This window comes from Pogona vitticeps, chromosome 8 (assembly GCF_051106095.1).
Source record: "Pogona vitticeps strain Pit_001003342236 chromosome 8, PviZW2.1, whole genome shotgun sequence".
NCBI lineage: Eukaryota > Metazoa > Chordata > Lepidosauria > Squamata > Agamidae > Pogona > Pogona vitticeps.
In genome coordinates, this window is record NC_135790.1 from 29,188,812 (window position 1) to 29,260,900 (window position 72,089).

The following is a 72,089-nucleotide window of genomic DNA, read 5'->3' on the forward strand; positions in this document are numbered from 1 at the left end:
GGCTCTCAGGGCTGGAAGTGAAGTATGACTCCCATCTTTTCAGATTTGCAGGAGTATATATATATATATATATATATATATATATATATATATATATACTTACGAATAGGTTTGGCACCAATATATCACCTCTAGACAGAAGATAAATCCCTAAGGGCAAATCTTGTGCCTCCAACTGGGAAAAGGAGAATTTTTGTGCTCTTCTGTCTTTCCTTGGGGAATGGAGAGAAACTCTCGTTTCGTTCACAAGACTTTGAAAAACGGAAAGGGGAAAACAAAGACTTTTAAAACTGTTAGGAGTTGTAAGAAACTCCACAGGTGCTTTATTGCTGGCTTACATTAACACACACACACACACACACACACACACACACACACGCACGCACGCACACGCACGCACGCACACACACACACACACACACACAAGTTCAGCATCAGTAACTCTTGCAGGCCTTGGTCTAATTATTTTCTTTTTAACTGTTGCAAAGACTACTTTCTAAAAAAACATGTGCACACGCAGGCAGGACAAATGTTCTTTTAATTAGCCGAGGACTTTATTAGCTGGCTCTAATTAAAGTATTTCTTCAAAATGTCTAGAATTCTCCCATCCAGCGTACCGTTGAGTCTCAACCGAAATAATTTATCAAAGAGAAGAAGTTCGTTTTAAAACATTGGGCACATTTCTCTCTGTCTTTTCTTCTTCTGAAACTTGACGGGCACAAATTGCCTCTGAGTGCCAGCTCAGGCACCAGGGAGGCGCCTTTCGGCTGCCTTTCAAGGTGCCAGTCTCCAGGTGATCGTGACCTGGAGGATGAGAATGGACAAGGCGTCTTTCTTGGCAGGAAGCACGTCTGGACAAGAACAAGGTGGGACCTCATGTCTCTCTGCCCACTCCCGTTTCCCCAGTAGGCAGGGCAAAAGAGTGGCTCAATGCTGCAGAGAAAGTGGACCTCAATTGTTGTGTTTGTTGACCTCCAGAGGCACCAGAATTCCCTGTCTTTTGGCAAATCCCCTTTTAGCAGCAGCCGGGTCACAGAGACCTGTTGGTGGCTCACATCCAGCCCCTTCTGATGATTTCCTGATACACTTATTTCCTGCTTTCCTTTCCATGGGTTCTGGGGGCATCCAGGACTTGCCTCCCATCCCTGTTTCACACATGCATGCCAGAGATGGCGACACTGTGCCCTTGATAGCAGGAGGCTGAAGGTCTGAGCTGAGGCCTTCAAAAAATAGCACAAGCCTAGGGGACTCATCAAGTCTACCAAAGGTGTCCTTCACCCATCCCCATGGATGGCGCTGTCACCCCAGGAACCCCAGCAGCTGAGGAAGAGATGGCCTGGTTGGGAAGGACGAGCAGCAAAGAAGCCCTGTCCCCCAGGTTTCCAGCACACCAACTGAATTACTTTTCTGGGAAAAGGGAAATTGATCCCGTGGATCTGATACCTGAACGATTATATGCCTTCTTCTTCCATGCTGCTTTCACCACCCTAATTGGGATCACTTTGTGACTTTGTCAATAGGCTGGAGTTTGCCGGTGCCTTTCTCTCTCTCCCTCTCGGTTCTTTAAAAGGAGATGAGGAAGGCCCCTGAAGCCTCCCTGGCTTTGGAGAGGCTAAGGGAGCAGCTTTGACAGCTATGCTAATAATGCTGTGCTCTTCCGGAGGGCGAGAATGACATGAAGGGGGCCCGGTTCAAGACACAACTTGGTGTTTGAGCAGTTTAATGAGGTGTTACATGGATCCTGACCTTTGTAAGGCAAGCAGGAGAGAAAGGACATTCCCAGCTGCCCCAGCCACCCAGCCTGACACCAAAATGTTGCACAGAGACCCGGTCACATCAGCAAAAAAATCATGGCCTTCAGTTTATTTTATTTTATTTTTTAACAAAAAATGGATTTTGTGCCCAGGAAGACGAGCTAGCCACAATGAACCCCTTCATCCACATGACTGCAAGGAAATTTCCTCCCCAAGGAAATTTGGTAAATGTAGGAAATCTGACGGAGGAGAACCTTTCATGCAACATCTACGGCGAATGAGATGGCCCCCATGGCTGGGGATTTCCAAGTTACGCCCGGCCACAAAGAACAATAAGGCACAAGCAGACGCTGTCTTTGCGCACCTCTTTGTCCTGTTTCCTTCTGAGAATACACCGTCTCTATTTACTGCGTAAGAACCTCATAAGGCAAAGGAGCCTCTTTGAGTCTTGCATTTCCAGAGGAAAAAACCATCAAAAGTGCACCAGCCTACAGGAGTACAACTAACCTTTTGATCTCTGGTGCCAGCTACACCGAGGCATCCTGCCCTGACCCTAGAGGGAGACTTATAGAACCGGCTTAACTTTTAGCCAGTGGCATTCCATTCCATAGAGTGTCTGATCCCCCCCCCTTTAAATCACCTTGAGCTTTAAGGCGGGCACCCTTGAAAGGAGAGGGAACCGATCCATGGATGATGGGGCTAGCAAGGTCATGATGAATACCTACTGACTACAGTACCTGAGGGGTGGGGGTTAGACCTCTTTATACCTGTGACTAGGAAGCACAGGCGATAAGTGGAGGGTGCTATCGCAGCCACAGGGGGCTGGACTGGGTTTTGGGTTGTCCCGCTTGATGTTCATCTTGATGTTTGTAGCAAGCTGTCTAGTACACAGTCTGTCACTACCAGGTTGACATCGGGTTAGACCAGCTCACCCTTTGGGGTCCCTTTCAGCCCTGCGATCCCAGCCTGCTGGGGCAATGCTTCCCAGAAGCAACAGGGGTTGAGTAGGGTTGGGTACAAAAAGGTGGGCTAGGTAGCAGAGATCAGAGCTGTCGTTTGTTACATGAGGCATGGCTGTCTGCAAGATTTGGAAAGCTGTAATAACATCAATAGGTAACTCTGAGGCCCTCTGGCCTGACCTCTGCTGGAAGAAGAGGCTGGACCCCTCGCCTGCCCAGCACCAATGACTCTCAGCCAAGAGCCAAGCAATCCTCATTGGGAGAAGAGAACGTCTTCCCGCGCGATTGTTTGTCAGTCGCTTGAACATCTCCTGCCTCTTGTTGGTGAAAGAGGGCAACTGCTCCCTGGCACCAACAGTGGCATAGAACACCAAAGGAAGCTGGTTGCTCTTAAGAGCTGCAGAAAAGGGGACCAGTCATCTGAACCAGAGATGGCACCATTCCTTTAAGTGGGAGAGGGAAATGTCCCACAGCGTGTCTCCTCCGGCCCAGGAGCTCTGAAAGGAAGAGGCTTCATTGCTAGGTCAAATGTTGTCGAACCTCGCCAAAGCCTGCTAGAGACAATGCTAATTTGCTAAGTGGAAGAAGAGAAGGGATTTTATTTTGATGCCTCTGAAGGAGTCTGGAACTGGGCTAGAGATTTCTTAAAGCTTCAAGAATAAAGAGCTGACAGTATCTTTTGTCTGAACAATCCTTTGCCAGCAATAAACGTGTCACCCTGAAGTGCTTTATTTAGAAGGAACAACAATGAATTTGGTCCCCCTCGTGGGTTTCACATTTTGCTAGGTTCCAGAAGAATTGGCGGTGGGGCAGGGGTGGCAGCAAGTTAAACATTTCCATTTAATGCTGTGTTCTTGCTATATTCCATAGATATGTATTCTTTCATTATGGGATATTGCCAGTGAAAGGAAGAGGAAGAGAGGAAAGCAATTAGAAAGGCAGACAAATACAGACAGACTTCTGCCAGCCTGACATCTCTTGTGTTCCTGGTTTAAGTCTTTTTTAAAAAAATGACTGCCCAAGTTTGCTTTGCGTCACCAGGATATTTCTCTCCTCACACAAGTTTAATCTTTTAAGATGGCATTTTCCCCTAGACAAAAGCTCGTAATTTTTTTTCAAGTAACAAAAAATGTGTTTGTATTTAAAGCATTTAGAATATTTAAGGATTCTGCCCACAGCACCACGACTCTGCCTTCGTTTACGCCGGGGCCCTTGAGTCAGATGGGATTCTTTTCTTCTTCCCTGTCTCCAAAGGAAAAGACAAAAGGGAGAGAGAATGGCGTGTTTTTAACTCATTTAAAAGTCGAAAGAACCCAAACTGTCAGTTCTCTAAGTAATTTATTAGCATCTGCTCACACTTCCCCAGTGTGTTGCGTGCTAATGCCAGAGTTAGCGACTACATGCAGTTCTTCAAGCATGCACCAGTTTAATAGAAAATAAAGTGTTGGTTGATTTGGCTCATTGTTATTTAGTACATAAAAATCAGACTCTGCACAGACATCGGAATAAACGTGTTGTGGCAGTTTGTGGTAATGCATCCTCTCCATACGCACCGCCCCTGCCAAAGCTCTGATGATAATACTCATATGGGAAAGCATTACCACCCCAGTGCCTGTTGGTCTGGCTTTGCCTCCTGGCATGGATGCAACTGGGGAGTCCAGGGCAGATTGTATGCTTTGAAACAGTAAGGTCTTACCTCTGGCCTCTGGAATTGCCAGTTGGGAGGGGGAAAGGGGGGGAGGTTGCATTGAAGAAGGTAGATGGATCTCTTTGTTCAATGAATCTGGAGCCTAGTTGAAAAGTTTTGGTTTTTTTACAAAATGCAAAGAACAAGAAACTTCAGATAATAATAAATGCAAACCATTGTAACAGCAATCATCCAGTCCTTCGTAACACAGAAATGCAGAAAGAAAGAAAGAAAGAGAAGAAAGAAAGAAAGAAAGAAAGAAAGAAAGAAAGAAAGAAAGAAAGAAAGAAAGAAAGAAAGAAAGAAAGAAAGAAAGAAAAAGAAATTGGTGCCGAGTACATCAGCAGCCCAAAAAAACACAATTCCAGGAAAAGTGAGAGAGGGCTTGAGAGCTTTCCTAAATATCTGCAAGAAATGAAGCCTGGCCTGTAATGCATTCTCCTAAAGGGGAGGGTGTGTGTCACTACAGAAAAAGCCCCTCCCATGGCTGTGAAGATGTTTATTAGAGCAGGAGGGAGCGCTGCAGAGTGGTGGAGCATGCACACGGCTCCAGGTCCTACCACCAGTTCTCCTCAGCAGTTCCTTCCCCAAACACCCTCAGACCTCTCCAAGGTGCTGAATCAGTTCAGGCAGGTAGGGCTCAGCAGCACCAAAGGAGGCTTGTGCCCAGTGCTGGCCCAACCCCCCAATGGATTTACTGGCCCCGTGACCTCAGCGTCCAGAACGCCCGCATAACAGAATGTTGTTGGCCTGGGAGATTGGAGAAGGGCTACTTAGCCATCGTGGCTAAGCACCAGGCACAGGACTGCCGTATGGGATTAGACCTACTGAATCCATGTCACGCATTCATGTCATAGATTCAGAAGGTCAACTAGCAGTTGTGTTGAGGCCCCTGTGGCCCACCAGTTTATAAGGGGAAGCTGACTGGCCAGGCAGGAGTGCAGCTGCCCCCTCTGTCTCATGTTCCCCAGCAAGGGAGATAAAGATCCAGGCTTCCTCCAAGACTGGAGGAGGTGAAGTGTAGTCCCCTTGACTAGTTGCTGTTGAGGGTCCTAATTCTCATCCATTTTTCTACGCCCCTTGTAAGGCCATCCACGTTGACAGCTATCACTACATCTTGTTGCAGTGAATTTCATGTTTAACTACGTGTGAAGAAATCGTTTCTTTTATCTGTCCTCCGTCTTCCCCCCCAGTTCAATTTCAGAGGATGATCCCTTTGAACGCAAGGGTTACAAAATGGAAAGAAAAGCTTCTTCCCTATTACGCCTTCACCTTCTTTCAGCCTGGTGCTACTTGGGCCTCTCCCTGTCCTTGGGCAGGGAGGTTCTTGCGAGAGAAGATCACGTAACAAATCAAAGACAGGACAAGCCCCATTGTCTGGAGAGAAGAAAGAGGAGAAAGTAATCAAAAAAAGCCAGACATTTTAGAAAGAGCAGAATTATTTCTCCAATAAAAAGAAGTTCTTTAAAAAATAGAAAATGGAATCCCCCTTCCCCCTCCACATGACTTATCTCTGCGGAGAACAAGGCGCTGTGCAAATATGTGTGGGCTTGTGAGTGACGTGTGGGTTGTTTTGAATAGACATATGACATTGTCAAAGAACCTGCTATTGTGTTAGCAAAAGGCACTCACAACATTGCATAAAATCCAAGCGTTCACGTCACCCGGAAAGGAAGCAAAGGCTGCGGTGATTTCTACCCTGAGAGAAATGGCACCAGAATAAGATGTGCCGCACTAAATAAAACTCCCTTCCACGTGGCATGAAAGGTGTGTAGAGGAGAAAGAAGCAGGTGAAAGATCCAATGCTTTTGGGCAAAGGGAATTTGGAAATGGTGGGAACATTGTTTTTGGGAAACTACATTTCCCAGAATTCCCACCTGGTATGGCCATAGAGCAGCAGTCTATGCCAGTTAGGTATACTAGAGACTCAGAATACTTTGTTGTGCATTCCTTGCACCAGCTTCCCAGTCTTCCTTTTGCCCACCCCCTCTAATCTATTTAACAAGACTCAAAAGACCTTTAGTTATAAGTTCACTCTCTCACACACAAATGCACACTCCCTGCCCTGTGCCATCCATTGACTGCTGTGAGTGACGTTTTGCCATCACGGAATGCTCACAAACATTCTAACTGCACCAATGAGTCAGCAGAATAACATGGGCAAACAGGCTGGGAATACCCTTTTCTAAGGCAGAAAAGGAAGTGTGTGCTACAGAAAGTTGAAAGGGGACAGGTGCATAGCTGATACGTACCTTGGAAGCTGAGGAAGAAAAGCATCTTGAAGACAAACAAGTGAAGAACAAGGATTCCAGAACCAGGTGGGCCGTCTTTAGAGGAAAATGTTTTGCTGCTGACCTGCCATCTACCATCTAGGCCACAAGGCATTTTGCCCTGTTCCTGCCAACATGGGTGATGCCTGATTCCTATCTCCCTTTGAAGTTCTTTAGGGACCCTCACATGCCTCGAAGATTTACAGCAGGAGCCTTCCTGGGCTGAAGCTGCATTTTTCGGATCTGGGAAACAAGTGCATAGACGTTCCCCTTCTATCTGTAGTGCATATGGTTGACTGATGGCTGTCGTTTTCATTCCAAGGTTCTGAATGACTGTGGGGCGGTTCTGGATTTCCAGTGGGCCATTAAGAGCCATAAAACACTCTGTCTATCCCGCAGGGACAAACTCATGGAAGTTGAATGAATTTTGCTCCCTCCGGCCCAGGGCAAAGACCAAGGAGCCTAAATGCCACGTGTCACTAGACCTCTCCACATGGATGCCATCTTGTGGCCACCCAAACGTCTTCCCCCAAATGTGGGGCTGATGAGTTGCCCTCTCATCCCCTCGTGTGGAGAGAAACAAAAGACCCGGATTCATGGTGTGCGCTGTTTGTTCTTCCGTCTTGCCTAATAGCGTTTTTGACAGCTCAGTGAAAGCACAACATTACAATTTCCCCCACTTTTAATGGTAATAAAAAAAGGAGATTGCATATGTTCACACAGGCCTCCTTTTATGTTCAGTGCTTTTTAATTAGCCTTCTATAAAATAGTCATAAGTGTGAATCATACATCCATTGTGCTTTGCACCTCCTAAGGTTTTCAGGCAGGGGGTTGTTATTTATCATCTTTCCTCAAGTCCCTCCACCAGTTTCTGCTTCTGCTTCTCTTTTGGAAATGCACGAATGGCTGCATAAGGTGTGGAATAGAAGGAAAAGCCCAGTAAGTTTCTCACAAAGAAAACTGCCCACCTGGACAACTGAGGATGGATAGCAAAACTCAAGGGGGGCCCCACTGGGTCAGACATTTCTGGAGGAACATACTCTTCATGGACTCAGGTGTGGACTGACCTGATCTGTCTACTCAACAGAGAGAAAGAGAGAAAGAGAGAGAGAAAGGTCCTTTTGCAGCTACCAGGACACAACCTCTCCTGGAGGGAGGAACTGGTCTGAGTTCCCGCCAGCCATCACTTGATGAACTAACAAACCAGCTACAGCAAGGCCCTCATCCATATTTATCTTACTTATTTTACTTCAGATTTTTCATATCTTGCTCACCCAAACATCACTAGGAGCGATTTACATAAATCCACCAAATGTCAAACATTCTGACAGAGGCTGACCTGCTGTTGAGAATATCAGAGAATGTCAAACCCAGATGTTGACTATCAAATACTCATTGCCTTGTCACAAACCTACACAATGTTGGCAGAAGGTCTGCCGCAGGACTTGGTGGAGGAGAGCTGAGATACAGGAAAAGTGCATCTGTGTGTGTGTGTGTGTGTGTGTGTTCCAGCCCGGATCATCTTAATAACTGCATGCCTTCCGGTCAATTCCGACTTACGGCAACCCTTTTCCAGGGTTTTCTAGGTCAAGAGTACTCAGAAGTGTTTTGCCCTTCCCTTCTCCTGGGGACGTTTCTGGGACTGTGAGCAGCTTTTGCCCAAGGCCACCCAGGCTGGCTCTTCTCCCAGGAGGCCCAGTGGAGAATCAAAACCCTGACCTCCTGGCTCCGCAGCCGGAGACCTGAACCACTGAGCTATTCGGTAAACAACAGCACGCCAGAATCTCAACCTGGAAACAGTGGGGCAGGCAGGGGGAGGCAGTGCAGCTGCTGTTGTGATGCTCAGCCTTCCTTCCCTCCTTCACAACAGCTGTGGGAGCCAATCAAGGTGGCAGCAGGAGTCAACCTTCCCAAGGGAGGGAGGGAAGGGAGGGAAAGGGAGGGCAGGTGCCCTGAGATGGAAAGGAACAAATCCTGCTTGGAGGGAAAAGGTGTTCACGGAAAGGGTCTGCAGAAGAGCTCGCCGGCCTGGGCTCTCAGCCGAGGAGGAGGAGAAGTGCAGGGAAGTGTCTCATTGTCTCCCACTGTCATCCTTCACTCTGACGAGCACTTAGGGGGGCACGACCCCTTTCAGCAGCTCCATGCAGGCAATCAGCCCCACACATCGGTCACCGCTGTTTGTGCACCACATCTCCCGCTTATTATAGGGATGCCTTGGAGAGGCGAGGATTATATAATAGGGAAACAGCAGAGTGGGTGGGTCACGGCTGCCTGGGCTGTCCGGGGAGGGGCCGAGGGCGTTGCTGCCGGCACGGGGGGGGGGAGCCTGGTGTATCGACGGTCTCTCTCTTGCAGTGGGAGGAGAGAGGGAGCGGAGGCAATATGGAAGAGGGCATGTGGGTGTCTTGTTTTCCAAAAACAGACCCTGAGCTCTATGCACAAGATGCTTTCGGCGGTGGCAGAAACATGACTGTCAGTCTTCTTTCACACCACATTGCTCGTAGAGACCATATGGGCACATGCGCCACTCCCAGCCCACGCAATCCACACTGAAAACGACACTCATGCTTGCATTTCCCCCCTGAAAAACCCACTCAACAAAAATAGGAGCCGCTTCTATTTCAGAGGCTGCCTTCAGTCAAAGGCGCACAGGAAGGGACCGGCCGGCTTGTTTAGTTTTTGAGCAGGGGGTCTCCAGACTCTTCCCAAGGATCTTTCCTCATCCTTTCCAGAGAGCCGGGAGATGGAGCCCGTGGGGCCTTCTGCTCTGCTCCTGAGCTCCGGTGTTCCCTCAAAAGATCTTTAATGCCTTTATACTGCTAACCACACACTCCCTTTTCTCCTCACCTGCAAGAGAGTGAGGCTGTCAGGATCTGGCCCATACCGCCCTGGCAGCTGGAGGATGGGATCAACCTGACCCAGGATATGGCCTGGTTTTTGCAGGCTCAGGCCCTGGCCTTTGTAGCAGCTGCTGGGCCACTCAGGAGGCTCACCTGGAGACCTGGAGGGAAGGCCCATCAAAGGAGTGGCTCTCCCTCCCGGAACGGGCCTCAGCCTCCAAGGACTTTTGGCCGGGCTGTCCTGACTGCCTTGCTGCTCCGGAGCTCCAGCATCCCTGCTTTGGTCCCTGCTCTCACCTCTGCTGGCCTCCTGCCTCTTGGCGGCTTGTTCCGGCTCCGTCTTCTCAGCCTGGTGCTCTGCTTGGTCACACCCAACTGTTCCATGACTGCCTTTGCACCTGATCCCCTGCCTGGTGGATGGGGTCCCGGTGCCCTTGCCCCTAGGGAGGAGGGACTGTCTGGGATATCTTGGACTGTGACAGAGGTGTTTTTAACCAGCATCAATGAGACTTCCTGCAGTTTCAAGGATTATATATATATTATATATATATATATTGCTCCAGCTGCACAAATTGCATAAATGGCATAACACTTTCAATAATCAAAAGCACCGAATGGGTTGCTTGCCTCCTTTTGATCCATCAGCCCATCCTTCTGTGCCTGCTGTGGATGTGTGATTTCCCTTTTTGGGCAGTGAATCAGTCTCAACAGAAAGAAAAGACGCCTTGCCTCCTTTTTCCTTCTTGTGGAAGCAGCGATGCATTTCACAACAGGCTGTCTCAGCCTATCTGGTTGAGCGCAAGTCATTTTGTGAGAACTCTTCACACTCCAAAATACTTAGCCTTCAGAGAAAGCACATTTTCATACCTGAGTAACTGTTGCAACTCCTCAGTGGGATCCTGAGGAATGATTGTCTCCCTATCTCACCGAGACCAAGAGCAATGCCGTGGCTAGGAGAAGACTCGAACCCTGGTTTTTCCATTCCTATTCTGCTGCACTGCCTGTGAAAAATATTTCCACACGCCCGTCTTGCTTTGGTGCCATTTTCTTGTACCTCAGCCAGCCATTCTTTTTCCAAGCTTAGCTGAGCATTTGGCGTGTTATTAAAAATGGCAGCCCGTCTTCCATCCAGCTCTCAGACCTCCAAAAACATGAAGGACTAGCCACCATTGCAGGGAGGCCTCTGAAGCCAGCACACAGGCGGTGATGTTTCCTTAGACACGTCACTCAGGTATTATTTGGAAGAGCAAGCCTGAGTGTTTTCTACCACTGTCTACTGATTTCAACAATGACCAATTTCTTTTCAAAGGTGTCTCAACAAAAAAAGAACACATCACCTTATCTATGTTTTCCTCCTTCGGCAGTGACACATACATGTTTTTCACAATGACAGATGATTCCCCAAAACGGAGCCCCTGAATGGATGTGTTTGTCATGGAACAGTGAGCCGGGATCATTAACATTCGAGGGAAGAACAGCTCCGGTTGTGTTGTGCTCATTCAGCTTTTGTTTCCTGCACCCCAAATACTATTTTTCATGCCGAATGCTCACTCATTCTCCACTGGGCTGTTTGTTTTCTTCTGGAAAGCAAGCTGTACGCAACAGGAAAATGTGACTTGGCAATAACAAAGCCAAGCGAGCCCCCAGCCCCGCCGTCAGATTCAGCCCTGGGTTCCAAAGTTCAGCTGCAAAGTTAGTTTTATTCACAACTGTAGCAAACCGCATCCGACCTCAGTGAAAAGGAATGCGATGTCTATTTAGCATGCCCAAAGTTGAAGAACACCAGAGACAATGATGGAACGAAGCATTTAAGGAAGTCACAAGGTTGCCGTTTGCCCAAGTCTTAATGCACACAGGGCCCTGCGCACATCCATTAGCTCAATGCAGGCAGTTGCATCAGCCTCCAGCTCCCTCTTAATCTACTTCTGCACAATTAACACCCCTGTTGGCTCTGAATCGTCTCTCCCCACCAACGATTCAAATTTCCTCTCATGCCCATCATTTCCCTCCTCTCTTGCTGTCTTCTTCCACCAGCGACCACAGCAGGGCGGGATCTTCTTCTGTGTCACCTTGACAAGCAGACCTTCTCTTCTCGCGATGGCCTTCTCCCTCCACTGAGAGGCAGCTTGGCTTGCACTTCTTTCCTCAGCCTCTTAAGGAGAACCTAAGTTACACCACAGCTTCCAAGTATTTACTTTTTCCTGTGCATTAGTTAAATGGCGCTTACTTAATGCATTATTTAATGGGATTGATGATGTAATTAAGGCACTGGCAGGCATTAACTACTAGAGTCATGGCGAAAGATCCTGAATTGCAACATTCTTTGTGTTCCCTAATGCAGTTTTGCACAGTGCAGTTGCTGGACTCATAGACATCTCAGTCCACATCAACAGAATGTGTAAACCAGTCAATCTCCTCTCTGTGCCCATTTGTCCGCCTTGCTGCCACAGTTGTATGTTTTAGGGCGATGGCTTAGACAGTTTTCTTCTCTTTCGTGTTCGTCTTCTCAGCAGCAGCTCTAATTTCTTCCTGCACCAACTGTGTCTGTCTTTTCTTGTTTCAGACAAAGACTTCTCTCCACCATAACACCTGTTGATCTGCTGAAATAAAAGAGGGAAGCCATGCGGCCATTACAAAATACAAATGCAAAACCAGGCAAGACCTCCTAGGACACTAATTAAAAAATGCATGCAAAATGTTCCAGCTTTCATGGGTAAATCCCACTTCTTCGAAGCAAGGACCAAGATCTAAATGCCAGGAGGTGACTCTTAGGCATGAAGGTCTTAGCAAGATGTATGTCACAAGCCAAGTCTGTCTCAGATGAGGCAGGAAGCAGGAAGGCTGCAGTTGTAAAGTCATGACTGAGGCAGCTGGAGGTTGGATTTCACCTCTTCCAAACAAAGAGGCACGGGCCATGTGGCCGTTGATCTGTTTTTCTATGTTTGGATTTACTTGTCACTCATAAATCACCTTTCAATGGCTCTTAATGACCACCGTCAAGATTTGGACCCATTACACACACCCTAGGGCTGTTAACAACCCTCAATGAAGGCTGATATACCACTGCTGATATACCACTGCCATGCTGGCCCTTTGGCACTTTCCCAACATTTCAGAATCCCCTCTGCCACCAGAGGGGACTCTTCATAGACCTAAAAATAAGGGTTGTGTGACCTGCAATATGCCAGATAAGAACTGGTTGTCCTCAAGGTGCCCCAGGAGCAGCCCTGACTCTTGTGAGCCCTGCATTCTGAGATCTTGGAAGTGTGCAGAATTGTGTTTTTGGACTACAACCTCACAGGCTGCATGGAAAGTTGACCAAGCTGCCTGGGGAGCCCTGGGAGTAACAGTTTGCCTCTGCTAAAACAAGGCACATGGTTGATTTTGGTGCAACTGATTAACATGGCTACCTATTGGGGTGTGTGTGTGGGGGGGGTGGAAAACAGGGTCAGTTAATTGCAGAAACTTTTTCTGGATTGTTGTGAAATGTGCGTCTTCCCATTCTCTTGCACAAACTCTACTTCTAGCTGCCTTCTTCTGCCCACCACCCTGCCCAAGCTTTTGGAGAATTGTTCCATCTGTTGATCTCCCGGAGGGGCCACCGAGCCCAAAATGTGTGTCTTCATTTTCACCCGACACCCGGTGGAGAGGATGCCCCGAAGAGGCCCATTGAAAAGAGATCAGTTCCCGGCTCCTTATCTGCCCGGCAATATCAGAGGAAGGGATCTTATCACACCGCAATTACCAGGTCCAACTTCCCACTAATTGGCTCTCCCTGAGTTCCCTCCAGTCTGCCTGTCTGTGTCACCGGCGGACGGCAGGCAGAGAGGTTGAGAGTGGTGCCGTTTGTCCAGTGATGCCCTGTCAAGCTGCAGGGAAAGAGAAGACAGTGGAACTGGCCCTGAAAAAGGCAGAAGGCTTGGGTCACTATCCAGTTCTGGCCAAAGACACCAGTTCTATGCCCTGGACGTCTTCGGGCAATAACCCCAGACTTTTGAGGAGGAACTTGGAACACCCGTCTCTGGTGCATCCCACTGCTACTAAGTTCTGAGAACTTGAAGGGGGGGGGGGAGTCAGATTTAACTCTTTGAATGACAGCTCCAAGGGCCCTGCCTGGGAAACTCCAGGAATTGTCAGCCAAAGACATAAGTCTACAGACTTCCACCCAGAATGGCTGATATCATGGGAGATTGCAGCTCCCAGTCAAGATGCCTCCAGCCCCCTCGGGGATCTCGTATAGGTCTGCTTGATTGGCACTGCATGCAGCAAACTGCATTGTGGTGGAGGAGTGAGAAGCAAGGAGACCGAAACAGAGAAATTATCCTGGGGATCCGTGCCAAGGATGGAGGGAGGAAAAGGTTTATCACTCATCTCTTCATATTCTTTATGTAAGTATTACCTGTTCGTTTGTTATGTGTGCCTCCAAGTTGAAATTTACTTGAGCGATCCTAATAGGATTTTTAAGATAAGTGAGATGTTTAAGGAATGGCTTTACCGGAGCCACACCTCCCAGTGAATTTCCATGGCTGAGTAGGGAATCGAACCCAGGCCTCCTGAGTCCTGGTCTGTCACTCTATCCACTACACTGTACTGGGTATCCATGTACTATGTAAGCCCACCACCACCACCACCACCACCACCAAAACCAGTTCAACATCTCTGGCCTCACCCTCTGCTCACCTATGAGCCTAAAACTGTCCAGGCTACCCACCTACCTACATCTCTCATGGAAATGCATTCTCTCCTGGCGACTGAAGGCACCATGTAGACATTGTGACTGCATCATAGCCCTCTGCCAGTTTCTTTAAATCCCTGTTACAGCCAGCCAAATGCACTTGCAGTTCTACATCCTGGGGCAGTGAGTTCCACAGTTTCACTCTGTGCATGGGTGCAGAGCGGTACAACTTTTAATCAGCTGCAAAACTCCCACTGCCAAGCTTCTTTGAACAACCCCACTGGGGTTTTGCTCACCAGAGGAAGTAAAACCATCTCTGGAGGAGGAGGAGGACCAGCATGAAAATGCACCGGGTCACCATCGGGGAAGAATCTTTGCTTTGTAGCGGTGTCCTGCCAGGAAGGAAAACTTTTCCTTCTCCACAGTTGCAATTAGTGCCTATTTGTCCCTGTGGCTTTAGGTAATGCTCTCTCTCTCTCTCTCTCTCTCTCTCTCTCTCTCTCTCTCTCTCTCTCTCTCTCTGCTAAGAGAGATTGGGGCCCAGTGAAAAATAAATAAACAAATAAATGATAAATGATAAAAAGGAAAGAGAGATGTAACTGCAATGCTTGTGGGCTCCTCTGGGACTCCGGGGAAGTTGCTTCCCTCTGCCGAATGATAAAGAGACATGCCTTGATCTGAGGAAGATAAGCAGGCAGGCTGAGGAGGGAGGCTCCCCCAGGCGAGGACTAATCTTGGAGTCTGTTTGTTAACTACCAGCCTTTTTTGTGATATTTGGTTTGCATAATGTGATAATGTAATACCAGAGCTTTTTAAGGTGGAATTGAACAGGGCTTGGGGAAGGGAAGGAGGGGCAGGCGGGTGGCAGCCGGTCCCTTTCCCTCCCTGGTTCTTATTTATACAGTTCCTTTGACTTTGCAAAACGCTTCTGTGTCATTTATGCTTCAGGTCCCAGTGGTTGGGAAGCATGTTTTGATGTTCTTCATTATTTAAAAAACAAAACAAAAGCCAAACTTTAGGATGGATAAAAGAATGGCATGAAGTCTGTAAAAAAAAACCACCTAATATCTATCAAATGTTTCTAACAACACTCTTTAAAAGTCCCTAGAAATTTTTACTCATTGCAGGCATAAAGGAATGCAACTTTCAAAGCCTATCTTCCTTGGCAACGTGCTGGGAATAGTGAGTTTCCAAGTTGGGGTCATCGGTTTGGACTTTGGTCACGCTACAGGTGACGGTTGTGACAGGTCCCATCTGGCAGATGAGGAGCTGAGCCTGGAGGGCAGCCGCTTCCCACTGGCGGTCCTACCATCAGCCTGCAGCTGAGATGAGGAGCACCACACATGGGCCACCAAAGAGCCATAGCACAAGGGGGGGGGGCTGCTTCCCACCCGCGGCAGAAGCAACCAAAGGATGGCACAAGGTTTCATGGGAAAGAGTCCCCCTCCTCAGAGAATCGTGGGGGGGGGTCCCTCCTAGGGAGCCAGTCAATTGTGACATCCGGTGGGTCTGGAGCAATTCTTTTGGAGGTCATCGCGCAGAGAAGTTTTGCAGCAGTTGGCACAAACCCACAAACATCACTCTTGTGGCATCTTTAAGACTAGCCGTTTTAGTTCAATGGGACCTTTTTGCCTTCCACGTCTTCTCACGGATCCAAAGAAGAAGCTGATTGCAATCCATGAAAGTTGACAGTAAAGTGGTTATTCTTAAAGGTGCCATGGTACCACAGTCTTTGCTTGGTTGGTTTGTGTGTGTGGGGTGTCTATCTTTCCTTGGTCCACTCTGCAGGGAGAAGGACCTCCAATGCACCTCTTTACATCTACCCTGTGCCACGTGCCCAGGGCAACCAGCCACCAGCCCACCACTTTGGCCCTCTCTCACCTTGCTGTTTTGTGACCAGCCCAATCAGCAGCAATACAATCCAGAACACATTACTTTTATAAAGGAACTTTCCAGGCTGTTAGTGCTTTCTTCTGTTCCACCTCTGAGATTTGTTCTTCCATGGTCAATCTTGACAGGTCCCTTCGCCAAGCTTTGATGTCCATCTGTCCTGGCTGCTCTAGCTGTGGGCTTCCTACTTTGGCAGGGAACTGGGCAAAATGACCCCTGGGGTCCGTTCCCCAACTCTACAGTTCTTTGATCTTACTGTACTGCACTTTAAAATAACTCTACCACCTCCCATTGTCCCATCCTTTTTCATCAGATCTCAGGCATTTATTTTATTTATCTGTTTAAAGTATCTTTATCCCACCTTTCTTCTAAAAAAAGGACCCAAGGTGGCTTACAGGCTTACATCATTTTTTTTAAAAAAAATGAAAGCTAGAAAACAGCAACTTATTGAAATATTAAAGATGAATCAATAAAATATTTTTAAAGTTAGGTAAAAGCATTACCAAAAAAAAAACAGATTTAGAAGTAGCAAAATATAAACCATCCTGTTTATGATTCTCACCATAGATGAGGTGATTGCCCTCCAGTGGCCTGAGGCTAATGTTCCTGGCTCCGCCAACACTCACCTACCCACCCACCCAGCCACCCACCCACACACACACACACACACACACACACACACAGAGAGAGAGAGAGAGAGAGAGAGAGAGCTCCGTTGTCAGTTTTCCCTTAATGTTTTTTTCCTAGCTACAAGCTACAAAACCAAACCAGGATGGATTGCTCTCAAAATCTGAGATGGTTAATTGTAGAGAAGAAATGGAAAAAAGTGATAATGTTGGAGGAAATGTTCATGTTTCTTATTTGCTCCTTTGAAATAGGCTGCCTCTTCATTAGATCACCTGTGCAATACTGTTTTTGTTTTTGTTTTTTTTGTTTTTGCCGTATTAGAGAGGGAAAATGTTACTGCTGCTAATGGCAACAAATTGAATTAGGCAGCAGAAACGTGCCTGCAGGGAGGAATCTAGAAACTGGCCTTGGAGTCTTGTGTTTCTCTTGACTAAGCAGGTGCATAAGGAGACAAAATGCTCTTGCATGTGCATGAGCATGTGCATGTGCATGCACGTACACACACACACACACACACACACACACACACACACACACAGAGCCTCAGGCATAACTGCATGCATGGCTCTGCCGTCTCAATTTCAATGTCTGCAAACCTAAAACAAGATTGAAATGAATGTTTGTGTAACAGGAATGGAAGAGATTCTGAACAACTGTCTCATGTGGTCCTGCCCTGCTTTCTCCCTACAATGGAAGGACAGCTTTTCTCTCTGATCTGTTTAAGGCCAAGTTCCTGGAGAGGGCAGCTAGAGAGACGGCGCCTCTTTGGTGGCTGCCCCACTCCTGAAGCAGCAACAACAGCTTCATCTCCAGCTAACATCCACTGACTGCTAAAGATATTTTCATTGGCACAGGCTTTTGATTCCTACCTAGTGGATAATTGCCCCCAAAAATGATCTATAAGAAGTTAAGGCTCCTTTCTTTTCATTTACAAGCACCTTGGAAAACAATATTTTCCTTCCCAAAACATTGGGTTCATCTTTCCATCATGGATGCAGTGCAGCCATGAGAGGGAACAGAAGACTGTGTCCTGGGTGGGACAAAGAAGAGGGAAAGGGTCTTCTCCAATTTAAGGAAACCAGACCGGGATGGAGGAAAAATGATGAAGCCAAGAGATTTTGCCCTGCTTTAAAGAGGAATTCATTATACTATTTCTCACCCCTAAAGCGACTCTTCTTATCTGCCTTGTTCAGATTTTATATATATATATATTATCGTACCTGCAGGTGGATAGGGGAGACTCTTTGATCACCTGGGATTACAGCCGCATTACGAGCTTTCAAACAACAGTAGGTGCTTGGGTTACAAAACTGGGTCACGTACAGTTCTGTGCAAGAGGAATTCTTTGATGCATAACGAGAGAGGAGGGAAGCAGGGGAGGGGGACAGAGAAGGAGAGAGAGGGTTTTTTTGGAGAGTTGGGAGCAAGTGGTCTTTCTCACACAAGGTTTCTGCTACCGAATGGCACAGAGCGACGTTCTCCGCTACTGTAGAACTGAATAATTTAGGGCATGCCGCATGTTGCCGGCAAAAGAATCAGCGGACTAAAAGAAGAGAATGGATAGACTGAGGTTATGTATAGGCAGGGCTCAGTCCCTGGGGATGTATCTCCAGGAATCACTGGACATGAAGGTCTGGATCCCTTTTTCAGAATGGCCATAGCCTGGAGGTACCGGGCATTCATTGGGATAAGAAGGGCACAGCTTCGATCATGGGCACCTCTGTGCTTGGGCTGGAAAGACTTTTGTAATTTTGCAGTGCTGAGCTTGTGAACAAGTGATGAAATAAAAAAAATACTTTAAGAACTAGGAATTAGGGGAAAGGAAGAAAATGATTACTTTATGTAGTCATAGAAAGAGTAGCCATGTTAAGATACTTTATAGTTTCAGAAAATCCACTTGGGAATACAGCAGAAGGGAGAAAGGTCCTAACAGAGTCATGAAAGCCCCTGTAGATAGCTGGTGCAGGGACCCGTATGTGGCTGCTTCTGTGTCTGACAATAAAAGCAATGGACACTGGAGGAGAAGGAGAGTGTGAGAACTGAGAAAAAGCAATGCACATTCCAGCACCCTCCCAGTTAGAAAAGGTAAGTGGAAGAGAGATGCTTCTCAGTCCAAATGGCCCTCTTCCTTTCCATTGGCCCGTACTAGTTCAGATCACTTGCTACATTCCTTGGCAGGGGACATTGCTTGCATGGATGAGAGTGGGTCCCTGAATCCATACTGGACATCCGTCTCAGCTTTTAAAGGAAGTCTTCAAGATATTAAAGCATGGATCTAGAGTTCAGAACCCTGGATAGCTCCTGAACAATTAAGACTATAAGCGGGTGGACATTGACTTTTGGACGTTGGTTCCCAACTTTCAATGCAGAAAGACTTCCAGTTAACCCACTAGAACCGTGCATGTCAGTGGGGCAGAGTTGGATGGACCCAAGAGTCTGACACTGTAAGAAGCAGCTAGTTATTTTTTTAAGGGGGGAAAGATCCAACTCAGCGCTTCAGGGAAGCACCAGACAGAATTGCTTCTGCCAAGTGTAGAAACCAGGGAGGGGTGGGGTGGACAGGGATGGCTCTTAATTAGTACACCTCTGGAGCACTGCTTTAGTTGTAAAACATCTAAAGCAAGAGGGAGCCATGGCACCTCCTGATATGAATCCTGCTCTGCCATTGACGTTTTATGTCCAGCCTTCAAAATGTGAGTCAGATCAATGAACTGATGATACCCCAATGTATCTTCCACGTTGAGAACCTCTAAATTAATAATTGATCTGTTATTGGTGATTGATGTTTATTTACTCATTTTGGTTCAAATTATCCATGTTTTGGTATTCCACACAGACTCCATAGAATGCTCCAGACAATCTACAGCTGCACAATTTTAAACTGTAGATTGATAAAAGCAAAAATTATAGTAACATTTTAAACAAACCAGACTTGCAGCTGGAGGGGGAGGGATAGAGCTATCTCAATTAGTCCAAAGACCTTGCCAAAAAGCCAGGTTTTGGATACATGCCCCAAGGCGGGCAATGTGGTTGGCAAGAAGATGTATCTGCTGCCATCCTTGCTGTCCAAGCTGAGAGCTCTACTGGACGTGAGCGGAAGAACATCTGACTTAATGCCTTATCTGCCCCTTCCTTCTGATTTCAACTGTGGACAGCTAGATGCTTCCAGCTGGACCATGAAGGTCACCAGCTCCTCACAGCAGCTGATGATCGGTAGTCTCTGGGCATGGGGGTCCTGCTTAAATATCATGGCTATTGGCCACTGAGAGACCTCCCCAGTCCTTCCACCACAGAGGTTATTCATGTATTTATTAAAATGTTTATACCTCATGAAATAGCGAAAGATCTCAGTGGTCTAATCCTCTCTAAAGGCATTCACATCCACAGCCATCCCTGCATGGCAGCAAATTCTATAAATTTAATTATGATGAAGTACTTTCTTTTGACCATCCTGGATTACTGCCAATTAATCTCACCAGGTGATTCTTAGCTGGATTGCTGTGAGAAACAGAGGGAGGGGACTGCGGTCTGCTCACTGTCTCCGCACACCATTCCTTATGCGCTTGTCATAAGCGAGGTTGCGCAAGGAGAGCCACCCTTTCTGCTTCACCCTTGTCCAGGTGGAAGGGACCGTTCCTCTCTCCAGACTCATGTCATTTTGCCGGAGCCATGCAGAGCCAGACCTATTCATGACAGATTGCATTAGGAAAAGCTGGAAGCAGAGTCCTCAGATTTCTGCCACTTGCAGATCAAATTCTGCCAGGTCAAATAAAGGACTGGGACCGAAAAAAAGATGTAAACAAGAAGTCTAAAGCTCAAGCCCCTTGTTTATCCTTGTTTGCTTTTATGACCTATGATAATGAAAAAGCAGAAGCCTCACATGCTGGTGTCTGTAAGTTGGCCCCATTTGGAAGACATGACATAGGAATTCTCAGTTGGTTCAAGAAATACAAGAGCCCCTGACCCTAATCCTAATCTGACTCTAACTCAAACCCAAACCTTCACTCTTCTGCTATCGATTGATACACTGGGATTCCCATGGGGTCAGAAAAATCTGCCTGTATCATTAGAGTTTGCAAGAACCACGTGACTTTCAGACACGTCAAACATGCTGGGCTCCGCCAGGGCGGGGGGACTAGGGTTGGCAACCTACTAGTCATCTCCCTTTATACAGTCAACCTACACCAACAAAATGATTTAAGATTCTTTTTCAGAGATGTAATAGCCATGTTTGCCTTTCTTTTGGTAAACAACAAATCAGACCCACAGCATCTCAGTTTGTCAATAATAATTGCACAAAAAAAGGATCTAAAGGCAGGGGAAACATTTCCCTTTTGAACATTTTCAGGAGCCCTTTTAAATTAAAAAAATGACACTTAATTTGAAAAAAGCCCTATCTGCTTTCCTTCTTTAGAGACAATAAGAACAATTTAATGAATTATTATCATTCCACAGGTTTGCATTTTCAAATTCTGCAAGAGGCTTCAACAGGGACACAGAATAAGCTGAAGTATTGTGTGGCTCCTTGAACAGGTGTTGAAAAAGGCAGAGAGGGTGAAGATCAGAAGAAAGCCATCTTTGAGAGAAAGAGTCAACATGGTGCTAATTGGACAGAGGAGAGATAGAAAAAGACAGCAAGACAGAAAAGAAAAACAGCCCTGGACTACCGATACCATAAAAACCAACAATTTGGGGACCAAAAGCAGATTCTTCTCAAGAGCTGGCATGGAAAACAGACACACCCTCAAAACATCCCCAGGGCCAGCAGGTGGAAGGGTGGCCTCTCGGTCTGACCAGATTTGCCCCAGCTAGGAATTTCCAAGGAAGCCACCTTCGTGGCCCACCTCCATCCAGGCGGCCCCGACAGAATACAGAGGTTCATTTTGCAAGTTCCAGAATTGCCACTTGTCAGGATTCTCACTCAAAAGTCTTGCAACAAAAGGTGTTTCATTAGAGTTCCATCTGCTGAAACTCTGATCAGGTGAGCTGTCATTACAAAGCGAGGCCCCTGCCTCTGTGGCCATCAAGAAATCTGTGGAAATGGTGACAGACGGACCCAGTAAAACACCATTATCTTTTTAAAGTTCCTGTCTCTCCAGCTTTTTGTGGCGGGAAATAGGGAAGGTACATTGTCCAAGGTGTTCTTTTTTCTTTTTCCTCCCTCTGTCTCTCAAATCATTTGCTGTGCCTCACTTAACGAGCGCACCGTTTAACGATGAATCCGCATAGCGACGTGTTTTTTGCAATCGCTAATGCGATCACATTGCGATGTTTTAGCTGGCAAAACATCGCAATGCGATGATCGGTAAGCATTTCGCTTACCGATCTTCGCATTGCGATGTTTAGAAAACAGCTGATCCTCCGTTCCAAAATGGCCGCCGGATCAACAAAATGGCCACCCGCAGCGTTTTCGCGCTGATTCCTCACTTACCGAGGCGGCGAAAATGGTGGCCCTATGGAGGATTCCCGCTTAGCGGTCAGTTTTTCCCCAATAGGAATGCATTAAACGGATTTTAATGCATTCCTATGGGTTCCCCCCCCCCCCCGCATAGCGACAAATCCGGATAGCGACATTAATCCTGGAATGGATTAACAAGAAGGGGAAGACCCTGGAGACTTGGGAAGTAGCTGCCCATCCAAAGTTGAGTCAAGGAAGAGGGCCATTGCCGGATTCATCACAAAGCAGGTTCCAGCATTCAAGGCAACATAGAGGCAAGGGTGTGAGTGTAACTCCAAGGGGGAGAAATTGCCCACATGCACACATCCTGAATTCTGCCCATCCAGGTGGTCCTCAGTACTGTACAGGGTGAACTCCACAGTCAGGAAGAATGTGGAGCCTTTCCTTCACTCTTTCTCACCCTTTTCCATTCCTCAAACCAATTCCTTCAAGAAATGACTCTTTCCTTTGCTGCACCGCAAACACACAAATTTCAGAGGTTGCTCCCCAGGGAGGAAGGCCTGCGGCGTGCAATGTGGCTTTCATGTCTGCATGCGCACGAAATGTGTGGGACCCTGCCCAGTTCAAGGACATCCTCTTTTTCAAGATGGAGGAGGAAAAGTTGAGGGGGGCAAGAGAGAGTTGGAAACAAAGTTTTCATCCCTAAAAGAAGCAGCTCCTTAAACAGACCTGATTGATAAAACATCACACCTCTGCCGATTAGAGCTGGAGGCTCAGAAGTTTTCAAGAAGAAAGCAGCCATTGATTTTGGTCTGGAGTTTCCATTACATTGCTGGAATAAGACACTATAGTGGCTTTAAATATTAATGACAGGATGGGGGGGAGCAGCAACTAGCGAGGGTAGCCAAAGGAGTGAGAGGCAGCAGCAGGAAAGGATGGGGCAGCTGTGGGTTCCACTGGTCAGGCTGGAGCTTTAAAGAAGCCATGAGAGTGTGGGACTCGGTGAATTTGACCTTGCTGCTCTTGTTGTGTGCTGTCAAGTCATCCTTGACTTAAGGTGACCCTAGGAATGAGCCATCTCCAAAATGTCCTGTCCTCAACCCCTGCAGACTCAAGCCTGTGGATTCCCTTAGGAAGTCAGCCATCTCGTATCTGGTTTTCCTCTTTTCCTGTTGCCTTTCGCCTTTCTCAGCATGATTGTCTTTTCCAGAGAAACCTGCCTTCTCAAGATGGGCCCAAAGTAGGACAAATGTGGTAATCTGATGTTACACAGGGAACGAATCTACCTGGGGGTTTAGTTCAAATTTTACAGCAGATCCAGACCCTCCAAAAAGATTCTCTCTTTTCCTTCCTTCCTTCCTTCCTTCCTTCCTTCCTTCCTTCCTTCCTTCCTTCCTTCCTTCCTTCCTTCCTTCCTTCCTTCCTTCCTTCCTTCCTTCCTTCCTTCCTTCCTTCCTTCCTTCCTTCCTTGTCTTTTGTTCTCCAAAGTTGTGTCTGTGAGTTGCAACGCCCATCCTGACTTGCTTCAGCCTCATGTGGTAAAGGAAGCAATTTTTAAAATACTGCCCTTGCTGCTAGCTGTTATGAGACGGTGGACTTCCCCACTTCTTTTCTTTTATTGCAAAATTCAGACTCATTTATGCAAAATCCAAGGTTTTGTGCAAACATAAGGCCTTTCTTTGCTTTCGCTTGTTTGTTTCCGCTAACATTTTTGCTGACAAAAACAGTGCCAGTATCTCCACTCCTGCAGTGGTTGATCTTTTCTCCAAGGAACATCTCGATGCATTGAGACACTCTTTTCCATGGATATAAATAACACGAGTGCTGGTTACATCCTTCACTCAGATTGCCAGTTTGACTGGAGTTCTCTGCACTGGGAAGATTTCTCCACATACAGACCTAGCTGTGAAGGCCATAATGGGATTCAACCCCTTTCCTGCTGAAATCTTTATGGCTTGGGTGCTCCGTGCTTGTCATCACAGGCATGGCCTCTGTTTGGTTGGAGGGAGCTGAATTTCCAGGGGTGCTGACAGCATGTCTGTTGATTTTTGTGCTCTTTTTTCTTATATTTTCTAAGCCAAGATGTTGCCCTCTGAACTTGAGCATGCTTGTATTTGACAAGCATCTTAGCAGTGTAGCACTGGCACCACACACACACACACACACACACACACACACACACACACACACACACACACACACACACACACACACACACACACACACACATATATCACAAGCATCCTTAGGTCATGGGACTGCACTGCTAACAAGAGTTTGCAAACATGAATTAAAGTACCCAGCCTCTTCCAAAGTGGTGCTGCCCTTTCTGTTATATCCTTACCATCTCCCCTGGAGGCCAGGTGGGAAAATGGGGAATAATCACTACAAGCCATCAAAAAACATAACAAAATAATCCCAAAACCCATAATCAAAGGCTAACTCTAAAATCTTTCTTTTAATGTTTGAGTATTCTTCCAATTTATTTTACTTCCTTTCATCTCGGACTCTGCCATTTAGTTATTCTGGGATTGTGGAAACCATCAGGCTATGAAAGAAAGCAAAAATAAAAAAAAAATTCAATTAATGAGCACGTATGCAGGTTTATTATGATTTTGTCTGATCCATCCTTCCTTCCTGCTATTCCCTCTCTCTCTAAGTTAATTTGAGATCCTGAGTCCATCAAATTAGCTCTCTGGCAGGCTGGGATAGCCATTTCCTTCCTTAAATCAACTCCATCCTACCCACACAACAAATGATGTTGAGTTGCAATTGGCATAGAGACCTCCAGGTACTGTGCATGATGCTCATAGATGTAGCAAAGGCACCTCGAGGTGAGCAACCCCCACCCCATTTTGCTCCACATTGCTAAGCAGGATCTTCTCCATAATGATGTTCTCAAGATCTCCTCATTCACTCAATCATACAGCACCATGATGCATTGCAAAGGGTGATGGCACAAGACCAGGAAAATCATCACCTACCATTGGCATAAGAGACCATTAACCCATCCTAATGATCAATGAGCCTCCGCTGTGATGCTCAAGGAATTAATCCTTGGAAAAACTTGGGCTCTTTTGCATAGGACTGACTGAGTACCCTAAAAGCCCACATATGGGTTGGGACAGATGTTCTCTCGGTGAAGTCACTGCATCAATGACATTGGGTGAAGCAGCATCAAATACATGTAGCCTGACATGCCTGAACAGAAGAACTAATTCTTAAGGTTTTGGAAGACTCTTTTTGTAGGGGTTGTGCTTTCTAAAGGCTAGTTTCACATTGTCCTGGCTTCATATTTTCCAGATTTTTCTGATAGTTCATACCCACTTCTTTGTGGAGCAATAAATCCCCTCTAGCCATCATTTAGTCATGTCTGGGAACAGGTCTCCATATGGTCTGCCCCATGGAATGATCTTCCCTCCTGTTGGCTCCCTGTCGGACGCATCAGTCCTGGGGGGTGTCTTCTCAGCTGCCCTTCCGGCTGCGTCTCTCTGGCTGCTGGGAGTATCTGAGTCTGGCCTTCCAATGAAACCGACTGGCAATCACCTGGCTCGGGGAGCAGGGATTTTTAGATTGGATCAAAGGGCAGATTTCTAAAACTCTGCCTTTTTGCTCACATGGGGTCCCACAGAGACCAGCTTAGCAGCAGAAATAGGAGAACGGGAACTCTAAAATAAGGACACCAAGAAGGGAAGGTGAACCAAACAAGTGGGGAGAAGACACAGACCTTGGAGAACATTTAATTAAGAAGCAAGCAAGGGAAGCCCTCTAGATGTTGAATTGCGATTCCAATCAGTAGCGCCAATGGCAGCAAACGATGGGAGTGGCATTCCAAAAATGTGTAGAGGAACATGCTTTGCCCACCCCTGCTTTGACTGTGTGTTCTCCCCCCCCAGCACACCAGTGCTCTGCAAAGGGCTGGTTAGGGGCGGGAGAGGAGGGTAGCCCCTCTGTGGCCCAGCAGCCTTTCTCTAGTGGGCCTGATCATTGGGTGCTTTCTTGCGCGGATGGCTATTCTGTCATGCAGAGAAGAGCCGCCGGAGCATCGAACCAGCCAAGCATTCAGATGGAGAGAAAGCCGACCGGGCTCAGAATGTGATTTATGATTTCACAGGCTGTCTGAAATGCTGTGATCGAGTTTCTCATTGTAATGGTCTCTCGGTGAGCACTATCCAATTAGGTGACCCCCCGGGTCTCTCCTATTGATTTTGGTGGGGTGGGGAGAATTGGGCCATTGTTTTCTCATTACTTGGCCTGATCTCTCTCTCTCTCTCTCTCTCTCCCTCTTGCCCCCCTTTCCTCTCTTTGATTCTCGTTCTTTAGGTAGTGGCGGCGCTGTCTTCTCTGGGATGAGTGGAGTCCTCATCAACCAGGTGACCCCACAAGATGTCAGAGAGACTGTACAGCAAACTCTGAAGTCTGAGGAAGGATAATTCAACGTGTCTGTCAGGAGTGGAAGCAACCAGTGCAGGCTTGTGGTGGGGGAGAAGGGGGGCAGATCACAAGATACCACCTCACCTTTTTCTTGATTTTAAAAAAAAATCCATATTTTTTCAGTGATGTTCTCTGAGGAAAGATAAAGGGGTAAGAAGAGGTTACCTGCTACTCCCTTAGTGGCTGAAAGTATTGAGAAAATCCCCTCGCCATAAGATGTCTCTGGAGACCTCAAGCCCATGGAGAGGCAGAAAATCTGAAAATCAGAGTTTGGAAGAGTTATTTTTGGACTACCCACTCAGAGAGCTGCCCAGCCAGCAGGGCCATGGGGAAACTGGGAACTGCAGCCCAAAACTGTAAACTTTTTTTTTAAGCTCTGGGGAAAATAGGGTATACGATTCTCCCAAGGACGAAAGGGGGGCATCAAAGGGGAACTGGTTTGCTCCACGGTGTGCAGGGGAAGATCAAAAGGAATGGCTAAGGAGGACTCATCGCCAGAATCACCATGAGAAAACGGAGCAGCTCCCTCCTTTCGAGACGCAGGGAGCAGCTCAGTTTCAGCTTCTCCAAGGGGAGCTACTGCAAAGGCCACCGGGCCTGGGAAGGCTGTCATGGCTGTTGGCTGCTGGAGTGATGTGCTAAAATAACCCCTGAGGGGACACACATACACACACACACACATGCCCAGAAGGCCAGGCCTGGCTGGCATGGCTGCCGACCATGTCCTCAGAAGAGCTGACATAAGCAGGGCACGAGGCACTCTGTCCTGTTGCCAGAGTGGGAGCCACCAAGAAGAAGCAGCAGCTTGGCTATGTACGGAATACCTGAAGACATTCTTCAGCGTCTGTCCGTCCCTGCCCTTCCTGCCCAAATCTGATAGGAAGGAGGAAAAATGGCCACATCACTTTGCCTAAGAACCATGACCCTCCCAAAATCACAGCTGAAGAGAGACAGAGCCGTTGGGCTTACCAGAGTGTCTTCCTCTTTATCTTCTCTCTTCCTGGCCTAAATGGATGTCCTCCGAGATTACTTCCCTTGTCTTCTCAGTTAACACTCTTGCTGTCTTTCTTTCTCAATCCCCAGCTGATCCAGTTGCAACTCAAGCATATTTTCCCCTCTCTTGATGCACTTGCCACAGGAAACGTTTCTTGTCTTTCTCTCTGAGAAGTCGCTGCTGTTTACTCAAATGCCACCTTTCCACGCATAACCAACACATATGGGGCTCTTTCCTCCCACAACCCAAAATAGATTTCTTACACTCAGGAGAGAGACATGCCGTAGGAGGACGGGTTAAACCTCTCCTTGGCTTTGAGAAGGTGTGGCTTTTTCACAAAGAATGCCAGGGAATATCAACAAAGCCCAGCCGCTCCTTGCTAGAAAGCAAAAGACTAAGGCCACCCACCACCTTAAGGTGGCTGAGTTGCAGCGTTCAAGGAGCTTTGGGGCCAACCTGCCAAACCCATCCTTTCTGGGGCTGGGGGCCTTAAGACTACGAGCAATGGAAAAGCTAGAGTGATGAAATCCACAGGGGGGGATCTGCTCCTTTGCACCAGGACCATGGGCAGACTAGATAGAGCATCAGCTTTTCTCTGGATTCCTGCGGGGAAACGCTGGGTGCCTTCCCTCTGACCTCCTGCTGGGGACAAGAGGAAAACCTCCACCTAATTAAGAGACCAAATGTTTATCATAGGCTTTCTGAAGGCAGTTTCTGTACATTTCAGCATATGCTGTGGGGGCCAGAGGGAGAGAGCAGAAGGGAGGCATGTTAAGTAAGACTTCAGAAGGCATCGCGCGTTGATTAAATAATCATGGCGTACCCACCGCTGTTTATTACAGAAGAGCCAAAATGTAATAAAAAGCAGCACTGCAGTTGCATGCCATTGTTACTGATGAGAAAAGTTTTCCATCAGACTGAAAAAAACGGATTCCCAGGGAAGATAACCTGAAAGAATGAAATGCATCAGCACTTTGGTTACCAAGTGGGTTTCTTCTCTCTCCCCCCCCCCCCCATTTAATTTTATTTTTGGAAGCAACCATCTCCAGCCAGACTGACCGCACCACCAGCGAGGAGCAGGCAGAGCTGTCTCTCCGAGGGATCAATTTCCCGGGCAGGTTGGGATCATCTCATTCCCTCCTTTAAAATCCGCCCTTGCCAGTTTCCCCCTAAGTGCAAAATGGAAGGGAAAGCTCTCCTTGTGGGATCCGCCACTGAGTCGCCAGCCGGCCAAGGCAAAGGTAACAGAGCCACCTCTGGCTTCTTCCTCAGCAATGCCCAACACAAAGCAGTTGGTGGGGGACATTCCCCCCCCCACTGCCCTCCAGAGCAGGAGGTTGCAGCCGTGGGAGGGAAGGGCGAGGGAGAGGGGGGGTATGGGGGAGGGATGGCAACAGAATATGGACTTCTAAAGCTCATCTCGATGGCCTTTGTCTCTCCCTCTCTCCCCGGCATCTCTTGATGTCCCAACTACACTCCAGATAACATCTTTCTCTGACTGTGTAGGGACGGGTCCTCTGCAGATGAACAAGTAGGGCTAACTTGGTGGTGACGATGTGGGCACACATGTACCTCCCACCCCACTCCACCCAAACAGGCCCAACATCCCTTCCAAAACCTTCATGCATGAAAAGCCAGGGTCTGAAGAGGACTCTGTGAGCCTGACTGGCTGGAGGCACTTCCAGAGTCATCAGAAACCTGGCCCTTTCAGAGTCCCTGACCCAGGGCCCCTCCAACTGCATCCAGACCTCACCTCCTGGTGGTCTCGCGTGCTTTGATATGTGGACATACTCAGGGGCTGGGCTGACATGCATACCTCGTTGCTGCCACCACCACCCACCCATTTAGCACCCTACATGTTCAAGTGAATGCCTCTGTAAAGCTTTGGCTTCTTTCTCTCCTTCTTCTGTCCAACAAAACAGAGTCCTGGTGATATACATGCTTTGCTTTGTTCAAGAATATATATATGTCTATTCTTGAGCAGATGCCTCGCTCCCCACAACCCCAGCGGTGGTGTGAGTGGGCAAAGACCTTCTAGCTAGCTAGAAGATGCCCCAAGAGGCTGGCTGCCTCCTTCTCCTTCTCCCCTCTCCCCAGGCCTCCTCTGGTCACTCTCCCATACCCTCTGCCATCTCAAATATTTATTCTGCTCCTAATTGTAGCTAATTACCACTTAACCCGGAAAAGAGCTGCCTCTGTCCAAAGGGCCTCATAGTTCAATAGACTCACCACCAACTGGCTAATTAAAAACTGCCAGAGCTAAAGGCTTCTTTGGCCTCTCAGAAAAACTTCCAAAGAAACGGTTGTTGAGTTTCTCAGTGCGGTGGAAGAGAAAAGGGCTGGAAGAGACGGAGCCAACTGGCAATCAGGCCAACCACCGAAATCTTCATCCAAGATCGCTCTCCGGCCTGGTCCACTTCTCTGAGTAAGTCATGAGATGGGAAATTCTCGCTTGTGCCAATGATTCCGTGATATGTCCGAAGTGCTGCTCTCATGCACACGTCTTCTCTGCTGGAAGTCAACTTTCCCTCCACCCACCACCCACCTTCCCACCTGAGCAGATCCTGCTTGCAAACACTGTTCCTGCTTCACACACACAAAGACACACACACAGGACAAAAGCCGGTCCCACTTGTTCGGGCAAAAAATGGGCTCCCAGGAGTTCCAAGTCTTTCCAGGGCCACCCGTTCTTTCCATTTGAACCTGCCAATCTTCAGAAAGATGGGCCAGAGCTATTCAGTCATTAATGAGGCCTCCAATTAAGACCACATTACACAACTCTCTCCCATTCTTTCAAAGAAGCCCATTTCACATTATTATCCCCTTCTCTCTGGGTTTGAGAATCTCTCTCTCTCTCTCTGAATACCTCTCATGCGCTGAATTGAGTTTTGAAGGGCTGCTTCCTCCTTTGAGAGCATGCATGCATGCAAGATGTTGGCAAAGAACACAAAGTCTTTCCTTCTTGGGTACAGCCTGTTTTTTCTATTTATGCTGGGTTGCTGGGCCTTAGGGCATCAGCCCGGAGAATTCCCAAGAAGGGAGCCATGCCAGCTCGAGGGTCGTCTGTCTGCTACAGTGCTCTAGTGTAGATCCCACCAATACGGTGAACAAAGGCTGGATGAAGAGTGGCTGGCTTGATAGATCTGTGGGTTGGAGCTCCTGTGTTTGGTTCCCTGCTGTACCTCTGGGAGGCACGCCAGCCTGGATGGTCTTGGGCTAGGGTGCAGTCGCCCCAGAGCACCCCCGGAAGAAGGGTGCCACTTCTGCATGCTCTTATGCCTAGAAAACCCTGGAAGGAGTCCTCATAAGGTGTAATCCACTTAATGCCACATAATTATTATCATCACTATTAGACAAATATTCATCATCATCATCATGTGCTTTCAAATCTATTCTGACTTACTGCAACCCCTTTTCAGGATTTCCCATGTAGATTATCCTCAGAAGTAGTTTCTCGTTCCCTTCTTCCGGGGTTGCCCTGGGAGCACCAGGCAGCTGGCCCAAGGCCACCCAGGCTGGCTCTTCTTCTTGGAGGCACAATGGGGAATCAAACTCCCAGTCTCTGGCTTCACCAAGCTTGCTCTATTGCTTCCTTGCTGCCAAGGGCACCTTTTCCATCCCCCCCCCCCCCCCGGTTGATCATAAATATGACTAGGTCTCCTGGATTGCCTATAATTCCCAGACACTTTATGTAAAACAGTCCACCACCACCCTGGGGGGGGAAATTAAATATTTTGGACAGAATTGTCAGGAAGATTCCTGAGATGGGTCTGACCGCTGACACTGGGCAGAGCGGGGGGGGGTGATGAGAGAGGTCCATCTACTTTGCCCAAGAGGTCATCAGCAAGATAGAAGGACAGCCTCCCCTGCCCTCCTCGCGTCTTTGAGACAGACAGACAAATAGAGAGATGGATGGATGGACAGACGGACAGACAGACAGCGAGACTGCCATTCACCCAAGGGATGTCTGCCTGGCTGACACAGACACAGAGGTTTGCCTACAGCCTGCTGGTCCCAGCAAACAGCTGGCTCCTGCAGGTCCTGGCCATCCATCATTGCTGACAAGCCTCCTCCACCCCACCCTTGGTCGATAGTTTGGCCCTCACTTTCTGAGAGAGCCGACAGTGTTCCTCGCCAGTTGGAGACTCATAAATACCACTCTGCAGGCGTGGGTCAGCTAATGATAGATGGCAGCCGGTAAAAAAGGCCACAAGGCTTCCGTCTCCTTGTCACCAAGAGGACTTCCTGATTAACTAAAAAAAAGGGGGGGGGGGAACCAATTAAAACAACAACAGCAACAACAAGCACCCGATTTGCTCTGCTTCTCTCTTCACTTCTCCTTTCTCCCTGTTCTGTTGGCTGAACTTTATTTTAAGACTGCTCATGATTGCTACCATCTCTCCTAAAGAAATCAAGACTCTCTCTCTCTCTCTCTCTCTCTCTCTCTCTCTCTCTCTCTCTCTCTCTCTCTCTCTCTCTCATACACACACACACACACAGAGGGAGACACAGACACACACACCAGGTGGGTCCTGGGTCCCTGGGTCAGAAAGAGAGTGGCTACATCTCCTCTTTTAGACAGGGTGGTCCTCCTTCTGGATGTGTCCTCCACTGAGAGGACTGCACTATCTCAGCCTGATTCAGAGAGAAGGAATAGTCAAGAGGAGATGACAGACCTTTGGAGCAACCCACAGTCCACACGGAGCAGCATCTGAGCAGCAGGATCAACCGCTGGGCATGCAGGTCCCCGGGTCTAGCTATCTGGGCTGGAACACCTGTTCAAGGCCAAGCACTGGCATCTCCACCATGCCTCCAAGGAGAGGGGGCAGCTGAAATCAGCCGGTGCATGTGTGACCGATGGAGTGAGGTGCCCTGCCACCTAGGCAGCCTGGGGCTACCTGCACTGTGGGTAGGGATGGACCAGTACTTCATACCTAGGAAATCCTGGGAGGTTGAGCTGAGGTTGGAAATTCTTATGATTATTAATCAGTGTGAGCACAGCAATGATGGAGTCATTCTGTCACCCAGACTGGACTTCTCCGCCCCGGATGCGGGAAGAACTTGGACTTCAACTACCCACCAGCAAAACTCCTTGATTCAAAGCGTAGACATTTGTGCTGCTCAGCCTAGCAGCAGTGGTATGTAGCAACAGGAAGAGGAGCAGCCTGCTTAAGACTCCTGCTTTGATGTACAACAACTTAATTACTGTAATAGGTTCTTCCCGTTCTTCTCCTACTGGCAATGATTCACATCAGGCATTCATACAAATTGTAAGAGAAAGAGTCGCAGGACGGGAGATCAAGACTGAGGCACCGATTAATCCCATTTACTTTCTGACCGATAGCGGAAGAAGATTTCGCTCTCGCAGGTCTTGTGGGTACACGCATGTGTTCCAGAGTGGGGTTGGAGTGGGAGTGCCCACAAGTTACACAGGATTAATCCCCCCCCCTTCTAAACAAAAAGGTCTTGAGTGCCTGCACTCTTCACAGGCTGGGCTTGGATCTTTCTCTGTTCCATCACATTGTAGCTGAATCAAGGGGCCGTGACTCTTTTGCTGAGAGGCACGGCAGCATCTCCGTATCTGGCAGGGAGGTAGAACACAGTTCTCTCCATGCTTGGGGCAGCTGTCGCTCCACATCCCACGCATTTAAATGTCTGGATTAGAGATGGGCACGAACTAGAACCATCGACAAATTGGGCTGGTTTGTGGTTCAGTTCACAAACTGGTTTGGGGATCCCATTTCACCAAAGCAACAAAGCGCCGAACTTTTTCCCCCTCAGTGCTTCGTTTTGTTTAGCAAAAGGGGCTGCCCACCCGCCCCCTTCCCACTGCCTCCACCACCACCACCACCACCCGCCACCGGTTCCTGCCGCCAAGGCCAGCGCTGCCATCCTCAGAGGCCGTGGGCCTGGCTTCCCTTCCTGGAGCCAGGCCTGCTGCCTCTGTGCCCGTGCCCACCGATCAGCTGAGTGACTGGCACAGGCGTAGAGGCAGCAGCCAGTTTTCCAGTTCATGCCCATCTTTACTGTGGATAATGGTGAGAAGGGAGACAGAGAGACTCCTCCCAGTCCACCCAGACATTTGGGAGCCGGCCCGCGATCTCCTTTTCCTCCCCAGGAGTTCTTTCGTGTCCCAGTGGGTGGATTCGAGGCTGTCTTTGAGAAACAAAAAAGATCAGGCGGAGAGCCGGGAGAAACTCTGACTGCCTTTGCTGCTTTACCGAGCTGCCTCAAATGGCAGTCTCTCTCTCTGTGGGGAGCTGCAAATGACTTCCCCATCACGGCTGCTCCTCCGAACTGGACTCCTCTTGGAACTCCGGCAAGACGAGATGAATCAGCCAGCAGGAAACTTCAGTCGAATGGAATTTGCATGGAGGGTCTCTCCTCGGCTTCCTGCAGCAGCTGCCCCAACCCCTTCTAGCGGGGGAACTGTGGCGCCTCAGTTCAGCCTGCGTGCTTCTCCCCACCTCAAGCAACAATGGCAAAGGAGCCTCAACAACCACACTTGTTTAGCCCCCCCCCCCGAAGATCCGTAAAAAAGGAATGAATTTTGCAAGCCATGCTTTGGGGCACACAAAGATCCAGCCACCAACTCCAAAGGGAGGAGGCCAAAGGCCAGCAGCTGGGTTAGCTCCTCCTAGCATTTCCTGGCTAAATATTATTGCTGGTAGAAACATACATACATGCATACATGCATACATGCATATATGCATACATGCATACATACATATATGCATGCATGCATACATGCATACATGCATGCATGCATGCATGCATGCATGCATACATACATACATACATACATACATACATACATACATACATACATACATACATACATACATACATACAGATAGAGGATAGAGGAAAAGGAACAAAGAAAGAAAAGGTGAATTAAAATGGAATGAACAGGAAGAAGGGGGCAGGAACTGAATGGAACATTTATGATAAAGCTAGTAAGTGTTTTCCCCAGGGACAGATCCTTCTCTAGAGACTAAAAGTTATCTTTCTGCCCTTCAAAGAGACATCTGGTCCTTCTTAACCACCCAGAGTAGACCTTTGGTCTAGATGTGCGGGATAGAAATCCAATCAATCAATCAATCAATCAATCAATCAATCAATCAATCAATCAATCAATCAAACAATTCTTGGGCAGCATGAATGAGCAGTTCAGTGTATGTGTGAATGAAGAATTCCCATCTCACTTCATTATCTTACCTGTGTGCCTTGTCTGAAGTTCAGCTGCACAAAACTGGCAGCCAACAGGTATTGGCTTGTCTGATCCAAGGAAGGTCCAAGCATGTGGCCAGTGGAATCCTATGACTCCTGAATTCTGCACTTGTCAAGGGGAGATGCCCACCCTCCTCCTGACCTCCGAAGCGAAAAAAGGAAAGTGTGCTGCTTATATACTGCCCCATAGCGCTTCAAGCACTCTCTGGGTGGTTTACAAGTTAATTATGCAGGCTACACATTGCCTCCCCCCCCCCCAACGAGCTGGGCACTCATTTTACCGACCTCAGAAGGATAGAAGGCTGAGTCAACCTTGAGCCGGCTACCTGGGATTGAACCTCAGGTTGTGAGCACAGTTTTGACTGCTGTACAGCCGTTTAACCACTGCGCCACGAGGCTTCGTTGCGAGATAATAAAATGCATTAAGTCCAAAACAGCAATAGCTGGAATCGTCTGCCTGAAAGCATGCCAAATGTCCACTTTCTCTGTCTTTGGGGTGGATGTTCCTTCGCAATCACCACCCAGAGTCAAATGCTAAAGTGTGGTGGAGACCTCGTGCCAGAGCAGAAAGGCAGCGGTGGCTGTTCTTCTGAGCACTGACAAAAGATTGTCTCCCAAATTCCAGCTGAGTCCTCACATCATGAGGGTGTGCAGTCTCTGCAACTTGGGATCTCACCCTGGAATGAAGCTGTGGGTGCTATGCGCTGTCAAGTCAGAACCAACTTACGGCAACCCTTTCAAAGTAAGTAAGGCATTTAAGGAGTGGTTTTACTAGTTCATTTCCCTTCAGTAAATTTCCATGGCAGAGCTGGGGAATTGAACCCCAGGTCTCCTGAGTCCTAGTCCATTACTCTACCCACTACACTACACAGAGTACACTGGAATGGAGTGTTCCAAAATAAACCCATTTGGAACTCACCAGTCATATACACCATCTCTTGCCTTCATAATATCAGGTGTTATTTTGACTACAAAGAACATTGAAATTGAAATCAATACTGATAAAGACCTTTTCCTGAAGACTCACTCACCCCAGGGAATTGAATAAGAGAGAAGTGGCTGAAATGTATAAAATTATGCATGATACAAAAACAGTAGATAGGGGAAAGGGTCACCCCACACACACACACACACACACACACTTCATAATACCAGCACTTGAGGTTATAGAATGAAACTGAATGGTGGGAAATCTGTGCTGGTTAGAAGGAAGGACTTCTACACAGTGGGTGTAGTTAAATTGTGGTGCTCATGATCATAAGATGCAGCCGACTTGCAGCAGCTGAAGCCTGTTGATGACTACTAGTCATCCCAGCAGAGGATCAGTAAACCTGATTTTGCTGACAAGCTAGAAAAAGGGCAGGGGATAAGGCATCACCAAGCTTCTGCTAGGCCAAGTCTCTCATTTGGAGGCTGCATTCACCTTGGTAACTTACAAATCAGGTAGGCTTGCTATTCAGCACACATAATTTGTAGCTTCTGGCACTTGCAATAGTTTTGCACATGATCCGTGAAATTAAGGTTGAGAAGGTACAATTAATAAAGAACTCCCCATTTGCAAAACCCAGTTGGCCTGAACAGTAGCAAGAGAAGAGTTTGTGGGCGCTGTTGTTTGCCACCTATTTCTTTTTAGTGAGGCAAGCTGTTCACAAAAGCTTGCTGCTCCTTCAGGACCAAGGAGAGCTCTTTAGAGGAACATGGCTCCAGAAGCAGGCAAGGAGGCAGAAGATCTGACAAATGGACTCCTGTTAACATTAACCAAAACAGGAAGGGAGCAGGCTAGCATCTCCTTGTTCTCTGAGTTCCTCAGGAGACAATCCAGCCTGAGTTCGCCTCTGAGGACATTTCATGTAAGAACAGACAGGGAGTCTCAGGTGAAAAGTAAAGCAAGATTCCCAGACCAGCTGCAGCTCCATGGTAGAAAAATGCCCTTCCCAGTAGGGCCTGCTGTCTGCTTTCTTAGCTGATGAATCTCCTGCAGGGTATGTGTTGTTTGGGTTAATTTGGGGAGGGCTCTTCTCTAATTTCTGATTTGTTTTGTTAGAGATCCCTCATTGTCCAGAATGACTTAAGAGTCCTGATCAACAACAACCAGGTTTACAAGAGAGGGCCTCCAAAGGTTCCAGACCTGTCTTCTCCAACCCTCAAAGTGATATGTTCCTCCACAGGTCTCACTCTACTTCAATTCCCCTTCCTCATCTCTTCGGAAAACATCTAGAAAACCAACTGATATTGCTGGAGGAGAAAGATTTGGCCCCAGTATGTTCCCCTCTTGTTGGGGCGACTCCTAGAATCATCTGGGCTGATTCAGACCTGATATTCTCAACCAGATGCAGCATTTCATGGCCCTGGAGATTTCCAGTCAGAGAGCCACTTCTAAGTAGATACAACAAAACAGGTTTTATGCTGCTGTTTTGTTACTGTTGGTTCACGTCAGTCAATTAATGTTAGCCACCTTGAGCAGTGGCCTGGAAAACCTGCACATGTTTGAGTAAATAAAGCCTTGAGCTTGCCCAGTGAAGACCACGAGGTACATGTGACGTCAACCCTTCCAACCCATGAGCCCCTCTCCATTTCCAGGAAGAGAAAGATTGTAAAGGAGGCAAACCTGCATCCATCCACCCACCATCCATTACCAACCCTCTTTGACCTTTTTCACAGCCTACTTTCCATTCCTGGGCAGCTGCTCCAAATGGGAACGCCGCGCATTGCATGAGATTACAGTTATTCTGTTTGCCTTTCTCCACAGTAGATCAGATGATTTAAATTAGGCCTCGATTCTTGTTTAAATTATAGTTTACTGTTCTGCACCCCGCTCAGAAGCGAATTACCTTAAGCAGCAGTATTAATAACACGGTTATAATTAAGCTTCATTACCGTAGGCAGTTTGCTGAAACAAATTGCTTCTTCATTATTATTATGGCACCTTTGGTAAAAAGACGATTCCCCCAGAATGCGACCTTGATGCTTTATATAGTAAAAGCCAAGCTCCGATAGAGATGCGAGGGTGAATTAGCATCCGTCGCCTCCTATATCAAAGCTCATTAAAAGGAAGGCGACTCGAGTCACCACCAGAAAGCCTGGTAGAAATTTTTAATCTGTGTGAAATGGATAATGAATAAGCTTGAACTTTCCCTGACATTTTTATACTGGTGCTTTATTTATATTATGCACCCATTAAAAATATAAATATGTGTTTTAAAGAGCAAAAGAAAAAAAAAAACAAGAGAGGAGACGGAACAGAATGGACAGTTCACAGAAACAGGATGGGTTCCTTCACTCACCGCCATGTGCATGGGCCTGCACTGGGATGGGGTGCTTTTTAACTTGTCCATAACCTGGAACCCAGTGGTGGGTAGTCGCCCAGGATGTTCTGAGTGGGGAGAAAACCAGAATCAAAGATTGGGGACAGGATCTCCCCTCAACAGTTGCCTTTTGTGAGGGCTGCAACTTAGCACCCAAACTATTCCAAAGAAGGGAAAGCAAGGCGACGCGGCCAGAGCACCCTCCAAGTGTGGAATAACCACAGAACAGAGTTCCTTGAAGGGCAGGAGGAAGAGTGAACAGATGCATTAGGCATTAATCATTCAGTGTGGATTTGGCAACACAGCAGGCACAATATTTTGCATGGAATCTGCTGTCACCATATGGATCCCTGCAGCTCTCCCTTCTCCTTTGGAAAGAATCGTACTTCTCGGCAGAGTGTTCACCTCAATACTTCATCTCGGACCTTGCTTTGGCAGTTTTGGAAGACAGAAGAGTTCGAACCAGCCTGGAAGCTCTCCAGTTTGCCTCGAGCCTGAATCAGGAGCAGGACATTTGACTGAAAAGTCTTCTCCATGGACCACGTGTGAGTAGAAAGCTCTGTACCCCTCTCGTTCCTCCCACCCCCCATCCCTTGGACTTCTGCACTCTCATTCCTACATACACAAGGTCCTAGCCACTGCTTAGAAAGTTCCCAGTTCAATCCTTAAGGGCACTGATCTGAGTCATTTCCTCCTTGACCTCTTAACACCCCAAACACTGAGGGTCTACAGGCCAGTTGTGATCCTAACCCCAACACAAGGAGGAGGAGGGTGACCACCACCTAACAGAGGTATGGTTCAGAACATGGCTTGCCAACCCAAGCTCAGCAAAGGGGTCAAGCAGCACAGCAGAGGACGGGCTTCAACTTTCGAGGCACGGAAGGCATGGCCAGTGACACAGCTCTGCACCCTCTCAGCTAGAGCTTGAAAATGTCAGGTCTGGGAACTACAACTCCCAGAGTTCTCCATCGCCACTAGCCATCATCCTTTTATTGGCTCACTGGGGAATTCTGGAAGGTATCATGCAAAAAGGCAACCTTTGCACACTCCGGCCACCACAAGCTCTGAGACTGTACACAGCACCACGCATTGGTACATTCTTTAAAAAAAAACACTCATGGTTTCCTAGTGGCTCTGCCCAAAATTAATCAAAATCTGGAAAAGATACTTTTTTTGGACCAAATTTCCCCCGATGGCTGGTGGAATTCAGCATTCTGTGAGCCCAAAGGGCCATTTTCTCAGCCTCTGGATGCCAGCCCATCATCTTCCTCGTGAGGTCCCGTGGCCTCTCTCTAGGCGTGGCCTTGCACCCCACAGGCAAACAATTTGAATAATTTAATTCCTTTGGCTGTATTAATAATACTCCATGATGTAAAGAGTGTCCGTGTAGACAGTCTTAAAGAAAATTAGTTGCAAATGATGAAGGAGCTTATTTCCGTTAAGCAAATTATGAGGAGGCAGGGATGGTCCGGAGTGTAATAATTCCCCCTGCATTATTTATAGGGAATCGGCAATTACATTGCAGAAAACAGTTTGTCTGCATAAAGCACACTTAATTATCTTACCCGCCATTATAAATCAAGGCCTCACCAATCAGGGGCTGTGTAGCAAAGCGTTATCTCCGGGCTTAAAATGCCAGGACTGGGAAAGGAGGGGCGATGGAAAGAGGAAAGGCTCTGATGATGGAATCGCTCCTCATTGGTGGCTTTCAACCAACCTCAACCCCTGGCCCTTAAAGCACAGAGATGTGGGGCTGGGTTCCAGGCATGCTCATTGAAGGAAACGCAATTGTGTGAGCCCCACACGATGTGAGGAAGGAGCCGAGGGGAGCTCATGGGGCAACTGGCAGCTCTGGATCTGAAGAGATGAGGAGAAGTCCTAGCGGTGACTTCTGTTTCCACTGAGGTGAAACCTTATGCCTCCAGAGAAGATGCACATGGATGAAGGGAGGAAGGGATGCCTCAGAGTGCAGGACAGGTACGAATGAGCCCAGGTTACGGGAAGGCAAATTTCATTTGACTATCAAGGAAAAAAAATCTTTTAACTGTTAGAGCAGTATGACAATGGAAACAATTATCTTGGGAGGTGTTGAGTATCTCAACGCTGGAGGCATTCAACAGAAAACTAGACTGTCAGATATACTTTGATTTGGATTCCTAAACTGAACAAAGGGTCAGATTCAATGGCCCTTTCAACTCCATGATTCTCTATTTCTACAATTCTGTGTATGGTTCTGTGATATATCCGTGAGTATTTTAGATGCTGTGTTATTTATTCAGAGATTATATTTTCCAAGATATGCCTCAGCAAAGACTTGAATTGACACACACACACACCAGGGAGGAAACTGAATCATAAAGTTGACTGAGATACTAACAAGACACATTTTAAACACATCCCCAACTCCTTGTTGCTTTTATCGGCTGCTTGTATGCTTTTTGCTGTTCTATTGTTTTACGATTGTGCCGACTGACCATTGAGGGGTCCTTTAAAAAAAAATCACTCATTAAATCTGTATGCCTCCTTTCTATCAAATATGGCCTAAGGCAGCTAACACAGTAGTAATGAAAGTGCAATGAAATGTAATACAGAACTACCAAAGACAAAATATACTGAATATTGAAATAATGAAGGTGAGATATCAACGGAGGAAAGTAAAAGATAAATAGCCAAAACTGTGAGATAAAACCAATCATTGCATACCTGAAAGGCATATGGGCTTTAAAGTTTGCCTAATTTAAACTATCTATCTATCTATCTATCTATCTATCTATCTATCTATCTATCTATCTATCTATCTATCTATCTATCTATCTATCTATCTATCTATCTATCTATCTATCTATCTATCTATCTATCTATCTATCTATCTATCTGTCTGTCTGTCTGTCTGTCTGTCTGTCTGTCTGTCTGTCTGTCAAGGCTCAATCAAACATGTTAGCCACCACACACACAACTGCCACTGACCTCACCTGGTTTAGTCTCTGGGGACTGCCTCTGGATTTACTATTTTCTTTATTTGTTCATCTTTTTGTATTGTGAATTGCCTCATTTATGTAAGCCTCTTTCCTTATTTCCTTCTGGAGTAAGTAAGGCTGACTCTTCTAATAAATTAATTTATGGCCATGTGCCTCTACATGGCTGAAAAAGCAGTTGCCCATCTCTGGGCCTGCATCTTGTACCTGAAGAACCACCATCTGGCTTCAGAGAAGGACAGAGGTCCCCGAGATGCCTTCTACAACCAGCCACTGGAGCCATTCAATGCCCCTTCCTGCTCCCAAAAGACTATGGACAGACATCAACGAAGAGCAGCTCAAGAAATAAGGCACCTGCTAAAAGTCAGTGGCGCATTTCTTGATAAGAGACACAGTTCTCTCAAAGCTCAGTGCCTGAGCAATCGGACTTGCCAATGAAGCTGATATTTATCTCCTGACGGCCAATCAAAAAGACAGAAAAGGTAGGTAATTTGCAGCCTGGAGGAAAGTATGGTCAGGGTGAAAGGCAAAGCTGTACAGATGCTTTCTTCCCTTGAAAGGTGTACACAGATATGGACAGAGAGAAATGCACAGTTAACAGACTGGAGTTAACATTTGGCCACATCCTTTTCATTTAAAGTGGGCTTCTGAGGAAGAAAATCTGGATGAGCTGCTGCAACTAATGAAAAGACAACAAGAAGAATAAATCTTTTATTCCTGCTAAGCCCCCTCTGGGGGGAAACAAAGGCATCCACCAGATACTCTTCAGAAGACTGACCAAAGGAGTGGAACATCAGGCAGCAGGTCAGTTTGTGACAGCATGGGCAGCTGGCCTTAAAGCATCTGTTGGAGGAGAGACCTGGTTCCTGCAGCTGCCCTTCCAAAGTTACCGCTCACCGGCTCCTTCGGGCCAGGAGGCTGGCCGGCCTCCCAGTGGGCAGGGTGAGAAGGGAGTGGAGGCTGGAAGCTGACCTGTCTCAGACTGCAGACCCCATAGTCCCCAGCCAGCCTTCAGGCCACTGGGATAGGAGAATTTCCAAGCCCTGGGCTTCCCAACTCAAGCCTTTTCTTAGAGGTTGGGGCGAAGGGGGAAAAACAGCTCCTTCCCAGGGACGACCGATGTCATGACGTGCAAAACACCACCCCCTTCCGACTTGCCTGGCTGGTGCTCAGCCTGAGCTTTACAACCAAAAGCCAGAGAGAGCAACGGCCAGACGGCCCGCCTGCAATTTCTTTGCACCAAACATCGACTGGCCTGCTTCTCAATCTTTAATAGGAGAGAAATGAGTGTTTTTTTCCTTTAAAGATTTACCATGTATAAATGTGTGAGAATATTAAAGGCAACAATTAACTTTATTGGAAACCTTATATTCTCCAGCCTCATTAGGACTGTCAGCAAGATCTATTATTAGTATTACTATGCAGATAACGTAATAAAAAGGGTATTTAAAGTGGATAGTTTTGTGCAGGAATAAAGCAACTCCTTTCACTCTCTCTTTTAAAGTTACAGTGCACTGGAGGGCCCGAACGGGCCTGGGGTCTCCCCTCCAGGGACAGCAAGAAAGACTGGCTGGTTGACTATCTTACTATGGCTTCCCCTGGAACAAGGCGCAATTACAGCCCTAGCTGTGGGAATTGGGGAAGTGAGGGTGGAATGCATGTGTGCTGGACTTGCCTTCCAGTTCTCTCCAGGCAGCGTTAGTGAGGCCAGGAAAAAGGTCTAGCATGGTCCATGGTCCATGCTTACTAAATGTGTCTCTGTGGTTGTTTGTGTGTGTATGTGTGGTGGGGAAACTGGGTAACCGAACCATTTGATGCACAAAGACATGGGAGGGACCCAGCAGGGCAGATGCCCCAGAGCCAGACTGAAAATACCGTAACAGGGCTGAAGTGAAGAGCGGCTGGCAAGGCACTTTCTTAGGGTTCAACACTAGAGGGCAGGCGTGCTCTTTGGAAGAACAGCCAGCCACCTTCTTTCGGCACTGAGTGCTCTCCTCCTCCACCACCACCACCCTTTTGGAAAAGTCCCGCCAGACTCCCCAAGGGACCTCTCCAAGGAGGGCCACAGGTAATGCAGGGGTCAGGGAAGCCGTGAAGGGTGTGATGGCACCTCCTATGTTCCTGTGTTGCTGAGACTCTCTGGGGATTCTGCTGCCAGCCAGGTGCCCCTCCTAAGCAATGGGGAGACCATGGGTCGCTGACGTGGCTCATGGCCACTGGTGTCCTGGGCTTTCATGGGAGAATCTAAATCTCCATTTAAAGTTCTTTTATATCAGGAGCCAGGCCCACCCTACAAAGCCATGGATGAGCACCACAAGATGGAACCAGCACACCGTCTGAGCTCCAGATGGCTCAAGCAAGCGAGCTAAGCCACATGCTGCAGAGGTACAACAAGAAAAACAAAACTTGCCGGCCCTTGTTGCTCATTATGATGGGACGGGTTTGTGGGTTTAGCATTTCAGTGGAATTGGTCCAGGGTGGCGTAAGGCTCAAATATTACACCATTGCTTCTTTGGATTGCAGGTCCCAATCTCCCCAGTTGGTGAGGCTAATGGTTCTGCCAGCTGGCGAGTGCTTAGGTAGTCGTCCCCAAAGGTCACTTCTCCCTTGTTCTGGGCCCTCCGAATCGCCTGGGCCCATGACCTCTGCCCTGCTGGCAAGACCGGCAGGCGTTGTGTTGGCGTCTCAGGCGTCTGCACGGGATGGGGGGGTCTGCAAATCACAACCGACCATGCCTTCCTCTCGCCTGAAGACTGCAAGCACGCCCGCCATCGTTGGCATGCGGGCCCGTGCGTGCCAGCACATAAACACAGACAACCGCCAGACACCATATTATCATCCCTAAGTGGAGAACCCATTTGCATAACTTAATTAAAATTTTACAGTAATCTTCAACCGGAGTCAAACAAACAAACAACGCACCCCTCCCCCTCCTTCAACCTCAAGGTTAATTAGCCTCTCTTAGGTGTCTGGCACCTTGCGGGAAGGAAAGAGCAAAAGAGCAGGCAGCTTGGAGGAGGAGGAGGAGCCCCCCACCCTTGCTGGAGATAGAAGGGGGGGAAACGCAGGCTGAGCTGGGGGAGGGGGTCTGGTTGGCATGGGGGGAGGGGAGAGCACCCCACCACCACCACAGGGCAGCCATCCTGAACCATGCACGGAAGAGGGTTCCCATCTCTCTGGTAGACAATGCCTCTTCGTGCACATCGGCACCGTTTCAGTCATTCATGCCGGGTGCAAAAGGTTGCATCTTCCGGGCAAGAAAGTTGCTCCCTGAGTCGGTAAGATCAATGCCAGGTTGCCACACCTGTAAGGCAGGTAGGTCTGTGCAGATCAGTGCTGGGAGGACATAGAAAGGGCCCTGGTGCAGGATCAGGCCGAGGGCGACTCTTGTCCAGGTTTTCCCTTGCTGGCCGACTGTGTGGGTGAAGCCGTGGCTTATTGGTTCATTTGCTTCCTTTCTGGGCTGCCTTCTAAAAACACAGTACTGTAAATTGCAAGTTAGAAAACAAAACACACAAACATGCAGCAGTAACTAAAAACAAATAATTGGCTTAAAAGGTTACATCTTTTTTTAAAAAATGATTGATCCCAAAATACCACCCCCAGTCTCAGCATGATCCCTCATCATGACAGTAGCCGTGCTAAGCTGGTGGCGTCGGAGAGATATATTCTTTGAAACGGAGGGTGTTTTTTAAAACATTCCATGGGGTTCATGTGTGTAATGCCCCCCCTCTCTGTGATTCTTCCCAATTGCTGATCTACCTTCCCCTGTAGAGAAGAAGCAACACAGACATCCTGGCCACTCCTGATGGCCCCAAACTCTATGAAAGAATGCACTGCGGTTTCTGTTGTTGCTGCTCTTGCAGTTGTTATGGGCTGTCAAGTCACCTCCAATGTAAGTAAACCCTACGAATGAGCCATCTCCATAATATTCTGTCCTCAGCTGTGCTGCTCAACTCCTGTTAACTCAAGCCTGAGGCTAACTTGATGGAATCCGTTTGGAATCTTCCTCTTTTCCTTCTGCCTCTCCCAGCAGGATGGCCTCTTCCAGAGGATCGCGCCATTTCACAATGTGCCCAAAGTACGACAGCCTCAGTTTCAATTTTTTAAATATATATTTCAGGCTTGATCTGATTTAGGACCCAGTTGTTCATCTTTCTGGCAGCCCAGGGTATCTGCAAAGCTCTCCTCCAGCACCATATTTCAAACGAATCCATTTTTTTCCTGTCAGCTTTCTTCACTGTCCAGCTTTTACGCCCAAACACAGCAACTGAGAATACAAGACTATGGATGATCCTGGTCTCTAGGGACACATCCTTACACTGGGCAATCTTTTCTAGTGCCTTCATGGTTACTCTTCCAAATCTTGATCTTCTTCCGATTTGTTGTTGCGGGTGAAGCAAATTCTGTCTTCCTGTCTCAGTTGAGCAGAACAGGAGATTCAGTATATGAGCCCATTGTGCTGCTCATGAATGGTCTACGTCCTCCTTAATAGGTGCACTTTTATGTTTACGCCGATTTCCAGATTGCAGGCTGCCCAGAGTAGTGGCCTGGGGAGGTCAAAGGGTGCAGAACAACCTGAAAAGGTGGAAAGGGCCATTTGCCAAAGAAGAGGGCGACTCTGGCATTCCAGAGGATCTTTTCAAACCCCAGGGGCATGCTGGAGTTGTCCAACCCCTGCCGCCAGGCTGGGAAAAGGGAAGGAACATTGAGGGACTTGCCCCATGGACTTGTATCACCATTAAAAGTGGGTGCATCCAGATTAGTGGGTTTTTTTTCCCCCTTTTAGAGGGTTTCTGCATGCCCGAGCTGCTTCCGGGTCCTTCACAGAGCTGCCACCTCCTCCTTAAGGAAGCTGCTCCATGCCAGCCTGGCATTGACATCTGATGAGCAACTATGAACCTAAGGCTGGTTCCGTCAGCAAAGAAATGGCTAAAACCGAAACTGACTGGTTTGTCCTCCCAGCCTTGCACCGTTGCTCCTCCTCCGCTCATGGCAAAAGGAGGCAATGACCTTCGTTTACTCATAAGGAAGCCTCAGTGTGTGTTCCCTGCTGGTGGTCCAAACTACAGAAGCATGAAAAGCTCAGTTCCTGCCTTCGCAGCCTGCCGCTGGCAAGTCCTGGGCAAGTTTTCCCAGCTCCGTGAGCAGCGCCCGTGCACAGGCCAGAACAATTATCTGTGGAAAGGTTGGCGTTGCTGATAATTTGTTAGCTCGGCACATATTCTGCACTAATTATAAATCTCAGCTGAGATTTGCATTTTTATGAAATGCTTGTGCAGAGAATCTTTATAATTTTTTTTTAAAAGGTACATATTAATTCAATCCAATCCTGGTCATTTCAGGTTCCGTTAAGAAAGCACTTTCATAAAGCTACAAAGTGAACATCTATAACCCTCAAGTATTCCTAGATGGCACCAACCTCTGCGTGAACTTCGCTGTTCCTCGTTAAGGGTAGCTATTCATCCTGGGATATAAAAAGAGCTGAGAACGAAGCACTCCTTCTTCCTCTGCTGGCGCAACAACATTTCCTGGGCAAATGGACAAACAAGAGAGGAGGGATCCGAAGGCCTTCGATGGAGATTAGGTGACCACGATGCTAACAAAAGCCTTTTGCACTGGGGAGTTTTTTAAAAAAATCAGCAAGGCGGGTCTACAATCAATTTGCTGTTGGCTTGGCATGGAATGGCACCCCCAAGGTATGGTGTTGCATGCAGAAGGTTTGGCGTGGAATGCCATCCCCGAGGTATAGTGTTCATCCAGGTGCGGTCTAGGGAGAGAAGAGTGAGTTACGAATTCTGAAGCCAAGTCAATGCCTGGGTAGGAGAACCTCTGGAAACCGCATGTGTGCGCTGCTGCCAGCTGTATTTTGGTACCCTTTGTTAGACAACCACAGTCGTTCCCTGTATGCTCTTCCGCTACCTGAGCCCAGGTAGAGATCCTGGGCCTCCACCACACGATGGATGAAGATGGCTGCAGACCAGCTGTGAAAGTGGAGGCCAAATAAAACGTATCCGTCTTCCAGGTGCCAAAGGCCTCTCGTTGTTTTGATGCAACTGACTAAGAAATAATTTAGAATATGTCATTTATACAGAATACTTGACGGCTTGTAAGGCTCCTTCCCTGCGGGTTGGGAAGGGCTTTGGCCTGAGATCTTGAAGCACGACACCTGCAGAGGAGGACGGTTCCTGGACGGATGAACAAACCCCTGGACTGGGACAAAAGCCAGCTCCTCATGCCTTCCTCTCCTGCTACAGGCTGGTGGGAATTGTCCTTAAAATCATTCCTGCTGCCAAAGGTGTGTCTATGGACCATTTTCTGGTACGGTAGGACTTCCTTGTTCTGCACTGATACAGGTTCCAGGTTCCCCAGGATTTTCAGAGCTTCAGAAAGTTCTGCGTTTTTAAAAATTGAATTCCAGCTCCTCAGACCTTTCAGCCAAAGTGGCCAGTTCTCGTGCTAACTGGAGTTTTCAAAGCAAAGCAAAGCAAAATTGCAATTAAAAGGGGGGAGGCACAAAGTTTCCAGATCAGCTTCCTTGCAAGACAACTAACAATCTGGTGCTCTCTTTGCCCCCCGCCCTCTTTCCTTCTGCTCTTGGTCCTTTACTCACAATCGGTAAGAACGGTCCTAGCCTCCCTCGCCCTCTTGAGTTTACCAAAACACAGGACTGGCCTCTGGCCTTCCGTTGTCTTGCTAGCGTGGCTTGCTCACCATTCAGGCAAGGCTCCAGGGTCTTCTTTAAAGAAGGAGGGAGGGAAAAGGTGGGTTTTGGCAACATATAAAAGTGGTGACCTGGAAAACCCAGTCTCCCACCCTAGCTTGAAATCTGCACTGGCTAACTCAAGCAAAAGCCACCCTGCGCATGAGGCAGGCATTTTTCCCTGGACTGTCTCCCTCCCTCCCTGCCTCCACCCCACCCCACCTCACACACATACACCCCACTTGAAAGGCCTTTGAATTCTTGGTGGCACATTTAGATCTCTCTTCCCTTTATAGCTTTCCAGTCATTTACTTTCACAATTTCTGAACAACAACAAAAAACCTTGGAAGCTTCAAACAATGTTTTCTTATTAATGCTCATGCAAAGACTTCTAAGTACTTTCAAGCTAAGTCCAACCGCAGTGGCAGTTTGAACCTCAAAGCTCCAGAGAGTTTGGAAAGCTGGCTGCAGCTGATCAGCGATGAGACCAAAGCCTTCTGCACAGCCTTAGATATATTCTTGCAACTGGACTTGACCTGAAGAGTGCGCCGGTATTCCCAGGAAGTCTTCTCGGGACCTCTGCAGGTTTATAACTCCATGGATCTGTACGGGTCTCTGGTCTATTTCCACAGTTAGTTCAAGATGCTGACCTTGACCTCTGAAAGCTTGTCTCCATATCTGACCTTGGATCAGTGCAAAATACCCATGCGGGACTTCAGGGCCAAATTTTGGGGCCCCATTCAGAAGACTGATGCCACCTGCTTAAGTAAGATATCTTTATTGCCTGGTGGGAGATAGAGGAATGCTTTCTTGTAAAGCAAAACATTCTAGTTGCAGCTGTACCTGTCCAAAGCAGGGAAATTTGGGCTATAGATCAGCCACACATACCCCATCCCTACCCAAATCATAGACACATTGCATTTTTTGTACCTTAACTCCACTCCTACTAAATTCTATAACACCATCACAATAACTAGCACACTTTGTGTGTAGCATATTCCTGGTGGCTTGGAAGAACTGAAATAAAACTCAAGCTTTGATAGCATCGACATCTATAAACAAAAGGTCCAGTGCACCCTGTCCACATTTGCAGAAGATTTGTTAGTCCAGTTTAGTTGGCCTATATTTGAGGAAGGTAGCTTCACATGCTGAACATGTCACACATGCTTAGCCTCAAAAAGTACAGCTTGCACTCTCTCTTCCTTGTTCTCCCTTTTTCTTAGTTATGGGATTCAAAGAGTGGAGTTCATCTTTTGTGTTTAGTTGGGTAGGAAGTTAAGGTATAGGAAAATATGCCCATGTTTTGTGTGAGGAGGGCGGGAGTCGACTTGTGATTGTAATTTTCTTGCTTTGGCAGCGGTAGCATCAGTCATAATTGTTGCCTTAAATTGAAAGATTGTTTTTCCTCTCAAGGGAATTTACAAACTTTTTAAAATATACAAACACGGAGACATCAATGTTGGAAAAAGAAAGTCTAGCTTTTCTGAATAACTTAAGAGACGGGGGGGGGGGAATCACCAAGGTAAAAAAAAAAAAAAGCAGAGAGTTGACAGCAGTATAACACTTTGGACTCGTGTACAAAGCATCCAAACTTTTCCAAACCTCTTCTGGCTGAATCTCTAAGGAAGCAACTCTCACTTATAAAGGAGACAGAGTTGCCTGTTTTTTAAAAAAAAAACTGAAAAGATGATTCCTGCATATTACACAGGGTTCCTCCTAAGTCTAGCTCCCATGGGGAATTGGGGCACTGTCTGAAGCTTCCCTCCAGGAAAGATATCATGTTACTTGGATGCAAGGTGAAAAGATCCTCCATTCCTAGCCTTTTGGGATGTGGATTTGGGCTTCTCAATTTGTATTGATCACAGTTATCTGGATTTTGCTTTCATGGATGTCTCACATTGGCATGCATTGCTTACGGTGTTTCAAATATTTATTTTGGAAGTCACCCCGACAACACATTGGAAGGGTGAGGTGCAAATATGAGGGACAACAAGAGAAAAGATGGGGTGTAGAACTTCCCGGAAAATCAGAAGTGAACTAAAAAGATGGCTTATCCTTCACTTTGCTGGCGTGTAATCAAGGTGCAGGTCTTGATTGTGGAATTAGACATTGTTTGATATGACAGCTTAGAGGATTGCTTAAGCACCCAATTAGCCCGTAAGAGCCCCATCTGCTGGAGAGTGTTTGCCTGTGTGTGTTTTAAGCGTTTAAGGCCTTTTCCTCACTCTTCCTTTCTAATTGGCGTTTAATTAAAAGAATAAATAATAAAAAAGAAAAGCAGCTTGTCTTCTAGCCATCTGGGTTTAAATATTAAAGGACATGCCTTCTGCCTGGAAGGAGGAGGCGCTGATCCAAAGCACATGGAAGTTGGGGAGCATGGCTGTGAGACAGAGAGAACAGGGCGGGAGGGACAGACAGACAGACTGAGTGAGAGAATATGATTTGATCTGAATATGCAATTTGACCAGGATTTGAATTGTTCTCACAAGAAGAGAAGTAGAGTTTGAAAGACACCATAAAAAGCCAAGCCAAGCAACATGTGTTGCTTATATACAGCTTCATTTCACTTAAAGCACTCTCTGGGCAGTTTACAATTTAATTATGCAGCCTACACATTGCCTCCAAGACCAGCAAGATGGGTACTCCATTTACCAACCTCAGAAAAAGAGAAGGCTGAGTGAACCTCAAGCTGACTACCTAGGATTGAACCCTGGTTATGAGCAGAGTTTTGGCTGCAGTACTGCAGCTTAACCTCCATGCTACGAGACTCGTTACAAACCTGATGGGATGAGACTTGGGACAGGAATATAGTAACTGAAGCTCATTCAACTACATTCAAAAGGAAAGAGAAGGAGAGAAGCTGCAGCATGGGATCCTGGCTGAGGGAGACAACAGGGACATCACGGTAGGGTCTGCTGTAGCCCCCGCAAACCAGAACTGGACGATGGCCTCCTAGATCAGCAACAACAAAGCCAATGCATTGGGGGCACCTTTTGTGACTAACAGATTTATTTCCATGGGATTACAATCTGCCCCTTCAGATGCATGGCTACATTATCTGGCCTACAGGTTTCTATACATTGTCAATGGCACAGGAATTAGAATGAGATCAAGTCTGGGGATGGGGCCAAGTGGAATGGCAGTAGCGTCTTCACCGTCAGGGATGAGTTCCCAAGAAAAAAGCAGTATTAACACAGGTAATGAATGGACACTCAACAAACTCAACATGGCTAATGAATGGGCTTGGTCTATGGTCTTCCATATGGCCTTCCATGTTTTTGGCACTATCCTGACTTCAGAACAGCCTCGTCATCTTAGAAACACAAGTACCGAAAACAGAGGTCATTAATATGGAGGTTAAAATTAACCCACATTTTGAAGTTCACTAATGTCCATTGGCATGGGTGGGGGTGGACTAGATGATCCTTGAAACCTACAGGTGTCCCATCGCGTGATATGATTGCCCAGCCGTAGGTGTCCCGGCATGGTCTGAATGTCACAGCTTCATCTTCTGTGTGCCTCAGCATTGCTATGAACACCCCACTTGCCAAGGGATATGCCTCTGAATGTACCTGCCTTTCTTTCTGCAGTGTGGATCTGAGCAGGAACCATCATTGTGTGTGTGTGTGTGTGTGTGTGTGCGTGAATGCACACGCACACACGCTCATGAGCATGTTGGTGCCGCAGGTCCTTGTGTTTGCAGAGGCTTCAGCAGAGCTTCACATCTCTCTGCACTGTGCCTCTGCCTGGGCTCAGCCCGTAAGCTGATGACATATCCTTCAACCTTTCCTGCCACTCACTGAGGCACATCTGTTGCCTGAACCAAGGAAAATGTCAGCCCCCAGGAGGAGGAGAGGTTTAACTTAATGTGAGCCCCCCAGGAAGAGCCATCCTGGAAACTGGGGCTAGCTGGCAGCCACATGCCATTTACTTTGGCTCTCTCGGAGGCTACCCGGCAAAGTCCTTCCACCTGCTTTCCTGATGCAGATGCTCTGGGATGAACCTCCCCAGGCAGCCGACGTTGTTTCCTCTTCTGCCTGCTCTCCTGCAAACAGACGCACACCAATGCAAGAGCCGCCAGAGCCCTTTTAAGATAGAAAGAGCAGGGGAAAGAGCTGGGATCAGTCGGGGCCCGGCCCAGGACCGACGGCCAGAGTCCGGCTTCGGCTCTGGAGGGAGACGTCATCATTCAGCAGTGATCATCAAGCCTTCCGGGCTGATTCCAATTGCTTCTACAAGAGGGAGAGGGAAGACCCTGACAAAATAATGGTGGGGTCCTGCAGGGGAGCAGGAAGAGACAGATGGAGATCCCTGACACTGGCTCAGAAGAGAGATCTGCCCTGCCCTGCCCAGCATCTTCCACAGGCTGTGGCTGGAAAACTACCAGCAAGAAAAGGAAGGAAGGAAAGAAGGCAATAGAGCTGGAAAGCAGCCCATGGCATCAGAGACAGAATCAGTGCAGAGAGCACCACGGCAGAGGAAGACCAACCCGGAGGGGACTGGACGTCGAAGCCCCATACACCATCATCTTTAGGCTCTGTCCAAGCTGGTGAGATGACACCCTTGTACCTCTGCCTCCAACCCTTGTACCTCTCCCTTCATCATTCCCCATCCCTTTCTGCTCATTCAGCTGGCATGGAGACCCAGCCTGCGAGATGCCCCATTACCCACCTTGTTGACTCTTGTTAGCACCGAGGAAGAGAGAGAGAGAGAGATTGTGTTTTTCTCTCCTTCCAAGTGGCAGTGTCTTCCCTCTCTGAGCATCCTGCTGCTTAAAGAACACAAAACAAAATGGGAGAGGGATGATGATGGTCCAGGAGTCTCACTTTCTCTGCCTCATTATGCTCGGAGTCTATTTGAGACTGCCTCTCTGTGGAGCCCCACGTCTGAATTCCAAGCATGTTAATAGGTTAAAGTAAATCTAAAGTTACATTTGAAAGCCAAAAAGATGAAAGTAGATCACAGGCCAAAGATCAAACAATCTAGAACCACTTCTAAGCTTTTTACTGCTGGAGATTATTAGCATTTGAAAGTGAAGAGCATTAGTGAAGGGAGGGGAGGACGGGCGGCGGGTGGGGGGGGGGGCGAGGAGAAGGAAGGGAAGCCAAGTTGGAAGGGATTTCAGCCATGGAGATAAAATGGAAATCAAATGACAGCCAAGAGTAGAGAAAGAAAGCGAAAGGGATTGGATTGGCTCAAGGAAAGAAAGGCGGTGTGTATTTATATATGCAATGCAGGCAGAGGGGAGGGAAGAAGCTGGGAGTTATTTTTAGAAGCCAAATAAATGTTTTAGCTGATTGGATTAAAAATAAAATAAAGTAAACCTCGCAAACTGTTCAGGTTTCAGCACAGCGTTTGTCAAACTTCTGAGAGACGGGGGACCCTTCTGGTCTTCCGAGGCTGCTGCCGCCGCTGCTGTTGCTTTTTTCCACCCTTCCTGATTAAAACAGGAGGCCTCCCTTCCTTCGCTGAACCAGAGAGCCCTTGCCCCCCCCTTGCACATCTCTGTGCCTCACGGCTTGGGACCCGTCTCTCGGCTGGAAGCAAGTGGGCAAGGAAGCCTCGAGGGATGGAGGAGGAGGTGGGTGGTGATGTAGGAGGCAGGGAGAGTGGGAAGGAGTGGGTTCAGAACAGGTGCAGGGAGCATCCTGATTTATGCATCCCAATGGGTTCTCCTTGGAAGTAGGACATGCCGGAGCTGGGATTCATGCAGAGAAGCAGGTGACAACATCCTCCATGGAGTTGATTCAAAGTTGTCCCAACTCGTCTCTCCCTGGGCTCTGCTCAGAGGATTTAAGTCTGTTTTTCTAGAGGCAGCCGGAGAATTTTAGTTATTTTATTTTATTTTATTAGACTTCTACCCCACCCATCTAGACCAAAGGTCTACTCTGGGTGGCATGACAATTTTAAAAACAGTAAACCCAATAAAGAACTGGCCGTAAAGTCCCGGAAATCCCCATTCACCTCAAACAAGGGGGGGCCAGTATATGTGGCCCAGGCATTTAGGTTGCTCATTCAGTGGGGTACATGAGTGAGACCTATATCTGGGGGACTCTTTTCTCCCTCACAAGGCTGGCTCCTATTATGTTTGAATTGGCCTTTTTTCCCCCATCCAGTCATAGGGCATCCTCCAGGAGAAAATTAGATTGGTATGGTGGGATCCTTTTTTTTAAATCACACTTCCCTGCCTTGGCAGGTACTCCTTTGCACAACTGGACACACACTGGGTGCAAAACTGGGCACATGGCCGGTCTCATGAAAGGCAGGCATCCAGAGAGGGGAAACCACTGCATGCTTTCCCTTTTCTACAGCATTTCTCAATAGGAAATATTGCATAATTATATACAAGTCATTTTCTCCCACTGTGCAAAAAACCTTTGTGTAATAAGGTTGTGAGTGTCTCAGCTTGCAAACCCTTCATGCTCCCTTCTCTCTTCAGAACTGATTTGTCTCCAAGTTGTGAGGGGTGTGTGTGCACGCACATCCCACTGGGTAGATCTTCAATGCCTCAGAGGGTAACGACAGCCTTTCCCCTTAGTTCTTATGGAAGCTGCCCCTGTGAATACGGCTGCGAATCACAGCAACCTCTGAAGCTGCCTTCCCCTGAGACAGAGCCTGGCCCCTTTGAGCTCCGTGTTTCCCTCTCAGACAGAGAGCAAGCCCTGTCCAAGCCCCCTCTGAAATCCCCCCTGGAATCCTCTGGCAGGTCTTCCCAATCAACGCTGCTTGGCTTCCAAGAACAAAGGAGGGCAACCATATTCCTGAGACATTTCACCACTTTAGCCCAGTGCCAAGGGCAGGGCAGGGATGCTTGACTTCATGGCCCACAAGGCTTTTTTTTGGGGGGGGGAAACCCTCTCAGAAGCCCCTCTCCAACCTGGCCAGTGGTCTGACCAGTTTCAGTCCTCCCAAATTAAATTTTACCAGCTTGGGTGGCCAGGCGGTCGGCTTCGGATAAGCGTCTGCTTCACTGCTGTGGGAAGCAGGGTGTTGTCTTCCATGACCTCCACCGTGATCGAGCTGCAGGGCTCCTCAGATGTCCACGCAGGTGCTCCTGCCTCACGAAAGCCTTTGTTTAATTGTTCCTAATCTTTCCAATCAAGAATCCCTGTTCTAGCAAGCAAAACCTCCTCCACCCTTCCCTGCCGTATCGAGGGGGGTGAGACTCCCCCACCGAGAAAGGGCAGCCACCCTGCTGTTCACCTTGACCCAGGGAGCCCACTTCACATTTCCAACCGAGTCTGGATGGGTCGTCCCCAAGGGGCTGTGAGGGAGAGAAGCAGGACCAGGGCAGGCAAAACAGGAGGGGAGCTGCCCCCCCTGCTGCTCTGTCAGTTTCTGAGCCCCCCTGTAGCCTGCCTCTTTCAGAAGTGCCAAAACCTGACAAGGCAGCAGAGCCAGAGAGGGAACAGCCTCGCCTCACCTTCGGCCGGACAGAATGTCAAGCAAAGGGGCCAAAAATAATCCTCAGAAGAGCGGGTGGATCATTTGAGCCGGCCACATGAGAGGAAAGGGCACAAGCTGAGCGGCTTCTCTCTGCACTTCTGTCTGCAGGAGGGGGAAAAACCATCTCTCTTTCAACCTGTTTGTTTCCTACTGCCTTCCTTCTTCAAGTTGAATGGATTCTCACCAGTGTAGGATTTGAGAGAGAAAGTTCACAAGCCAGCTTTGTCAATATTGTAGACTTGTGATAAGCACAGTTGAAGCTCCCACAGTGTCCCACAGACAGGGAGGATGCCCACAAGCCAAGTGAAAGGACTCTTTTAAAGAGAGAATAAACACAGAGAGATCATAACTTTTTCTCATTTGGGCAAATTCTCAAGGCTGTAGTATCAACACTGAAGCCAGAACATGAGACCTCTCAAAGCACTTAATTACTTTTTTAAAAGGGTGTTAGACATTTTGGCAGATTCCAAAAAAGTATGACAAGTTGTCCTTTCAGAACAAGAGAAAAATGCTGGTGACCCTCAAAAGTGACCATGTTGGCAGTGAAAGAGAAGGGCCCCTCTTGACCTCCCTGGGTCATGGATGGATGCTGAAGACATCATCCCCTGCCCATGGGATGTCTATTGGGGCCAAATGAGTTTTTAGCCATCAACCGTCTTCCAGAGATGAAAGAGACTTAGCTCCTCCATCCTGCTCAATCGTCTTCTGGACCACCATCTACAAATTGCTTGAGGTGACCCATGCTGTTCTCAAGGTCAGCTGAAGACAGTAAGTGTGTCACTTTCTCATTCTACCTCAGAAATTATACTGTTCCCTTCATGAATATATCTTTTATCTCAGCTTTGTCTTCTGGCCTTTGTCTGTGTGTCCTTTCTTCTCATTTAATCTGTTCAAATTATCCTCTAATAGAGTGTCTCAAAGAAATTTGCTCCTTTTGGTGTGAACTCCGGAGTTCATTACATTTTTACCTGGCCTTCGCATCTCACCTCACCTGCTTCCTACACGTCCATTCGGCCTTCAAGTGAAGAGAAGGAAAAAGGAGTGTGTTGCTGGCCATGAGTTGTAGACTTGACAAGGTTTGTTTCCCTGTCTTCAGACTTTCCCAGAGCTCTGAAGCCACCCTGGTTGGCTGCCGGGGGTATTTCGATGTGGTGGTGTTACCTACAAGAAAGTCTTCCTCAGAAGAAATGTGGCCAATGAGCCTTTGTGCTCGCCTCATTCTAATGTTCCCAGTGCAACACAACACATCCTGTCCTGTCGTTGAGCTGAAGGGCATTTGTTTCATTAAGGTATGTGCCGTTTGGCACCAGATGTTTAGAGAAACAGACATGATGCTTTGTGTCTTGTTTTGCAACACTGGAAGGGCAGTTTCCACCTAGGAGGTGCTGCGGGTGACAAGGGGTGACATTCAAGACCTCTCTCCATTTTTCTCATTGTCCAGCAGGGAGAGGCCTCAGGGAGAAAGCAACCAAGAAGATGCTACACCCCAGGCAAAGGAAAAGGGGATAACACCACTCCCTTCAGCCCTCCCATTCTAGAAACTTAGCACCCCGCCCATCCCAAAAATGGACCAAGGTTGCCTAAAATACCCTTTTTGCAGTCTACACCCCCTCCTCCTGTCACATTCTGGTAAAAGCTCTACTTATTTGTTCTGTAATCACCTGCCGACCACTGATTTAAAAGCCAAGATGGTGTTTGTTCTTTCGCTTATGCCCATAATAAAAAGGCATAATTGTCCTACAATGGGTTATCAACAGCTCAAAACGTCTTTCAGCTGCTGCTGCTGCTGCTCACAAAGTGGCAGGCTGTGCACTGCGGGGGCGGGGGCGGGGGCTGCTGTGTTCTTGTGCATGCATTTAGATGGGTGTGAGCCAGAGAGAAGACACATCCACCCAGATTTAAGTTTGGGAGAACCTGGGGGAGGAAATCTGGAAAGAAGGAAATTTGACCATCATGGAGACAAGGGTGTGTGTGTGTGTGTGTGTGTACATGAGCACGCATGTGCGTGCATGCATGCATGTGTGTGTGTTTTCTAGGCTAATAATGTTGGTGCTAAAAAAAACCACAAAGGTTCTCTAAAATACCCATGTCTCTCATTCTCTCTCTCTCTCCCTCTCCCTCTCTCTGTCTCTCTCTCTCTCTCTCTCTCACACACACACACACACACAGAGAGAGAGAGAGAGAGAGAGAGAGAGAGAGAGAGTTTATGTGGATATATCCAAAGGCCAGACTTTAAATCTTGCTAAGAAACTTCTCACCCCTTCTGAAGCCTCTTTGCCTCTATCAGGGATCCTGCTGAATCAGGAACGTTGTGCCCTGTTGTTTGCTGAGACCTACCGTAGTGCCCCCGGAATCTGAACTGAGGAAGGATGTGTCACAGTGACTCAGAAAGAAAGCCCTGCCATGCCAATCAAATACCAAACAGGCCAGCATCTCAACAAATGCACTCAGAACAGCTCAGGCATCCAAAAACAGGGCAACTGGGATATGCCAGACTGCTAAGGAAGATGAGGTAAAAGATGTTAAGAGATGAGCATAGGGCGGGGGAGGGGGAGGAATTAGCCGGTGGGCTGAGTGGTGCAGCTCTGGAGCAGAAGAGACTCTGCACCTTGGTCAGCACTTCAAACACTGCCCTCTCAGCTCCCTAGCCTGCATTCAGGACCATGGACAGCTCCCCTCACTGTTAAGACAACTGCTAGTCTGATACTGACACCAGCCTGGAGCAACTGACCAAGCTTTTATATGATGGCCAGGCGAGTCTTCTTGGGAATCCAGATCCCTGGCTTTTAAAGGCGGCTGTTCTTTTTTTTCTTCCTTTCCTGCAGCCTCTGGCTTCTTTGGAGAGTGGAGAACCTGCGCCCTGGTGATGTGGTCAGGGAGGGTTCCTTTGGCACCTTCCAGCTTCAAGAGGAGAAGGGGATGACAGAGGACGAGATGGTTGGACAGTATCATCGAAGCGACCAACATGAATTTGACCCAGCTCCGGGAGGAAGTGGAAGACCGGAGGGCCTGGCGTGCTCTGGTCCATGGGGTCACAAAGAGTCGGGCACGGCTAAACAACAACAACAAAAGCTTCCTGAAAGAGTCTGAGATCTGTTCTTCAGCATCAAAAGACAGCAATACATCCTTGGGATTTAGTGAAATGGTCATGGGATCTCAAGCGGAGGGCCCAGAGCCAGTTCTTTCTACTCTGTACAGCAGCAATTGAAGACCTCAAGCTCAGAGTTCTTGTTCCTGGGCCCTGGCACCGTGGACAGATACACTCAGACCTCGGCATTGCCTTGAGATGCAGGAGAGCTGTGCCACACCAGCAACATTGGCACCTCAAGTTGGTGGGCAGTAGACCCTCCAGGTTGGCTGAGCATGGTATAAATACGAGCACCTGGCTACTTGTTGTTGCCTGGTCAAAAAGGACCACTCAGTTCTTCAGGGTCTAAGTTCCTTTCCCACCTTAGAAAAAAAGATGCCTTGTTCACTGTTTCCACCCTTACCTAACCTAAGTTCAATGGTGAGAGACGGGGGGGGGGCTGTAACCTTCTCAGCCCAGCCCCCTCCTCTTCCTCCATCTCCATTCACAGAACTCCCTGGGCTACCTCCCACCTTTCTTGCTTGCAAGGAAGACCCACAGCTCTTCCCCCTCCCACCACTTCCTGTCTCCCAGTCTGTCTCTGGCCTCCCCAGTTGTTCTCCCTCATTTATCCTGCCTGTTATACTTGCTTGTCAGCTCTAGCTCAGAAGAGACTAATTGGTTGGCTGAGAAAGCCTTCGCTACAGATGAAAGGCTATAAATAAATATTTTGCTATTAAACATCTTTATTAGAAAACATAAATGCTTTCTCTGAGCAACCTCGGCCTTCTGGCCATTTGTTCTCCAGCCTGCTTGACTCTCTCTCTCTCTCTCTCTTTTCTCTTCTCTCTCTCTCTCTCTCTCTCTCTCTCTCTGTGTGTGTGTGTGTGTGTGCGTGTGTGTGTGTGTGTGTGTCCCTCCAAAACCTCCTCCCCTCCAGAGAAAGGGGGGGAAACCAAAGCTAACCATGTAAGCATGTAGGGCTCCTTCTTTCTTCTAGCTAATCTCTTTCACTCATTTAGTAAAAATTAATCATTCTGCACATTGATTGGAACAGATAGGATTTCCCCCAAGCAGGTTCAAATGTCTCCCTCTCCACATGCCCTGCCCAATGGCCAGAGTGGAGCTTCCTCCTCCACCTCAACTAATGCAAAAGACGGTGAACATATCCACACGACAGAGGTTAATCCACTGGTTTAACCCATATCCATTTTCCTTTGTTGGTTTTCTCCATTTCTTGCATCTCCCAATGTCCTTGGGAATGGTAGCTCAGAGGAGAGGGGCAGGAGCTTCAGAGAGTCCCTCTCAGGACCTTGCTAGACTTCCTTTCACATGGTTCTTGTGGGAAGTGGGAGGGGGAGAGAGCTATAACATTTAAAAATTGATTTGCAAATACCACTGCACAGAATAAAGGAGTCAGTGGCTATTAGACGGTGCTAGCCAGAGACATAAAAGGATCAGTGCAATTCAACCTCTGAACCATCACCTACATTGAGTCAAGAGAGGGACCTATGCGGACATCAGTAGACCAGTTTAAAAAAAATGCTACTTTAGATAAAATGGGTCTGGGGATAACAGATAAATATATCCTTGACCAGTCTGTTCCCACTCTTCTTGCCCCTTTATAGGATGTACGTCCAATAGCATTTTATTTTGAATTGTAAAAGTGATAAAGATTTCTACACGGGGTCCCAACAAAGTGGCTCTTCCAAACAATGGCCAGGAACAATAAGGACCAAAAAAAAAAATCAAGTTGATGGTTGGAGGAAAAACTTAAGCCATAAACAAACAACATACAAGGCTATCACAAAATGCACGGCAGCTTTCTGAAGACAACCATCCCCTGCAGGGGTTGACCAAAATCAGCACTGCCACAACAGATTTTTCCCCCCAAATTGTCCTGAGAATCAGTCCTGCTGCTGTTCTCCCAGTCAACTCCTTTTAAAGAGAGAGAGAGAGATAAACTGTGATCTATTGATCTTCCTCAAGCCCCTTCAACTGATGACTCGCCCCCTATTTTTCTCTCTTGCCTGTAGTTTAGAAAGAGAAGGAACGTCCCTAAGCAATTGCTTTACAGATGATTCACTCTGTGCTGTGCCACCCATAAAATATACTCCCCTAATAGTCTCTCAGGGCTTGTTTGTCCTCTGCTGCTGGTTGTATTGCACATCCATGCACGCACACACACACACACACACACACACACACAGAGAGAGAGAAAGAGAGAGAGAGAGAGAGAGAGAGAGAGAGAGAGAGAACAGAGACATCAAGAGAAAGGCAGACACAGCTGCCCATCCCTGATACCTGTGTCTTGACACCCTTTGGAATCTGATTTCATTTCCCGACATTCTGTCTGCACTATGAGCTCTTTCAGTTCTGACAGATGGATCTTTATTTCTCATATTTACTTCTCCTGGCCTGTGCTACTTCTCGGCCAGATAAGGGACGGGTGGTGATGGAACTGCACCTCAGTGCATCCCCCCTCCCTGCCCCCCCACAAGCCGGCACGCAGGGCTCTGCCATAACGATAAAAGTGAAAATGGCAGAGAGGGAGGGGGTATAACAGAAGTATCCCTGCCACAAACAGGTCAGTGGTGACTGCAGAAACTAAACTGAAACCCTTCCTCGCCTGTCCTTCTCCACTTAGCGAAGAAGTTGCTGTACGTCCTTGAGGAAGAGGAAGAGGTAGAGGATCTCAGGACTAGGGTGGGTTGGGGCTTAGACCCATAGTGGCTGGCCGTATTCAGACCTGCCTCTTGAAGAGTCTAGTCATGCAAATGTAAATGGATTCCCAAATCCCAATTGGTTGGCATAAGCAGCCATGTAGGAAGTTGGGTACCGCGGGCTGTTCTCATGGGTGTTTCAGGGAGTCTCCTAGGAAGGACAATCTATTGCCCTCAAGGACCAAACCCTTTGCCTCTTCTCCTTTCCTTCATGGGCCAAGTGGAGAGATGGGGCTGACCTCAGGCTCAGCCAAGAGTCCTCATGGCATCTGCTGAGGAGAGATGAGCTCAGGAGAAGCATCTTCTCCTGAATCCTGTGGCTAACAGCCTTTGTTCCCGCTTCCTCACATTTCCTCCAAAAAGGGGTGCAGCTGAGACATCACACAGGGACACTACACCACCTGGTTCCGGCTGGAGCAGAGAACCTGCCAGGCTGCCAAAGGGGCAGCAGCACCAGGAACAGCTCCCAGTGAGCCCTGCCCCTGAGAGGAGGAGGAGGAGGAGGAGGAGGAGGAGGCCTCTTCTCCCATCATCCGGGATGACTCCTCCAGGCTCCACCCTTTCCCATCCAGCTGGAAGCTTCCAAGGGACAATTCCTTGCCTCTCCCTTACCTCCCCAGCATCTCCTGCCAGTCAGGCTGCCTATGGTTGGTCGTCAACTCCTGGAGGAGGCCCTGGAGCAAGATGGCGGATCCCAACGGTGAGGCAAACCTGGGAGGTTCCTGGGTGGTGTATGGTTGGCAGGCAGCCCCTCCTGCCTCTGACCTCCTCTCCCTGTCGATCCCCAAGCCTGCCCAATGTCATCATCCCGTCGTTGAGATGATGAGGGTTAGGTGGGGGTGGCAAAGTGCGCTCTGCTGAGCTGAAGAGGAAGGAGAAGCCGCCGAGCACCTTTTATGCATTCCTCTCACAGCTCAGGCCTCCAAAGAGTCGTGGCCTTCGGGGCTTCTTTGAAACGGGCATGCCTGGGCTGCTTAATGTCTCTCCCTCTCTTTGATCCACCGACAACGGCTTGGAGAGATGGCCAGATTCCTCTTCATTAAAAATCCCTGTGGGGAGTCAGGGTGACACTCGCCCAAAGCCACTCGGTGTATTTGATCGCTGAACGGAGACGCCAGCCAGGGTCCAAAGGGCCCGGAAACCCTTGCGCTGTGCTTTCCGCAAGGGACCTTCAAGTCCTGCCACATGCCAATGCACCTGGAAGAAGGAAGAAGCAGCGCCTGCCGAGAGGAGGCACCCGGCTGGGTGGGGGAAACGAAGCAGCGACATTTCTGCCTGGAAACTCCAGAACCAACCCCTGCCTGGCTGTGGGCATGGCTGGAAGTGGAATAAAAAAGGGCCTAGCTAACTGCCAAAGGGGAGGGCAAGGATCCAGCCCGCCTCCCTCCTTCGGGTAGGAGCAGGAGGGAGAGACGAACCCAGTTTTCCCATCAGGCAGCCACTCTTGGCCCGCAGGAACATGCCAAGCCAAGCTGGGCGTGGGAACCCGAGTGCCTGTCCCATGGCCGACGCCATATTCCGCAACCCTAGTTCAGGTGTGCAAAGCTTACTGCTGTTCCAAAGGGAAGGAGGGCCTAATGGTGAGCAAGCAGATGTCTGCCCTAAGGGTGGGAGGGGAAAGGTGCTATGTTCGCATGTGCCCAGCAATGCCATGGCATGGAGGGGGTTGCCTGATGCAGAATTGACCTTCCATGTGCGGCAAGGCTGAACTGCGGTCATTGTGGATGGCCTTTCTGCTGTAGTGTTTTGTCTTCCCAGTGAAAAGAGAATCCACGTTGTCCTTCCATGTTGTGAAGCTATCATGGGAGATTATTAGAACTGAAAAAGACCTCCTGAGCCAACGGAAGGCAATCGAGGCCCCCGAGGGCTCCCAGGGCACCCGGACAGGAAGGGAACCTGACAGGCTGGCCTTTCCCACTCTGCTCTCCCCCATTGAAGGCAGGGGAGGTGAGATCCAGCACAGAAGAGGGACGGAGGCTGGAGATGCCTGTCAAGGGGCTTTGCCAGAGTGCAACTGTCAGTGTTTGTTCAGCCATGTGGAAGGCGGAAGGAGAGCCAACCCAAAGAGGTTGCATGCGGGGGGGAAGCAGAGGTGCTTTGGAAAACACACACAGATTTCTCATCTCCCCTTTCAGCCTTCCATTCCGAAAAGGCCCTTTGTGCCTGTTTGAGCAAGTTGTGGTTGCTGGAGGTATAAAGCAAAACATGAAAACAAAACCCCAGCGAAATGTCTGGACAAGAACGGGAGACCTGAGAGATGCTGCCGGCGGCTGGCAAGCAGAGTCTTCCGTGGCACACCATCATTTCAAGACAACTCTGGGGCCCTCCAGCTCACCGCACACACAACTACCTCTGCACCTGGCTGGCTGGCTGGCTGGGAGTGTGTGGGGATGGCTGGCTGGCTAGCCGAATGAGCCACTGGTTTGCCTCTCCCAGCGGCATTGCTGTCGGCCAAGTGGGTCCACCTGCCATTTTGGTTGTCAGTGGCACCCAGAAGTCCAGTCCTTGGTTTCCTCTGAGCATCTGGTGAATCTATAGGGAAGGCTTTCCAGTAGGGGACCCAGGAGGGTGGCCCCGTGGCTCCCTTATTGAGAACAGTCCTCTTGGAAGGGCAGACTAGCGGATTTACTCTACCACCAGCTTTTGTGGACACATAGCCCACGGGATCTGAAAAGTTGTGCTATAATAAATCCATTGGTCATCAATGTTCAACACTACCCTTTGTCACTTCCCTGAAACAGACCAACACAAAATACCTTTATGGAAGAACCAAGACTTTTGAAGTCCATGAGTCCTTGAGATCTGTGAGCAGACCTTTATAGGAGTCAGGGGGAATCGCCAGACCAGCTCTTGTTTACTGGTTTTCAGAAGTTTACTTGCTGATCCAGCATGGCCATTAGCAGTCTCCTCCTTTCATCAGAACTGGGAGGTGCGGTTCTACAAGCTGAGTCTCCCTCTGCTATCTCTCAGGTGGTCAAAGTTCCTGCCCTCTGAGCACAAATCAGAGATTTCTCTCATCCAGGTCCCATGGAGAAGCAAAGCCGCATGACCTTTTTGGGCATCTACCTAGAGTGCATCTTCTGCACAGTTCCCATTTATTTCGGCTCAGGAGAAAGTCCTGGTGGATTGTGCCCAGTCACTGCCTCCCTGCTAAGAGGGAGAGATCATCTTAGCTGGAAGCCAGGAAGACTTCACCTCCTTCCTTTCCTTCTTCACTCTAGAGGAACAGCAGTAGGGAAACATGACCCAGATGCTCATGAACCACAACTCCCATCATCCCTCATCATTAGCCAGGCTCCCCAGGATGGAAACAAACTGGAGTTCAGCCATGTCTAGAGGGCCACAGGCTCTTCCTCCCTGGGAAGACAACTTATGAAGTCACCACATAGGGGTTCAAAGCATTGGCCAGCCAGATCAGCTCACCTGGAGCTCATGCCACTTGGTTGTCCTATATAGTGATGCCAATGGTTAAACCTGTAAGCCGCTGCAAGCCAAGGAGATGCTCCACCAGCAAACGATGGCCTTCCCTCCCATCAGCAGAAGAGCCCGCATCCGGGAAGCAACGCCTGTCCTCCTCTTCAGTTTCCCACCAGGTACAGAAAATGCAAAACAGTTGGGGAGGGTATGAAGGAAGCCACAAAACCCTGGCAATTACATGCAGACGTCCTCATACTAAACAATGAGACTGATGGTTCCCAGAGGGACTTGCTAATGTAGGAGATTGATTTACTCCCATGTAACCCCCCACAGGCTGTGAATGCTGCTCCGACTCAACTTCCTATAAAATCAATCCCAGCTTTTCACCACTTTTGACAAGGCCGTCTAATATTAATCCACTGGCCATGTCAGTCAACTCAAGTAACAAAGGCCCTAATGATCCTTAACTAGGCATAATAAATACTACCCGGAGCCCCGGAGAACTTGGGAGCTGCGTCTTTTGCTGAGATGTGTTTATAACATGGCTGGCATGAAAGAAAGAAAGAAAGTTTGATTCTAATTCTTTCAAGTCCTGATATTACTCTTGCTATTATGATGACTATTATATTTTTGAACCATTCCAAAGTTTGAAAGAACTGGAAACAAACAGAAAAAAAAGTAAAATAAATAATAAAGAGGGTCTTGGAACATGGACTGACTCTTTATAACTCACCAGCAAGGCATCAAGTATAGAGACAGAGGAAACTGCCTTATACGACTGAGTTAGATTCACCGTCTGTCAGAAAGCCTCATTTCAACTGGAACTCTCGGCTCTGATGGGCTTCCAGGAGGTCCCCATTCAAGATCTAAGCCAGTCCCGTCCTGACTTGAGATCAGTGTCTCCGTGGTGGTCTGATCCTATAGGCAGAAGCCTGAGATGGAGTTGGAGGAAAGATACCAGACATTTGAGCTACCTATCACCCTCCAGAAAACTCTGAAGGCCCAGCCATGTCCGGTGGGTGAAGCAGCAGGAAACTCTGCTGTCAAATGACAGGGACTCCTTCAGCGTGTTGAGGGCCATCGATACTTAGCCAGCTGAGAGCATCACAGGGCATCCCTCTAAACATGAAGGTTATTCCTAGGGCACATTTTTTTACAACAGTATCCTTTGGAAAGAATGGCCCAGCTGCACAATTCTTCCTTTAAGGAACTAGCATTTTATTCCCTGCAGAAAGCCTGTGCAGACCATGGCTTGAAGGCCCTGGCCTTCCCGGGGGGGGGGGGGGGTGGCAAAGATGTTACAAAGATTCGGCTCAAGCAGAGGCTTGGCCCATAAGACTGCCCCTGTCGCTTCGCATGGTGCAAAGCACAAAACGTCTGGGCTGAATTTTGCTAGGACTTCATAGCAGAGCCAGACACATGGAAGGGTCTGATTCTGCCTGGTAAATGTACAGGGTGGAGGGAGGGAGGCTTTTGGGGGTGTGTGTGTGTTTGTTTCTTTTGTTGTGCTTTGTTTTTTTGCAGTAGCTGCTCCAAAGCACAGATGGAGCGTAAGTACAACTGGACAACAGCCCCATGCTTTGCCATGAAGACATTTTGTCATATAAAATCATTCTCTAGGTAAAATCTGAACAGAGAGCCACCTCTGGTAATTAATTTGTTTCCAGGGGAATAAGCTGTTAATTGTTGAAGAGTATCAAAGCACTTTTGAAATGTTTTAATTGCTTTAAAGTTTCTAAATTGTGTGAGATTTCTCCCATGCACTTGTTTTTATTGATCCTGAGATCTGTTGACATAGGAAACTTTTAAGAAATACTTCAGTGAAGAGAAGAAAAAGGAAGTGACCTGAAAGCAACAAGGAGTTTTGTCCAGCACCTTAAAAAGTAAGCGGTTTTATCTGGCGGGAGCTTTCAAGGGCTGTTTGTCTTTAAGGCCCATTGTTGTAATTAAATGTTGACTCTCCCTCCTTGGAGAATCCATGGAGTCAAGGCACACAGTCCTGGGTTTGAGGGTTACCTGGTGCTCCCAGTAATCCACAGAACTCATATGTTATATTGATATATTGTCCTGTGACGCTCATTTTTGTGATGACCTGTGGTTGTTTAACATGTTCCAACTTCAAGCCTGGTGTTTGTTCAGCTCAGCTGTATTTATTTGTTTAGAACGACCAAACACTGTACATGAAGTAGCCAGGAGAATAAAAAGCACCAAAGCAGCCCAAGAGTCGTGAAGTAGAAATCAGAAGGGTGGAAGCAGTGACTTCAGAGTGGCACAGTCACCCCAAACGTGCAACTTTGGGGGGTTAGTGAGAGTGTGACGAACTGACATTTCAAAAGTAAGGAGTAAGAGCAAAGTTGGCTTACATAGTGTAATGAGTAGTGCTTCGTAGTTACTTTGAAAAAAACTACGTTTAAATGACATTTTGAGACATTCTGAGAGGAACATGTCACATTTTCTACCATTCTGTTATTCATCCAAGGGTTGTTGGTGTTTGTTTTTTTTTTTTAAAAAGAAAATTAATGAGTAATGCAATATGTAATTCAGTTAGTTACTTTTTCCAGATCACACTGAGGAACAAAAATCAATTACTTTTCAAAGACCATAAGAAGTAACAGGAATGAATTACTTTTTTAAAAAAAAAAGAGATACATTTCAAAGCTGTCTAGAAAGCCACACATATTTGCTCAGAGCAAATTCCACTAGGTTCAGTAGGGGTTAACCTCAGGGAGAGAGCATCAGCTGCAACTTTAACATCCTGCTTGCTGTCACAGAATCTTCCATATGCATCTATAGAGCAGCAGGAGAAGGAGGTCTGGATACTTCCAGGAGAGTGGCCCTGTTGATCTAGTGCCACAGAAACCATGGAGTCTTGTGGTCCTTGTGCCCTGATCCTCCCATTCTGGATGTGCTTCCTTTGGGTGAGGGGCAGCTGGACCAGCGTGGTCTTTGAGTGGAGGGATGATGGTCAGGCAGCCCTCCTTTTGTGATTGGCAGAGGGGCCTGGCTAAGCCCCCTCTTACCACCCACGATGCTCTTCCAGGGAACAAGGGGATGATTCAGAGCACTTTATTCTTTCAAGACTTTGAAGATTTTATATTTTAAACACGAGTTTCTTAGAAATTTTCCACTTGACTGCTTTATTGATTCAGCATTGTTCTGGTATATTTTTATTGTATAGTATTGTATTTGTTATTAGTATGTTTTAAAATTGCACTGTAAACCACCCCGGGATAAGAATTTATAAATGGCAGGGTAGAGACACTCATTTCACACGCTAGCAAGGTTATGCTCAAAATCCTCCAAGGTAGGCTTCAGCAGTATGTGGACCGAGAACTCCCAGAAGTACAAGCTGGATTCCGAAGGGGCAGAGGAACTCGAGACCAAATTGCTAACATGCGCTGGATTATGGAGAAAGCCAGAGAGTTCCAGAAAAACATCTACTTCTGCTTCATTGATTATGCAAAAGCCTTTGACTGTGTGGACCACAGCAAACTATGGCAAGTCCTTAAAGAAATGGGCGTGCCTGACCACCTTATCCATCTCCTGAGAAACCTATATGTGGGACAGGAAGCAACAGTTAGAACTGGTCATGGAACAACTGAGTGGTTCAAAATTGGGAAAGGAGTACGACAAGGCTGTATATTGTCTCCCTGCTTATTTAACTTATATGCAGAATACATCATGCGGAAGGCGGGACTGGAGGAATCCCAAACCGGAATTAAGATTGCTGGAAGAAATATCAACAACCTCTGATATGCAGATGATACCACTCTGATGACAGAAAGTGAGGAGGAATTAAAGAATGTAGCGATGTATGGAAGTGAGAGCTGGACCGTAAAGAAGGCTGACCACCAAAGAATTGATGCTTTTGAATTGTGGTGCTGGAGGAGGCTCTTGAGAGTCCCCTGGACTGCAAAGAGAACAAACCTCTCCTTTGTGAAGGAAATCAACCCTGAGTGCTCACTGGAAGGACAGATCCTGAAGCTGAGGCTCCAGTACTTTGGCCATCTCATGAGAAGAGAAGACTCCCTGGAAAAGACCCTGATGCTGGGAAGTGAAGGCAAGAGGAGAAGGGGATGACAGAGGACTAGGTGGGTGGACAGTGTCATCGAAGCAACCAACATGAATTTGACCCAACTCCAGGAGGCCATGGAAGACAGGGGGGCCTGGCGTGCTCCGGTCCATGGGGTCACGAAGAGTCAGACACGACTAAACGACTAAACAACAACAGAGACCTTGGGTAATCATCACCCATCACTGGGACAACCTAAAGAAAGCACCACATGATGATCTCAATAGTCAGGCAGGGTGGTCCGGGAAGCCAGAGGGTGTGTGCCTGTCACTCAGTCACATCTGCAGTTCTCCAGAGGGTGATGGTTCATTCATACCTTTTTTGAGGAAGAGAGACGGTCCCCTGATCTTTATGCGACAATGTCCCACTGGACCTTTCCTTTCCAATGGGTGATGTTTTGGGAGGGGGGGCTAGAGGTAGCCAGAAACAAACAAACAAACAAACAAACAACACACACACACACACACACACACACACACACACACACACACACACACACACAGAGAGAGAGACACACAGACACACAAATATACCACAAAGCCTGCAGGCACACAGGGCCCATTATGTGAGCCTGGTATCACTGTGGATGCATCACACGTAACTCATCCGTTACATTTTTTATTGACAAGGACTGGTGGACACAGCCTATCGCCCCCTCCGCCTTCTATTTGCCCCCCCCCATCTGCACACTTTCGAAAAGGCTGTCTCAGCCTGCTGTCAGGCCAGTAAGTGCTTCTTCCTCCGTGTCTCCAAAGGAGCTTAAGTGCCACACGTGGCACCGCTGACAGGCCAAAGCTGCAGAAACAGTGCATTTTTTATTGAGTAAGGGAGTTAATGGACATGTAAAACACACACGACTTGTCAGCATGTTCTCCTCGGTGGAGGGGGTGGCGGTTACCAGCAGCTGAAAGGAATCATACATCCTCATTCTGCATCCCTCCATCCTTCCCTTTCTGGATGCTTTTCCTTCCCCCCTTCTCCCCCCCCCCCCGCCGTGGTTCCTTTTAATGATTCCTGCAGACACAGGGGGGTGGCTGCAAGAAAGAGGAAAGGGGAGATCCGAGCAGGGGCTTCCCCCAGCCCGGGAGACTTCACAGCTGTGTTGGCTCAGGGCCTTCTGCCCCTCAAGGGTCCTGTGACCAGGTGGCCACTTACACACCAGCTGAAGGGAGGACAAGGCCTCGCCTTAACAAATAAATTTTTAAAAAGACCCCGGAATCATTTGTGCAGAATTGCATAGGTTGATCTATAACCACAGAGGCAGGATTAGAAAAGCTGGAAGGACTCCTACAACCTCATTTTGTGTCCGTTCGTCCTTCCTCTTCTGAACCATCACACATCAAACTGGAGTGGGACGACCTGGGTGAGGAGGTGACCTCGGTGTCCAGTACTCAGTGTGGAGGATGGGGCACGTTTAGCCTTGAGGAGAAAAGACTGTGGGGAGATGGGAGAGCTCTCTTCAAAGACTTGGAAGGCTGTCCTACAGAGGAGGGGCAGGATCTGTCCTTGATCATCCCCGAGTGCTGGACAAGCAACAGTGGGTTCAAGTTAGGGGAAGTCAGATTTTGGTTGAATATCAGGAGAAACCTAACTGTTAGGGCAGTACAAGAATGGAACCTGTTTGTTTGTTTGTTATTTGTTTGACTTATATGCTGCCCACACTACCTAAAGGTCTCTGGGCAGCTTACAACAATTTGAATTCGATTAAAAAGATAAAAAGATAAAAACAATTTAAATACAATTTTAAAAAATGCAATGCTCTAAAAATTGCCATCAGGACCCACAGTTGATATTATTTCAATGAAAAACCTTCTGGAACAGGAAGGTTTTGACCTGGCATGAAGGTGGCGAGCACTCCAATGCAGGAGGCCTTCGAGGGGAAATTGGACCACATTCAGTCAGATCTGCTTTGATTTGGGTTCCTGCCTTGAGCAGGGGGTTGGACTCCATGGCCTTATGGGCCCTTTCTGACTTCATGATTCTAGGACTCAGGAACTTTAAGAAACTGGGGCTTCCTCTTTTTGTTTTGTTTTTCCTCTCCCCCCCCCCTCCTTCTGCTCTTTTCCTTTTGTGCTGTGTCTTTTAGATTAACCTGTAGGCAGGGATGTTTCCTGGTCTGTTTTGGGTTGTGTGTGTGTTAGTTTGGTTTTTTTTTTTTTTTTTTTTTTTTTTTTTTTTTGGGTAAGCCACTCTAAGAACATTTTAAACCAGGAACAGGTACACAAGCTTTAAATAAAGAAGTAAATTAATACATAAGTTCCTCCTCATTAGGGTGTCTTGTGTGAACAGAAACCTGCGGTCCGGCATACCCGCCTTCAGATTCAGGACCCCAACCAATCTCTCCCAAAGCTTCATGTTTCTACTGGGAAAACAAGCGGTGCAGTTGTGGCTTCACCTCAGAAAGAAACAAGTCCCTCCGCGTTTGGACTTCGGATCCCAGCATGACCATGTTCTCTGGGAGATTCTGGGAGCCGTCATTGAAAAAAGCAACTTGTGAAGCTTGATGGAGTTCCGGTGTTCCCAAGGCAGGATGCGTGCAAGTGAGTGTGTGCTTTGCCAGCAGGGCTTCCATGCAGCTGGAGGTTCTCCACATCTCACTAGTTTCACCTTGGAGAGCCCAGCAAAGCCCAGGGATCCCTGGAAGTTTAAACTCCGAGCAGGCTGGCAGCTTTGGACAAAGTTGTCCCAAAGAATCCTTTCCCAAGCCAACCACGGGGCCCTCTCATCTCCTCCTCTCCGTAAGCCACCGACACGCCAAGCCCCCCTCCACTCCCAGGCTCCCCGAGTCCTCTGGCTCTTCTCCCCCCTCCCCGTCTCCCGCTCTGATCCAAACCAGGCACTCTCCTTTGAATGAGCTCCCGAGGACACCCATTAATGAAACACCACTTATCTCTCCTGGCTCTCCAAGGGCTGGGTGGGCGGGTGGGTGGCGCTGCACGGCGGAGCTTTTAGCTCCAATAGCGATGACTTTGACCATGCAAAATTATACCCTCTTCTAGCCAAATGAACTAGGTAATGCCTTGCATTAGTGTAAAATCCTCCATCAAACCATGAAGGCTGCCATTAAAAAATGTTCATGGCTCAAAATTAGGCGTGTGAGAAAAGGGAAGCGGGGAAAGGAGGCGGGGAGGGCAGGAGTCACCCAGGTTTGCCCGTCTCTTCCTTTTGGCCTCTTTGTGACCCAGCTTGCAAGCTGGTCAAGGGGAAACCAAGGCTCTTTGGCACATTCCCTGGGGAGCGTCTGTCTGTGGGGAGAGGGAGACTCGGGGTGTGTTTTGCCCATATGGGCATTATCCCGATGGGGAACAGGAGCTCAGGAAAAGAGAAGCTCACTTCAACTGCAAGATAAAAGTCAGACTTTAAAAGGCGTGGTGTGGTAGCAACTTCATCAAGCCGGGTTTTGCACAAACTCAGGTTTGTCGTGGTGGCAAAACAGTCAGAAACATCCCCCAGGTAACCAGGTCCTGCTTTCGAAGCCGGGAGGAAGACACAGTCCAGACCACAAGACCTTCTCAGGCTGTAACCTCCCATCTGACAGGGATGTAAAACTTCACTTCTTTCATTCTTACTGCCAGGAATGAAAGGTTTCGGAAATTTTCTCTCCACTGGGAGAAATTATAAGA